This window comes from Archocentrus centrarchus, chromosome 14, assembly GCF_007364275.1.
Source record: "Archocentrus centrarchus isolate MPI-CPG fArcCen1 chromosome 14, fArcCen1, whole genome shotgun sequence".
NCBI classification, from domain to species: domain Eukaryota; kingdom Metazoa; phylum Chordata; class Actinopteri; order Cichliformes; family Cichlidae; genus Archocentrus; species Archocentrus centrarchus.
The window spans coordinates 21,289,596-21,358,646 of record NC_044359.1 but is presented as its reverse complement, the minus strand read 5'-3'; the positions used below and the strand labels follow the sequence as shown (position 1 = coordinate 21,358,646).

Sequence of the window (69,051 nt, the reverse complement as noted above, 5' to 3'; positions counted from 1 at the left end):
TATTTTAATGTATACCCATGCTGAGATAAAAGTACCATTTTTGGGAAGGATGACGATATTTTCAGACAGGATTCCAGTCTCCAAGGAGAACTGCCTGAACTTCTCCTGCACCTCAGCGCTGAGCTCCACATCACGTCCTGTAAAACCACGTGACGTAAATCTGCTTCAGTGGGCATAACTTTACTGGACAGGTTAAACATGATTCTTCAGTGTGTAGAATCACAGCTAAATGCAACTTTACCGTATAATCTGTTAACAGCAAAGCTTTCATTCCCTCTGTTGTTGGTGGTGTGAGTCAGGTAGTACTCATCATATTTTGCATAAGCCATGCACAACTCAGCATATCCCCAGACTGTCAAAAATAAAGCCAAATAAGTGATGTGAAAATAGGAATACTAAAATAGTTCATTGTCCTCTGTGTGTGTGGGTGCACTCACATTCAGTTACATATGTGAAAATTCCAGGCACCTTGGTCTTGTTGGCATAAATGTAACTTGTGTAACATGTATCATAAGGGCTGCAAAGACATTCAAACATTAGTCTTGACATAACTTGTTGTCTTTTTAATATTTATATTTATATATCCATGCTCTGTCTCTGTCCTCTCACACTTACCTGAGCTCAGAGTATACCAATTCCAGGTCCCCATCAGCAGTTGGGGTAATGGTGGCTGTGCCCATCAAAACAAAGTTTTTGAAGCTGAGAAACCACAGATCGTTAGTGGCAATTCCAATCAGGTACCACTTACCTGCCAACTGTGAACACACAAAGGAAAGCAGCAGAAATTATACTGAAACACAAGAGCCGTTTACTGGAACACTTCCTGTGGCTAGCTTTACAGGAAAGTGTTTACTTTTATATTTTTCCCAATTTAGAGTGGGTGAGACATAAGTGCATATTAATTATTACACTGATCTATACTAGCTTTCAACTAGTGTTTGATTGAAAGAACTTGCCCAGGAAATCCATAGTTTTACAATTTATTTGTCCTCTTCCTTTTTTCCGTTGTTCATGTCCAGGTCCATGCTCTGCAGAGGCCAATCCATGACTGATAGAGTTCCGCTGTGTGTTTTTCTATGCAGGTATACTTCTACTGCTTTGGCAGTGTGTTTGGGATTATTGTCATGCTGAAAAATGAAACTGTAGCCAGTCAAAAGTTTTCCAGATGGTACTACATGGTAGATCAAAATCTGATGGTATTTTTCTGCATTCATAATTCCATCAACTTTTACAAGATCTCCAACACCGCTGGCTGAAATGCAAGCCCAAACCATGACAGAGCCTCCACCATGTTTTACAGATACCTATAGACTGTTGTACCTCCCTCCTGACCTCCTCTGTACATACTGACAATTATTTGAACCAAAAATTTCTAATTTGGATTCATGACTCCATCAGACTTGTTGCTGCTGGTTTTCAGCCCAATTCTTGTGTAATGTGGGATGCCTCAGCCTTTTCTCCCTGTTTTCCTTCCTTAAGAATGGCTTCTTGACAGCCACCCTTCCACTGAGACCATTTCTGATGAGGCTTCAGTGAACAGTACCTGGACCAACTGAAGGGCCAGATGCATCACTCAGGTCCTGTGTGAGGTCTGAATTTTTTTCTATTTCTTAAGGACATGACTTTGAGATACTGTTCATCTGCTGTAGATAGTTTTTTAGGCCTGCCATTTTTGTCATCATTCTGACCAGTTTGCGCAATTTTTTTTATGGTCACTCTACACATCATGCCATCATATGCAAAGTTTCCAGGTGACAGCTGTTTGAGAATCACCTTGTTGGTGCAAAAAAATAATAATTTATGAGTGTTTAAACTGTGTTATCTTTGGCATTTTGCATAGATTCAACTAAGGAAAAGCAAAATAAAAACAAGCAAGGGGTGGCTCATAACGTTTGCACAGTGCTGTATGTTATAAAAAGCAAAGTCAAAACACGGCTATATAATGAAGTTGAATGTGTAATGTAGTTGGATTTAGAGCAATTTGAGGAATTAAATGAACACAGTAGCCTATAAAATAAGTACTGTCAAACACAAAATCACAGTAATGAAGCTGTTCCTCTTACCGCCTGTAAATCAAAGTCTGCCTGAGGTACGACTTCAGAAGAAACCATCAGGGAGCAGAGCACAGCTCCCAGCAGAGTGAGAAGTGAAGCCATAGCTGCTGATGAGCAAAGAAATGATGATGGAGGAATGTGGATGAAGAGCTGGAAGTGTGTTGATGAAGCTGTGGCCGACTCCCTTCATATAGCGTATAGAGTGAGACCCCTCCCTCGCTCCCAGCCAGCACACACACCCACAGAAAAGATACACCCACACAAACCCCTGGTTCTAGGATGGGTTTGAACATGTGAAGCGTCACGTATAAGAAGCTTGTTGTCTGTGTGGGTTATAGAGGTTATGGAGGTTAATAGAGGTTTACTCACAGTGAGTTTCAAAGATATTTCCAAAGTGGACCAATCAAGAATGTTAACTTGTCCTTAACCTTGATATGAAATCTTGCCAAGCTAACTGTGTTGATGAACATAAATGAAACTGAAAGACTCTAGCCTGCTAAAGTGACACTGAATAGTTACTATCTGCCAACTGCCACTTGCACCTAGAGTATCTACTGTGTAGATAGCCAGTAGAAATTGAATGAAATTTGAATGAAAAATGTACACACTGTGTTCTATGCATTATGCATTTACAAACAGTACACAGAAATTTGTGCTTAAGCCAACTGTGTGACATGTTCACACTCTTTCAGTTCTTTTCAGAGATTCCCACTATCTCAGACATGATGAACGAATGTCTTTAGCTCTGTACTGAGCATTTTGTGAGACCAGGTTTCTCTCATTTAGAAAGAATCTGTCATTAGTCAGAAAGTTTAAGATAAAGAAATGCTTATTATGGCATTACTTTGTGTCAGGTCATCCAGTTCTGAAGCTTATTTTTCCACCTTTTTTTTTTTTTTTGCAACACTGTCTCCATGCACTCTTGAGATAAGGGAGCATGTAGTTCTGCATTATCATCCTAACTAGAACTAGGGGGGAAAAAAATAGCATTTCCTGGGAAAAATGCAATGTGAATGCTGAAAGCTGAAAGACCTAGACATGCTTAAAATACCTAAAACTTAATTTTCTGAAAGAGCTTGATTCAAGCTGAAAGAGAAAAAATTTGAAAAGTAAAACAGCTGACATTCTCAAGAAAGTACCTAAATTGAACCTGATTTGCTGAAATTGCAGTTGGAAAAAATAGCAGCAAACTAGGAGCTGTAGCGCATCAACATGAACTGTTGATGATAGAAGAAGAAGAAGAAGAAACAGCCTTTATTGTCCCACAGAGGGGAAATTTGGGTGTAACAGCAGCCGCAGTTATTATAAATATAAATAAAGATATAATAATTCACACTATTAAGAAAAGAATATATATAAAATCAACAAACAATATTAACCTTAATACTACTAATAATAATAACACTATATACAATGTGCATGATGTGCCGGACTATTTACAGTATATTATATATTATCCTACATTGTGTAGGCTATTGTGGTTTTTGTTGGGAGCAGTGATGATTATAAAGTCTTACAGCTGCTGGGAGGAAGGATCTGCGGTAACGCTCCTTTGTGCATTTAGGATGCAGCAGTCTGTCACTGAAGTAGCTCTCCAGCTCAGCAACAGTTTCATGCATGGGATGGGAGACCTTGTCCATCAGTGATGTTATTTTGGTCAGAGTCCTTCTGTCTCCCACCACCTGCACTGAGTCGAGAGGACATCCTAGGACAGAGCTGGCTTTCCTGATGAGCTTGTCTATCCTCTTCCTCTCAGCTGTAGACAAGCTGCTGCTCCAACATACTGCTGCATAGAAGATGGCTGATGCCACCACAGAGTCATAGAAGGTCTTCAGGAGTGTCCCCTGTACTCCAAAAGACCTCAGCCTTCTCAGCAGGTAGAGTCTGCTCTGACCCTTCCTGTAGAGCGCATCAGTGTTATGAGTCCAGTCCAGTTTATTGTTTAGGTGAACACCCAGGTACTTATAAGAGTCCACTATCTCAATGTCCACTCCCTGGATGTTCACCGGTGTCCGTGTGGTGGGTCTGCGCCTGCGGAAATCCACCACCAGCTCCTTGGTTTTAGCGGCGTTGATCAGGAGGTGGTTCCGCTGGCACCAGTCCACAAAGTCCTGAGTCCACTGTCTGTACTCTGAGTCATCCTCACCTGTGATGAGGCCAACTATGGCAGAGTCGTCAGAGAACTTCTGCAGATGGCAGCGTGGGGAGTTGATGGAGAAGTCTGCAGTGTAGAGGGTGAAGAGGAACGGTGCCAGCACAGTTCCCTGTGGGGCCCCCGTACTGCAGACCAGCCTGTCAGAGACACAGCCCTGTGTCCTCACGTACTGTGGGCGGTCAGTGAGGTAGTCCAGTATCCACTCGGAGATGTGGTGGTCCACTCCTGACAGTTCCAGCTTGTCTCTCAGAAGTCCTGGCTGGATGGTGTTAAAAGCACTGGAGAAATCAAAGAACATGATCCTCACAGTGCTTCCAGGCTTCTCCAGGTGGGTCAGAGCTCGGTGCAGGAGGTAGATGATGGCGTCATCCACCCCGATGCCAGGCCGGTAGTGGCATGCAACCAACATGAGTGCCCTTCTAGTTAGAAATGTATTTATGGGAACATAATTTTTAGAAGAAAGAGCTGCTTCTGCAGGGCTCATAGGTACTGTAGCATTTAGAGCCACCTGCCATCCAAAAGTGACAGGCAAGGATGAGTTTTTCAAATTAGACTGAAATCCTTGGAGTCATGATAATCACATATGAAGCATTAAGATCACTGAACAGCAGAAATGAAATCAAAGATATAACAGTGGATGTGTTAGAATTGGATAACCTGTACATTTCAGCCCAAAGATGACTTTAAATGTGGTACCTCTGAGGCAAAAATTCAGTCTTCACAACTAAGATTTTTTGTTTTAATGTTTTGTTTTGTTTTGTTTATTTCACTGGGGAGGAAAAACTCCCTCTCAACAGGAAGAAACCTCCGGCAGAACCAGGCTCAGGGAGGGGCAGCCGTCTGCTGTGACCAGTTGGGGGCAGTGTTGCATATAACTGAATTTGTAGGAGACCGAGTTGAACCCAATTAAGTGAATATTCTAAGCAGCCAATGTCATGTCTTTCTCTTTTTGGACTTTTTCTCTGGATCTTCTAGTCTGATTACACTGGCCTCTTTCTCTTGTTCGGTTGCAGTGTCTCATTTTGGGCCTCAGGGCCTTCCAGTTTGGTAATGCTGGCCTCTTTTTCTTGATTTGGTTGCAGAGTCTCCTGCAGACACAGCAAAGTCTGCTGCAGTAAGTTCTTCTCTGCTTCTGCTTCCTGCAGTTGGCTTGTGATGCTCATGTTCTCCTACTTTTGCTTCTCTACGATTTCCATGTAGGAAGCTTTGGTGGTTTCAAGCTTTTGTTTTGGACCTTAAAATCATTTTGTTCATGAAGGGCCTCACTGGTGCAGAGCTTGTTTTCTGCATGTGCTGAGACTCCTGCAGCTGGAATCTCAGGACAGCAACAGCAGCTGTCAGCACAGCTGCTATGAGGTGATGATTTGGGCAGCTTACAGTCAGTGCATCAAACATGAACTCCTGAATCAAAGTGAGGCCATCTCTCTGACAGCTAAAGCTTGGCTGAAACTGCACTGGACAAAAAGGACCTGTATCCAGAAAGATCTGAAATGCTCCGTGGCAGATCCGACTTTATGTATTCTTTCTTTTTTGGCCATTTTGCTATTCACATCATTGTGACTTCACACACTCAAATAGACAAATGTATCACTTCTGTAATCATCAGAAATTATTTCAGGTCTCTTGACATCACTGAAAAAGCCCTTTAACATGGTAAACTTGCAATAGAAGACAAAATGATCTCACTTTAAACTAACTACATGATGATGAGGAATGCTAGTGTTTTATTTTTATGTAGTACCACTATTTACAGTGTCAGAATACTTTTTCATTGCAGGTACAATGCCATGAGTAAGTATTTGCAGCCCCCACCCCCATACTTTAGCTCAAAATGCAGTTTTTAAATCCATCCATCCATCCATTTTCTTCCGCTTATCCGGGGCCGGGTCGCGGGGGCAGAAGCCTAAGCAGAGAAGCCCAAGCTTCCCTCTCCCCAGCCACCTCCTCCAGCTCATCCGGAGGGACCCCAAGGCGTTCCCAGGCCAGCCGAGATACATAATCTCTCCAGCGTGTCCTGGGTCTACCACGGGGCCTCTTCCCGGTGGGACATGCCCGGAACACCTCACCCAGGAGGCGGCCAGGAGGCATCCTAATCAGATGCCCGAGCCACCTCAACTGGCTCCTCCGTGAATCGCCACCTTATCGTGGTGGAGGGGTTTGTGTGTCCCAGTGATCCCAGGAGCTATGTTGTCTGGGGGCTTGTCCCCCTGGCAGGGTCTCCCATGGCAAACTGGTCCTGGGTGAGGGTCCAGACAAAGAGCGGTTCAGAAGACCCTTATGAGTGAAAAAACAAGGGAACAGTTTACCCTGCCCGGGATAGGGTTACCGGGGCCCCACCCTGGAGCCAGGCCTGGGGAGGGAGCTCGAGGGAGAGCGTCTGGTGACCAGGCATTAGCCCGTGGTGCTTGGCCGGGCGCAGCCCGAAGAGGTTACATGGGCCCGCCCTCCTGCAGGCCCACCACCCGCAGGAGGTGTCGTAGGGGTCGGGTGCAATGTGTGTCGGGCGGTGGCCGAGGGCGGAGGCCCTGGCGGACCGATCCCCGGCTATCGAAACTGGCTGTTGGGACATGGAATGTCACCGCAGTTTTTAAATGATGATTTCTTTTATTAAGGGACAGAAAACTGAAAACTGATGGCTGGAGATTCTCCTTCAGGATTTTCAGGTGAGCAGAATTCATGGTTCCATCAGTTACAGCAAGTCACCTGGGTCCAGCAAAGCAGCCCCACTATCTCATGTTGGTGTGATGTTCTTTTTATGAAATGCTGTGCTAGTTTTATGCCAGGTGTAATGGGACTCAAACCTTCCGTAAAGTTCAGCTTTTGTCTCTTCAGTCCACAGAATATTTTCCCAAAAGTCTTGGGAGTCATCAAGATGTTTTTTGGGAAATGAGTCTTTGTGTTCTTTTTGGTCAGCAGTGGTTTTCTCTTGGAACTCTCCCATAGATGCCATTTTTGGCCAGTCTCTTTTTTTATTGTTGAATCATGAATCAACTCTGACCTTACCCAAGGCAAGTGAGGCCTGCAGTTAATCTAAACTAGCTGAATCACAGTTATCATAGGATTTAAGTGCAGTTTGTTCATACTTTGTCTGTTCTTTTTACAAAGTGTGACATATTGTAGCTGTCAGAGGTTCCCACTATCTCAGACTTGATGGGAACAAATAGCTTTACTGCTGTTATAGACATTTTGTGAGACAAGGTTTCCCTCATGCAGAAATAATCTTTCAGAAGACACAGATATAAGTCTAAACAATAGAACTGGGAATTGCAATTCTTGATTTCAAAGAGAAAAAGAGAAGTTCTTTCTACCTGGAGTTTTCTTTGTGCCACCTTCTTCATCTATTCTCCCATCCAGATAAGGGAGCACATTGCTCGACATTATTTCCTGAACTAAAATTTGCAACGGCGAAGCAGAAGATGCCCAACAGTCCTTTGAAAAAGACTCCAATAAACCTTAATGTTTCAGACCTTCCCAAAATAGTGAGACCTCACCAAATACAAGGATGCACTACAAGAAATCCTCACAAGGTCAGCATTCAGATTTTTATTTTTTTTTTTGCTGCATGCTTTATCTGCAGCTGGACTTCAGTCAGAATTAAAATGAAACCGGCAAATTGCTTTGCTTTTACTGTGTATTTAAAGCTTTTTGGCTGCTGTATGGTTCATTTAACATTCAAGTAGGCAACTTTTAATTTAATTTTACTTTTAATTTGAACCATTTGCACGAACACAGGCAAGATTAAAAGTGGCGTGCAGAACTCTGTAGCCACTTTGTCTCGACGTTGGCCTAAAAATGACTCATTGCGGGGAAGTCATGTTGTAAAAGTTTTTAAGGACACAGTATGGATGTACTTCAACATAAAAAAAGATTGTAGATGTTTGCTTTTTTATTGTTACACAAGATGGCACTCAGTTAAATTTACATAGTAGGTTTTAAAGTCCTCAGGTAGCATCCATGATAACTGGGACTGAAGATTAGGCAGATGTACACTCCTCTGGAGAAGGGAAAAATAAAAAGATGATCAGTGCACAACATTACTCTTGACTGCAAGATATTTCATTTAAGATTTCCTACTGATATAAAAATACCGCTTTTGGGAAAGAACATGACATTTTCAGGAAGGACGCCAGTCTGCAAGGAGAACTGCCTGAACTTCTCCTGCACCTCAGCGCTGAGATCCGCATCACGTCCTGTGAAAACACATGCTGTAAATCTGGTGCAGCGGGCACAACTTTACTGAACAGCTGAGCAGGTTGAAATGGATTCGACAGAAGGTAGAATCATGACCAAATATGACTTTACCATATAGTTTGTTAACAATATAGGTGTCATTCTCCTTGGTGTTTACAGCGTGAGTCAGAGCGTATTCATCATATTTCACATCAACTATGGACAACACACTCAAGTGTCCCGTGCCTGAAAAAAGGAAGAAATTGAATAGGTGAAAATAAAAATACTGAATGGTCAATTCATCTGTGTCTTTCTGTGCGGGTGCACTCACGTCGACTTATGGATCTGTACTTTCCAGGCACATCAGTCTTATTGGCAACTTTGTCCATTTTCCGACATGTACCATTATAGCTGAAAAGATATAATTGAAATGTGATTAATCTTCATTTTTAATATTTTAATTATATGTAAATGCCAATTCTCTCAGACTGTCTTCTCACACTTACACACTGGAGTATAACAAATCCAGATCCCCATTTGGAAGTGGGGTAATCACGTAAGTGCCCATGTTCATCTTCCCTCTGCGACTGACATAACGCTCAGCATTCGTGGCAAGTCCAATATGATACCACTTACCAGCAATCTGTGGACACACGCATAAGGAAAGCAGCAGGAAATTATACAGAAACACAAGAGCTGTTTATTGTAACACCTCCTGTTACCAGCTTTATTAAAAAGAAAAAGTCTGTTTTAAAAACCTTGGTGGGTGTTGAAGACAACCTGTATGATCTTCCAGTAAAATGTTTAACTTTACATATTTGCATAATTATTACGCTGAAATATACTTTGGTTCGCATTGCCTCCAAAACGTCTGGTGAGACTCCACCAGTGCTCCCCTTTGTAGCCAGTTTGGTTCATAAATTTTACAGGTAGCATTTCTAGGCAGTGGCCTCAGGATCACAGTTCTGCATTTTAAGAACGATGTTTTTTCATTGACTTCATCAGGTGGTGACCTCCAACTCACATTAGGATTGGTTTGCAGCCGAGTGCGGGATGAGAATTGGGACCTCAAACTCTGAAGCCCCGGCCTTTAATGCAGCCACCTTCAGTTGCTGCTTGTTTGTGGGTCTTTCTGCCTTCAACTTTATCTTCATGCCTCGTTAGTTTGAGGTTCTGGTGACTAGCTTATCCCATTTCTTTCTACTGAGAAACTCTTGGGTTGTTTTTGCTGTGTACTTTGGGCCATCATTCACTTGCACTGTGAAGTGCTGTTTGATCACTTTTGTGGTGGCAGCTGATGGCAGCTGCAGTACAGGCCTTTTGAACCTTTGAAAATGGCTGCCACTGGTGAATAGTCACTGAGTGGCTCCACAGTGTAGTTGTTCACAAGTGAAAGATCACCAGTTCAGTCTTGCAAGGAGACACAAATCCCTTTGCAGCCGTGTCAGGAAGGCCACGTGGTGTCCGAGTCTGCCAAATCAAACATGTTGAGCTACATGTTGTGATTAAGGGAGCAGCTGAATGTAGCGAGTAACAGTACATGCAATTCTTTTGTTAAATCCCTTCAATCAAAGCTGAAAGCCCGCACTGCAGTCATATCTTGTTTTATTTTGCACAGAGGCACAATCACAAAAATACTCACGTTCACATACTTACGCACCAAACACAGAATAACGTGCAAAATTAAAATATCACCATATGATATACTTGAATATGTGCTGAAGCAACCTTTCCAGTGACCCTAATTTGGACATGCAGTCATGAAAACAGATAATAATTAATGACTCCTACCGCCTGTAAATCAAAGTCTGCCTGAGGTACGACTTGAGAAGAAACCATGAGGGAGCAGAGCACAGCTCCCAGCAGAGTGAGAAAAGAAGCCATAGCTGCTGATGAGTGAAGAAATGATGATGGAAGATCTGGGAGTTGCTGTCTAACGACCCTTTATATAGATGACACAGAGAGCACCTTTTACCTTCCAGCCAGCACGCACACCCACACTAAAACACCCCGATCGTGGGATGGATTCAAACACATGATGCTTTTGGTAAACACACGGAGGGTTTCATAACCACAAAGTTTATTCCTACAAGGGCAGAATTATATCCACTGTGTGAGAGGTGAACAGAGAAACATTCACAAAAACAACTTGAATAACGAGAGAGTTGAGTTCATATCCTCGCAAACAAAAGCGTAGGATTTGGAAAGTAGATCATGTGATTTCAGTGAAATGAAAATTAAATCTAATTTGGAGTATAGACTTTAAAAAGACAAGAAAAAAACACCTCTGATGTGGTAAACAAGACAGTGGCTGTGCTCCAGTGCGTTCTGTAGTAGAGACCACAGAATCAAATTCATCTGTCAACATCTGCTGACATGCACAGTAACACGTAACATGCAGTGTCAAAAACACATGCCCTGACAGATGACCTGAAGTCCTTTCATACAAAGTTGTAGTTTTTCTTTATGGGTTTAAAGTCAAACTTTTTTTTTTTTTTTTTTAATTTATCTGCAAATTATTGAAATCCTGTGACTCTCAGAGGCTTCTTGCCTGTGCAGGCTGTGGTGTCATGAGAGTAAGTAGAAGAGCTTCATTCACAATGAGTTTTACATTTTTTCCAAACTTGCCCAATGAACTCAAAGTTAATTTCTTTAACAAACATTATTTTGTAATACCATATGATTGAATTTAATAATAAAACACTGGTTAATTAGTTAATCACATGAATGTACTATAAAAGCAGCAAAAGAGTTAAAAAGTGAGTCTTGAAATAAGAATGTTTCATAGGTCAACACAGAACATTAAAGCTTGCTCTTTTGCCAGTGTGAACAAAAAAGTCAATAACTTCAGCATAAACACTTATTTTCATGGCAGTTACTAAGCTAAGTACACTGATGCAAGAATGGCTATGCTGCTAAATCTGCTGACTGCTAATGCACCGAGCGTATCAGTGCCAGCTGATCAGGAACAGTCACAGTATAAAGATTCCTCCTGCCTGCATTCCTTGCCAATTTAAATAAACCTTTGCTCCTGGAAAACAAATATTTACACATTGTCCAAGAAATGCATTTTACCTCCCTAATAAATCAAGAAATCTCTCTATGTTTATCTGTCATTTCTCTGCCTGAACAACAGTTCATCTGATCTACTTCAGACTTGGTGGATGTTTTGCTCGGTACTCAAGCAAGTCCCGTGCGCTGTGTTGAGTCTGAGGTTGTTTGGATGAGCAGTTGTTTAATTTTGAGTGTTTTTTCCCAGTTCCAGACAAGCCGTGGTCAAAGTCTATCATCCCTGTTGCTCACCAAATATAAAAACAATCACATCCATGTGCCAGTATGAGTGTCTCATCTAAATAAGAGCTGAACAGTATATCTCACACTTACACTTACAGTATATGCTGAACTCTTTGTTTTCTCCAACACAGATGCACTTTTGCCTGTAGAGTGGGAAACTTGCTTTTTAGATGCAACATCAGAAGACAGGTGCTGGTGGTGGCCATGTACTCTGGCTTTTTACATTTTTATCACCTGTGATTATCTTTGTTTCATGTTTATTTCATTTACAAGTTGTATAGTTAAGTGTGATTAGACATCTGTGGGACAAAGATCGCTGAACACTTGTTAAGAAGGAATTATCCAGTTTGTTATGGTTGTGTTGTTTGCATAAAAAAAGACAAGTATTTCAAAGTATTTCATCTGTAAGACTTTTTATTTGCGAGCAGTGCTGAAAATGGCAGTTAGAACAACAGATGGATAAAAGCAAAGTGATGAATATTCGTTTGGGACATTTGGAATAATTCTTAATCTTATATATATATATATATATATATATATATATATATATATATATATATATATATATATAAATCATTTCAATTCTAATTCTAATTCACATGCAGACTCTCAGACAAACCCGAGACAGACTGATTCTCAGTTTAATAGATTTATTGTCACAGAAAAGTGTCATGTCGGAATGGCGTGGCTGGCAGAGTGGACCCAAATGCAGAACTCCAAAACAGGACTGAATGTAGTTGATGGTTTATTTAGAGAAATAATCCAAAATATACAAAACTATGCAAACTTAATCTCTGGAGCTACTATGACCTGGATGACTGAGAATCTACACAGACATATGCAAACTTAACAAAACTGAAGTTGATGGAAAGACAGCAAAACTGGAACAAAACTACACCTTCATGAGGGAGGACGCAACAGAGAACAGAGGGAAATGCAGACAATATACAGGGAATGACAAGGGATAACAGGTGTGGGAGAGCAGGTTGAACAAATGAAACTAATAACACAAAGGAAGCAAAACTAAACACAAAATACAGAGAACGTGAGACTGTCAAAATAAAACAGGAAACACCTAACAAGGTACACGCAGACTTAACACGGGGGACTGGCACACAGAAAAAACAGATAAAGACAGACACAGACATGGGACAGAGATGCAGACTAGACACAACACTGGGAATAAAACTCAATACGAAAACACAGGAGGTCAGGGGATACAGGGACAAAGGGAACTAGGAAATCAAAATGTAACAATAAGGAACAAGACAGGAACTGAGAAGGAAAACAAACTGGGAACATGACTCAGTGAAAACAAAGCAAAAACACAAAACGCTGGGCACACAGTCCAGGACCATGACAGAAAAGGCGTAAAATGTCATGATGCTTTTGTAAATTTGGAACATAAAAAAGGCATCTTGGACAGTTATAAAATTATGTAACAGGAGCAATGTTCAGTTGTCAACAACCTCAAATTCAACCTTGTTGTAATATGATGTACTGTAGCTGAGTTTCATTATCTTCAGAAGAGATTTTTTTTTCATTCTCAAATGTTGAAGCACTGTCTTTGAGACCAGCTAGAAAGGACAAATACATGCCTTGGAAAAACTCACTAATAACAGTGAATGAAAAGATATTTTAATATCAGTTCCACATCTATATTTATGTTGGATTTTCCTGTAACTTTATGTATTACATAAATAATGACTGAAACAAAATGGCCTGTGTAGATATTTAGATTGGTGCTGATTTATTTAACTGGTTTACATATATCCAACCATCCTGTCTATATTAGTTATATTTAAGACCTTAAGAGCTTGTCATTACAGAGTAAAGATGCACTGGAGGCCCTTAGATCGCAAACAGCATTTTAATGTTGCAGTTTCTTGGCTTCACTCTTAGCAATTTTGTATCAGATGGAAGCCAGTAATGATTTTTATAATGGCTCCATCTGCTGATCAACTTTTGAATTCACACTCCAAAACCCCAAATTATTAAAACTATTACAAATAAACACTGAAAAAGATAATGATTTTTGAGGAGGTAGAATCATGAAAGAATTGTGAAAAATCATTAAAAAAAAACCAACTAAATATCAAATTAATGAATGAAGACGTGACATCAAAATAAAACACTCGACGTACATGTACTGAAATGTTTCACTGTGGAGTTCACAGTGGTAGTCTGGAGTTTGTGATCTAAACCTGGCCCAGGTTGTGGAGGCAGCAGTCTAAGCAGAGACACTCAGTCCCACCTCTCCCTGACCGCCTCCTCCAGCTCTTCTGGGGACACACCAAGGCATTCCCAAACCATTCAAGAGATCCATATCCTGGATAGAATATTAGTTTGTTGCAGGGCTAACGCAGAGAGACAGACAAAAATTCACACTTAAATTCATGCCTATGGCCAGTTTAGAATCAGCAGTTAACCTAACACGCATGTCTTTGGATATCAGAGAGAGAATCCACGCATGCAGACGCCATGAAAAAGGGCCACAGCTGGCCTGTGGATATTCTGACCTTTACATCACCATGACACCCAAAACAAAGTATAATGGTGAAGAAAATGAAGCGTTAACATACCAAATGATCAAATAACCCACTGTAGACACATGTGGCAAAAGAAAATGCTCAAAAAAGATGCTTGATAGCAAAGGTTGCTGACCCTTGAACTAGGATAACGACTTCTTCAGAAATACTTACTGATTTGGCTTTGACACAGACCTGAAAAATAAGGAAGCCTCACAGTCTGATTACACGATTGTCTGACCATGATGTGAATGTAAGAAGATATACTCAAGGAGATTTAAAAAAAATCATGAGCCTGTGTGTGTGTGTCAGAGAGTGAGAGAGAGAAAGAGAGGGAGTATGAGGTCCCAAAAAGCAACCTCTGGGCTGTCTGGTACTCTGACCCCACCCCACACCCCCTTTGACTAAAACCACAATGCAGGCAGATAAAAGGAGGAGTCATTCTGAGCTCCATCTGCAGGGGCTCTGAGATCATTCAATCACAGCAACAAACTCAGAAAGAAACTGGATGTGAACAAAATGTACATTTAAAATTTTGATGTGATCGTCGCGCCCATTGCTTGATTATAACAACAGGATATTTTCTGTGCAAAGTGTGTAGATGGGATGACTGTGCTGTCGTAGACAGCTTCAATTTATTTGTTCAAAAAGATCAATAATAAAGACAAATATTTTAGATGTTTGCTTTTTTTTATTTTCAAAAGTGTTCAAAGTAATGCTCAGTTACATTTACATAACAGATTTTAAGGTCCTCAGGCAGCATCCATGACATGATCACTGGGTCAGAAGATTAGGCAGGTGGACACTCCTCTGGAGAAGGAAAAAGGGAGAGCGTGAGGTGATCAGTGCACAGTGTCATTCTGTATTTCAAGGTATTTTTATGTACAACTTCACCACCAGTGTAAAAGTACCATTTTTGGGAAGGATGACAATATTTTCAGGCAGGATGCCAGTCTGCAAGGAGAACTGCCTGAACTTCTCCTTCAACTCATCACTGAGCTCCACATCACGCCCTGTGAAACCACATGCTGTAAATCTGGTGCAGTGGGCATAACTTTACTGAGTCGTTGAACAGGTTAAAATTGAGAGTGTTGAATCTGTGGTGATTTTACCATATAATCTGTCAACAACAAAGGTTCCATTTCCCATGGTGTTGAAGGAATAACTCAGGGCATACTCATCGTATTTCACATCAACCATACGCAAGTCACTCACATACCCCCAGTCTGACAAAAGGGAAAAAAAGCAGAATAGAGGATGTGAAAAAAATAAATAAATACGGGTTGGTGATGTTGAATTGTTCATGGTGGTTAAACTGTCTTTCTCACTGTGTGGGTACACTCACACCGACTTATGTATGTGAATTTTCCAGGCACCTCAGTCTTGTTGGCCACATTTACCATTGTCCGACATGTATTATTTTGGCTGCAAAGACATTATTAAAACCTGATTAATCTCCACTGTAAATATTTTATTGATACTCAATGACAGTAAGTCTGCCCTTCCACACTCACCTGAGACCGGAGAATGACAGCTCCATGCCCCCATCGGCAGTTGGGGTAATCATTGTTGTGCCCATCTTCATTTTGTCCTTGCCTTTGACAAACCACTGGGCATTAGAGGCAATTCCAATCAAGTACCACTGTCCTGCCATCTGTGGATACGCAAATGGAAAGCATCAGGAAATCTATCTATCTATCTATCTATCTATCTATCTATCTATCTATCTATCTATCTATCTATCTATCTATCTATCTATCTATCTATCTATCTATCTATCTATCTATCTATCTATCTATCTATCTATCTATCTATCTATCTATCTATCTATCTATCTATCTATCTATCTGTCTATCTGTCTATCTGTCTGTCTGTCTATCTGTCTGTCTGTCTGTCTGTCTGTCTGTCTGTCTATCTATCTATCTATCATTGTTTGATGGAAATTAATTACATTAATATTATCAACCCTACAAAGTGACCTGTCTGTTAACAGACTTCAGTAGGGTGTCCAGAGAGACCAATGTCCTCGCCACTTTGGGAAGTGACTGGAATTTGCCCAGAATTGGCAGGTCCACCACTGGCACCCTGTGCTTTTCACAGAGCAGGTTCACCCTGAGTACATGTAACAGATGTAAAAGGGTCTGGAGAAGCCGTGGAGAACATTATGCTGTCTGTAACGTTGTTCAGCATGATCAGTTTGGTGGTGGTTCAGTGATGGTCTGGGGAGGCATATGGAGGGATGCACAGACCTCTGCAGTCTAGGCAACGGTCCCCTGACTCCAGATTAGGTATGGGGATGAAATCCTTGGACCCACAGCCAGACTGTATGCTGGTGCAGTGGGTCCTGGGTTCCTCCTGCTGCACGACAATGCCTGGCTCAGTGATGTCCTGCTCCAGATCTGGGTGGAGATCCCACAGGACACCACTGACTCATTAGGAGCATGCCCCAACATTGTCAGGCATGCATACAAGCACATGGGGGGCATACAAACTACTGAGTACCATTTTGAGCTTCTGCAATGAAATTTTGGCAACATGGACTAGCCTGCTGCATCATTTTGTGCTTTGATTTTCAGGGTGTCTTTGAATTCATCCCTGTGTAAATTGATCATTTTCATTTCCATCAAACAATGTAGCAACCTTTCATTCCTAACACATTACCCAATCCATATCAGTATAAATATCAGAATGATCCCCCCCCCATTCAGATCTGATGTGTTTTTATTTATTATGTGTTTATATTATAGTATAAGATCCAAAGTTAAACATAATCACATAATTGAAATGGTGAAGTAGTTGGATTTAAAAAATTCAAGGAATTAAATTAACACAGCCACCATAAAAAAAAAAAAAAAAAAAAAATAATTTTGCAAAAGTTAGCCCTATGTGTTGACTGGCAAACTGTTTGAGGTATACCCTGCCTTAACCCCTGTGACAACTGTGATAGGTTCCAGTATCCCCTTCCCATGATCCTAAGTTGGACACATGGTGATAAAAACAGATTGATGGTAAAGTAAAAAAATACAGTCACTGCCATGACTCTTACCGCCTGTAAATCAAAGTCTGCCTGAGGTACGACTTCAGAAGAAACCATCAGGGAGCAGAGCACAGCTCCCAGCAGAGTGAGAAGAGAAGCCATAGCTGCTGATGAGTGAAGAAATTATGAGAGCGGGGAGAGCATAGATGTTCCTGCCTGGTGACCCTTTATATAGCAGAGTGAGATTATCTTGTCCCTCCCAGCCAGCAGCCACCCCACCAACACTACCTTACCCCTGTGCAAACCCCTGATTGTGGGATGGATTCAAACACATGATGTTTTATGCAAAAACAAGGACGGTTTCACAACCACAGAAATTATGCCTGAAAGGGCAGAAGTATATCTACTGTGTGAGAGGTGAATGTCAGAGTGTTAGGAACTTGAATAATGAGAGCTGAGTTCATAGCCTCGCAAACAAAAAGTTAGTAGTGACTTGATAGTTACATGATTCAATTATGAAATTTGTTTAAACTACAGACTTTCCCCAAAGTGGTAAACGTAGCAGTGGCTGCTCTCCAGTGCTTTCTGTGGCAGAGACCACAGAATAAAATTCACCTGTCAGCAGTTGCAATAATCAAACGCAGAGACAAGACACATGCCCTGACAGAGATAGCAACCTGAACTGCTTTCTTAGAAAATGTAGTTTTACTTTGTGAGTGTAAAGTGTGTAAAACTATTTTTTTTCCCTAATTTGTCTCCAAACCACTTAAAATCTGTGATCTGTGCAGTATCCTCAGAGTAAATAAGAGAGCTTTGTTTACACTGAATTTCAACATTTTTTTTTTTCCCCAAAGTTGACCGATCAGGAAAAGCAAAGTTCACTTTGCTCACGAGCAATATGATGATGCTACATGATCTCAATCATATTGAACACAATCACTCCAATTGGAAGTCAAGTAAATGCAGAATCCTGGTGAGAACAGAGGAAAAAAAGCACATTTCAAGTTAACATTTTTTGTGACTACAAAGCATTGCTACAGAGCACATGAGGACTCAGGAGGTTATAATTATATTTCACCTGCTGATAATGATTATCTGACGTGATCAAAATAAATGGGTCCTTAAATGGGTCATTATCAGCAGTTTCACAGGTCAAGACCGAACTTTGAAACTTACTGTTTGGCCAGAGTGGACAAAATGTCCTTAACTTTGAACTAAAATCTTGCTAAGCTACTCTGCTGATGAAAAACTTTCAGCGTAACTAAAAACACTAGAGCAGTAATTTTCCTAAGGGGCCACATTAGGAACTGGGGCTTTTGTGGAGCACCGCTCCAATAAGTTAAACTCAAATCTGCTCAATATTAATTTGACCCTCTTTATAAGCTGCTGCTAGTAAGAGTAGATGTTACAATTAGGCCCTCATTGTGGCACCTTGGGCAAATGAATTGCCCACCCCTGCGCAATTAGCTTACAATCTCAACCTTATGAATATTTCTACACAGAAGACAGTGGTACCCTTCACTGGAGTCCACCTGCTAGATAGCTTTAGAATATTGGAATTTAGGGAAGATTTGTGAGGACAAGGAGCCTTGGTGTCTTTAAATATAGATCAGATACTTGTAGGAAATTTAGGAAGCAGCATTTTTACTCGACATCATATCATCTAATGTAAAGTGTAGGTGGGGTAGCTCAGGGACTTCTTACATACTTGCTCTGCAGAAAGAGTTTGTGCAGCTGAAAACATTTCCAGTCACCTCTGTACCAGCTGAACACAAAACTGAGCTCTCAGATTTTTGCAGGATCTTTTCTCCATTGCAGAAACTCAAAAACATGACACCAGAAGTGATGAGGAGGAGATGAATTAGTGTAGTGTTGGAGCATTGTAATCAGGCACAGTCACGTAATGATTCCTTCTGCCTGCATTCCTTGCCAGCTTAAATAGACCTTTGCTCCTGGAAAACAAATATGCAAAGTAATGTTGTCCAAGAAATGCATTTTATCTCCCTAATGAATTGAGGAATCTCTGTATGTTTGTCTGCCTGCCTATCTTTTCTTTTCTCTGTCTAGACAGGAGTTCATCTGATCTACTTCTTGGGTGGGTGGTATGCTTGGTACTCAAGTAAGTCCAGTGTGCTGTGTTGAATCTGAGGTTGTTCAATTTAAAAATGACTGTATAGTTACGTAAACATAACTAGATTTCCATGGGACATAAATTATTGTTTTGTGTGCAAATCTACTCAGTGTGTTGATGTAAACAATATAAAAGGAGAACTCAGCTGTCTTGTTTTGGATGTACTTCAACGCATTTGTTTGAAAATATAATAAATCAAAGTATTTTAGCTGGTTGAGACTTTTTATTTGTGCTTGGTTAGAACAACAAAGAATATTGTTTTGTGATATTAAGAGCAATCCTTAATCACTGAAAGAGAAGAGACAGTAAAGCGAAAAGAAAATTGCCTCGGGTCATGGATGTGAGACTTTAGGAACAGAAAAGGTCCTCGGTGACATGATCACTGGGACAGAATGTCAGGCAGCTGGGCACTCATCTGAAGAAGGGAAAACAGAACATGTTAGGTGGTCTGTGCAAAACATCACTCTTACAAGTTATTTTACATGAAACTTCTTCACTGAGATAAAAGTACCATTTTTGGGAAGGATGACAATATTTTCAGGCAGGATGCCAGTCTGCAAGGAGAACTGCCTGAAATTCTCCTGGACCTCAGTGCTGAGCTCCACATCACGTCCTGTGAAACCACATGATGTAAATCTGCTGCAGCGGGCATAACTTACCTTACATAACAAAAAACTGAGATTGTAGAATTGCAGCTAAATGCAACTTTACCATATAGTTTGTTAATAACAAAAGTTTCTTTCCCCTTTGTTTTGATGGAATGAATCAGAGCATACTCGTCATACTTCACATCAACCATACGCAAGTCACTCAAATAGCCCCAGCCTAATACAGCAACAGAAAAAAAAGGATATCAAATTATGAAAGCAGAAATAAAAATACTGGATAGCTGAACTGTTTCTTTCTCTGTGTGTGGGTGCACTCACGCTGACTTGTGTATGTGAACTTTCCGGGCACCTCAGTTTTTTTGGCCAGGTTGTTCATTCTCCAGCATGAGCCATTAGGGCTGCAAAGAGATCAATGAAACATTAACCCATGTCCTGTCATGTATCTATTTTTTCAAATATGTAAATGTCCATTGTCTGTCCTCTCCCACTCACCTGAGACTGGAGTATGACATCTCCAGATCCCCATTAGCAGTTGGGGTAATCATGGCTGTGCCCATCTTCATGCTGGCTCTATGACTGACAAACCACTGGGCATTAGTGGCAATTCCAATCAGGTACCACTTACCTGCCATCTGCAGACACAGAAAAGGAAAGCATTGGGAATTATGTGACCAACTTCACAGAAACGTGTGTTTTAATGACCCATGTAAGTTTTGGAAGACTAGGGAAAATAAAACACTTTATATATAAATAAATGCATGTTAATTACTATATTGAAAATACTATTTTTAATCTGGGAAGGCCATTTCAAAACTTGACAACTAATTTTCCATGCCTTCTGCTTGTTCTCTATTTGGAAGACACACACATCACTTTTGTTTTGAAAGGCAGTAAACATAATTGTATAATTGAGTTGAATATGCAGTGTAGTTGGACTTAAAACAATATAAGGAATCAAATACACAATAAAAATAAATACTGTAAAATAAAAATTGTACTAATTTGTCTTACCGCCTGTATACTGAAGTCTGCCTGAGGCTGGACTTCAGAAGAAACCCTGAAGGAGCAGAGCGCAGCTCCCAGCAGAGTGAGAAGTAAATTCATATTTGCTGATGAGTGAAGAACTGATGATGTAGGAGAGCGTGGATGAAGTTTTGGAAGTGTGTTGTTGAAGTTCTGCCTGACTCCCTTTATATAGCAGAGTGAGATTACCGTTACCCTCGAGGCCAGCATGCGCACACACAACCAAATGGTTTAGCCACACAAAGGCAGAAATCGGTCAGGTGTATGAGAGGTTTATGGCAGGCAGTTGGTAAGAGAAACATGAAAAAGAAATATATATCCTGAATAACTATTGAGCTGGGATTAGAGATGATATTTCACAGTGTTAGAAAGCAGATGGTGTAATTTCAGTGAGTAATAATTAAATTTCATTTTGAGTAGAGACTAAAAATTAGTTTTGAAACAAAATGTACAGCACCCAAAGTGGTAAACAAGGCTGTGGCTAAACTCCAGAGCTTTCTGTGACAGAGACCACAGAATCAAATTCACCTGTCAGCAGATGTGATAGCAACACACACACAGACAAAACACCAGGCTTGCAAACCGGATTCCTAATCACACTTTACTGTGTAGTAACCTGAAATGATATCCTGGATAGCTGGATAACTATATCTTTTTTTCTGTTCTTTTAGTGGCTTTAAAGCAAAAAAAAATTAAAATACACACAAGTTTAAATACACTATATAATGCCAAAAGTATTTGCCCATCTGCCTTCACACACATATGAACTTGAGCGACATCCCATTCTTTGTTGGCCCACCTTTTGCAGCTATAATAGCTTCAACTCTTCTGGGAAGGTTTAGGAGTGTGTTTATGGGAATTTTTGACCATTATTCCAGGAGAGGATTTGTGAGGTCAGACACTGATGTTGGATGAGAAGGCCAGGCTTGCAGTCTCCACTCTATTTCTAAAAAGGTGTTCTGTTGGGTTGAAGCAAGGACTCTGTGTAGGCCAGTCAAGTTCTTCCACACCAAGCTCACTCATCCATGTCTTTATGGACCTTGCTTTGTGCACTGGTGTGCAGTCATGTTGGAACAGGAAGAGGCCATCCCCAAACTGTTCCCACAAAGTTGGGAGCATGAAATGGTCCAAATGTCTTGGTATGCTGAAGCATTAAGAGTTCCTTTCATTGGAACTAAGGGGCCGAGCCCAACTCCTGAAAAACAACCCCACATCATAATCCCCCCTCCACCAAACTTTACACTTGGCACAATGCAGTCAGACAAGTACCGTTCTCCTGGCAACCACCAAACCCAGACTCATCCATCGGATTGCCAGATGGAGAAGTGTGATTCGTCACTCCAGAGACCACGTCTCCACTGCTCTACAGTCCAGTGGTGGTGTGCTTTACGTACTTTGCATTGAGCTTGGTGATGTAAGGCTTGGACGCAGCTGCTTAGTTATGGAAACCCATTCCATGAAGCTCTCTACGCTCTGTTCTTGAGCTAATTTGAAGGCCACATGAAGTTTGGAGGTCTGTAGTAATTGACTCTGCAGAAAGTTGGTGACCTCTGTGTACTGTGCTGACTGACTAAGACTGGAAGTATGACACTAGATATTAATAATATTGATATTAATATTGATAATAATAATTATAGGCTGAAAACTTTAGCTTAATATACCTACCCTTATTAAATAACATATTTTAATAGGCAACGTATTCACTGCTAGTTTTACAGTTACCTGAAATTCTACTGAAGTGCAGTAACAAAGTGTTTGTCTGCAAACACCACAAAAACAAAAGTACACAAACCAGAAATGGAGATTATTTACTTTAAAAGTAAAGGTTGTTCCTTATCACTGCAACAACACATTTCAAAAGACACAGCTTTTACTTTGAAAGCTTTTGTTTATTGGCTGGATTATAAGGGGGGGAATATATGGAACAAAATACATCTGTATCCTCTTCATACTATCTCACTAACGCACATTCACACTGTTTAACACTTGTGTGGGAGTGGTTTATCTGTGTGTGTGTGTGTGTGGTTTGAGGGATTGTGCATTTGTTGTCAGCTGCTCGCTGCAAACTGATTGAAAGTAGCAAACACACTTCATTCCTTTGTTTCTGAGTGGAGGTGTGTGAGGCATGCAGTATCCTAGTGAACATGTGTATGTTGGACCTTCGTTCTTAGTGTATAGATTTGATATGTGGATAGGATTATAATGAATACTTGATCTCTCATTTTTCAGTGTTCCTGTAGCCAGGTCTCAAGGCAGTGACCAGAGACTGGTTGGTTAAACCTAGAATCTGTGGCCCCACTGCGAAACGTTGGAGTGGGCATGACACATCAGTGACAGACTGAATGAGCAACAGGCTTACTATATGTGGCGGCTTTCCCAGTCAGGTCACAAAGGAAATTTAGTGTTGAGAGGTAATGACCTGCAGGTGGCACTGGAGGAATAACTGACCATCTCAAACTGCTGGTACTGAAGTTGGAGCTAACGAGGTAAATAAGCCGTTCAGTTTAGTGTTTTAAATGGAAGAAATGTATCGATTTATAAGAAAGGATTCTGGTAAATGGTGGGAAGTGTGGAGTGAAATGAGTGTAGATGTTACAGTAGAACATAGATATAGTGTTTAGTTTTCCATTTGTACTATACTATATGACTGAGAATGGAGATTTAACAGTTTGACATTGTAGAGGGCAGAATTTAGCTTAAATTTTACATAAATAATTCATATCAGTAACTGATATAATTAGAGAAACAATCTGTGTATGTGTTTAGATTTGTAAATCCGGGTTCACGGTTTGCCACTGCCACCATAAGACAGTAATGACCAAATATGACTGTTCATTTAAAAATAAACACACAAACAAACCATCACTCAATGCCTGCAGAATGGGCCAATCCTCTGCTCTGACTTGAGCTCCAGAATCACTCCAGAAGCATTTCCTTTGTATAATTTGTAAGGTTCTTTCTTTTCTTTTTTTTAAACATTCAGTTATAATATTTTAAAATTAGACAACAAATTTCCTTCTTATTTGTTGCAGGTGTATAAAAAAAAGGCAGCCCATAATGTCTGGAGCCTTTAATTAAGTTTTATAAAAGGCACAAGATGCACAATCTATCTGGCATGTCTCCAGGATAAATGGTTGAACAGAAAATTGTGCTTAATATTCAAACCCCAAACACACATATCAGTATATGCATTTTAAAGCAGTCAGTAAAAATATGTTCATAATAATGCCTGAAATCTAATTCATATCATGATGCCACCAGGAGTATAAAGTAAAACTAGACCAAGTCAGTAAGGCTGGAGCGAAGAGAAGCTGAAGCATCTGTCATGGTGAGGAACTCAACCCAGTTCTGATAGAAGCCACGAGAATACTCTCCCGTGTCAACGACGAGTCCCCACAGGCGGCTCTGGCCCGTTTTGTTCCTCAGAGCCAGCTGAGCCTCTCGCTCCGTAACATTGAAGCTGATGTTGAGAACTTGTGCCACCAACAGGTAAAGCAGTCCACCTGCGACAATGCTGCTGTACCAAGCACAGGTGAAGCAAAGTGCTGTGCTGTAAATGTAAAGAGAACGAATCATTCCTGGAACATGAGCTAACATTTTGAAATGCATTTTCGCAGTGAATATGACACAAATCAAAGACTCTGATGCAAGTTTGAAATGATATTGAAACAAAATCTTGGCATAAAATAATTGTGAAATAAAAACAGAAATTAAAAGTATTTTATACAAATTAATGAAAAATGCACTCATGACCCAAAAACTGTAAGTGCAAAAATTTCATTGATGAGTTGAACTAAATATTTGAAGATCAAACTAAATTTCAAGACTTTGTTGCAGAAAAAAAAAACATATAAAGAGTGCTGTACCTAGACTGACTGTAGACGCCGGGGCAGTAGAAGAGAGCAGTCATTAGATACTGTCGAGGACAGAGGCTGCAAAGCACCAAACTAATCCCGTACAAAGAGGTCAACACAAACACAGAGAGGGTCAGCAGGAAACTGCGATGGTTTGCCTGTCCTACACAGCTGTTTATCCTACAACACCTCAACAGAGACACACAACACAATGCACCAGTGAGACCAGGTTACATGTTTGTATTTTGTTTCCACATTGTATATTAAATGATGGAACTGTTAGATTTACAGATTTTAGTTAGTTTACAAGTTACTGAGTGACTTCATTATTCCTTATAATTATTCATCATTCCACCTCCTGCAGGAGGTGTTTCAGTGTGACAGAAGAAGTCTCAATCACCCAAAACAATCAATCAAAATTTTAGATAGATAGATAGATAGATAGATAGATAGATAGATAGATAGATAGATAGATAGATAGATAGATAGATAGATAGATAGATAGATAGATAGATAGATAGATAGATAGATAGAGCTATTAAATTGAACACAAATGGTAAAATTAAACTCTCCTACTTTATCTAGCGTGGGAAAAGTAACACAAATTATAGGTGTATTTTTGCACAAGTTAATGCACAAGTTAATGTGTGGATTAGATAACAGCCTTGCTGTTATCATAATTCAGTTTTCATTTCATAATCTGTTGTGAATTCAACAGGGGTCCAGCGGTATCTGATGTCCTCCAGGTCCAAGTGATTCTTAGATTTGTTCCTCAAATCTAATTACAACTTAGAATAGTTAAGAACCCAGAAATTCAGCAACTCATTTTAATTTATTTATTTCAACGAATGACCACCATAACCCCCCAAACCCCCATGCCCTAGAGACTACATCTGCTGCTAGACCACCTACAAAATAAATGAAATGCCACCAAATTTTAATCATGAAAAAAGAAAGAAAAACATAACTATTTCAGCTGCAAAGAAAAAAAAAAACACAATTACATACAGACTATTAAACATTGGGTCATTTTTTTCTGCATCCCTATTATTGAATGATTTAATAACTGTTCCAAATATTGATGCATTTTGTCTCACAGAAACCTGATTGCAGCAGCGTAAATACATTAATTTAAATGACTCAGCAACCCCAAGTTATGCTGTCAGAATCCTTGAAGTACAGGCCGAGGAACAGGAGTGGCAGCAATCTTTCACTCAAGCTTAGTAATAAACCAAAGACCCAGACAGAGTTATAATTCAAACAACAAACCAGAGAAATTTGACACCCTGGAATAACTCACAAAAACATGCCTTAAAGTCAATAAGTCATAAGCTGGAGAGGAGATGGCATTGTATTAATCTAGAAGATCTTCATTTGGCCTGGAAACCAAGAATTCCTTTAACTTTAACTAGTAATGACTGCATGAAGTTCTTTACAAATAAAATTTTAACCATTAGAGGAAAAAATTATTTACAGCCTTCTCACAGAAGGCCACAGAAGTGTCATTACAGCAACTTTAATAATTGCTGATATTTATTTAGTCTTTCTCTCCTATCAGTCATTCCAAACTAACTTCAAAAACTTCTTCCTCCGAACCATCAACATCTCGATTGCACCCCATTGCTACAAGACTGTTCAAAGCAGTCCTTACTTTTAATTAATACTACATTTTTGAATATAATCAGTTTATCTCTATAACAGGATGTGTAGGCTTTCAAGGTGGCTTTAATTAAACCTTTACATTAAAAGTTATTTGTTGATCCAGCTTTGCTGATAAAAGACTGATTTCCAAAATTTCCACTTATTTAAAAAATGTGAAGTGAAGGTTACGAATGACCCGCTTATGGCCTCTGACAGTGGCCTGGATGTCCTATAATTTTCTTTTAAATTCAGACAAAACTGAGGATATTGTTAAAAATGGAGCCTAACCAGATACTTTGGATGGTATTACCTTGGCCTCCAGCAACACTGCAAGAAATCTGTGGGAGTTTTTACCAGGATGTGTCCTTCAATGTGCACATTAAACAAATATGGACTGCTTTCTTTCATCTGTGCATTATCTCCCAAATTAGAAAGAACCTGTCTCAGAGTGATGCTAAAAAACTAGTTCATTTATTACTTTTAGGCTGGACTCTTGTAATTCATTATGCTCATTCATTCATTCATGTTGTTCTAGAAATTCCCTAAAAAGTATCCAGTGATTCCAAAATGCTGTAGCAAGAGTAGTGACAGGGATGAAAACAGATTTTTGTTTTCTCTCTCACTTAGTCTGTATTCTGTCCTGTTTCCCTGTGCTCTCTTTTTCTTTTCTGGTCTCTTTCTTCTCCCCCCACAACCGGTCAAGGCAGATGGCTGTCCCTCTGTGAGCCTGTTAAAAGGGTGTCTTTCCTTCCCACCTTTGCCTAGTGCTTACTAATAGGGGGTCATTTGATTGTTGGTGTTTTCTCTCGAATACTGTAATATTTAATTTACAGTATAACGAAACTGTTTTGTGATTTGGCGCTATAGAAATAAACCTGAATTGAATTGAATTGCATTTTAAATTCTTTGTTCACAAAGGAAATATATAAAAATAATGTTAAGTCAAACCCACCAGATACAATGGTGGTCCAGACGCTGTACACATGAGCCACAGGTTCGACAATGTCCGGCCCGCGGAGGTCGCATTATTTTGCACACAGGACACCTGCTCCATTTTGCTCCTAGGGCCTCCTTTGGTGTCTGCAGCGCTGCTGGTGTCCCTGAGGGAGAGGCTCCTAATTGGATAGATCCATTATTAACTTGTGTGGACTCCTTTTTAGCCTCCTGACTGTGACTGTGAGCTTCATGAAGAGAAGCGGTCACAAATCCTGGGCCTCTCTTGGTATGAATAAGAGAGACTATAGTGAAAATCATCCCAGCGGTCACGGTGCACACCTGTAGTTGACTGATGTCCCCACGTGGTAAAATCTCTGTGATGAAGAGGTAATACATGTAAGCCAGAGAGTAAAGTGCAAGGGTGAGAAAGAAGAGGGTGCGTCTTTTCTTTCGGTGCGTTGCGTAGTAGTACCACAGCACCAGGCCGGGCAGAGCCGTCAGGACGATCATACCCAGCAGACAGTGCAACGCTGCAACCTTCAGCAAGAGCGGCAGCATGAGCAGGGCCGGGATCATGGAGATTTCCAGGTTGTCAACCATGGCACCAAAAACAGGAAACTGAAATCCACTTGTAGATGGTTTGTCTTTCAGCCACCTACAGACAACAGTGGTCATCAAGTCATAATTACAAAAATGTGTATTACTGGGACTAATCATCTCCCTTTACACTGATGGAAAGTTTTTCAAGTGCTTGAGCTGCATGTAAGATAAAATCAGACCACATCAGTAGATTTTTTTTTTTTTTTATGAACTACCGTACTTTTTTGTTTTGTTTTGTTTTTAGGTAATATCAGGGAAAGCTTTAAGAGCCAATCTAACCAATAAGGTAAAAATTAAATTATGAGTGTTCTCCTTTTGAATATGCATCATTCAAAAATAAAAATTTCAAAACAGCACCCTTGTACAAGACCTGCAAATGAGATTATGTGGAAATTCAGATGTCACGTGAAATTAATAATTTGATATTCTGAAAAAATTGCATTTCTGCTTTTCTCTTTAGGAAGTTACAGTCAGTAGACTGCCTACCACCACAGCTAAGGCTCATCTTGTTTATCTGTTTAAAAAAAAAAAAAAAAATCTCATCTATTTCTTGGCTGTGAGACATTGCCAGTAAACCAGTGAGAGTGTGTGGACCAGTTCCAGTCTTAATGCTAAGCTTGTTATCCAGCTGTTGGCTGTAGTTTCATATTTCATTGACAGATATGAGAGTGGTATCACCTCATCTTGCTTTCTTTATGCCAATAAACTAATAGCATAAAATCTCACACTATTTCCTGCTTCCTCTGTATCTGGTTTGTATCCAGCCTTTCTCAGTGACCACAGAACAAAACAGCAGCCTTTTAACAACAGTACTGCACATATAACACTGTATTATTGCATTATTGTTGGGTCTTGTATTATTGTACGGTCTTTACCTTACTATATACTATATAAATATAATTGAATTGAACCATAAGCACCAGTAGGCTGATTCTACTTTCTAGCGCACTACTTGATTATTGTTTAGTAGCACTGAGTGCTGACCCATTTCCTCACACCTTCATACCTGTTAAAGGATTCATCCAGATCTTCACAGTTGCAGCAACAGCCGAGCTGATAGAGATCACATTCACAGCAACACATAGGATCATCTGGCTCCGGCGGCTTTAACTTCTCCCATTGCATAATGGCTTGCTGAAGATGGAGTTTTAACACACAAAGCCATTATGCATCACATATGACACAGATACAACGTGCTGCATCTGCATGATAGATGTTTTAAAAACACAAGCAGGTGATCCCATCATGTTCAATAAAAAACTATCAGAACAGAGAGGATTTATTGATTACTTGTTTCCTTATGTGGCCTTGGAAGACCGCACAATTAACATACAGTACTCATACTCGCAGCGCACGCACGCACACACACACACACACACACACACACACACACACACACACACACACACACACACACACACACACACACACACACACACACACACACACACACACACACACACACACAGGGTCTCCCTAGATTTTGTTTGAGAATCAGTAACAATGCTGCTAAATTTAGGTTCCCTTTGTCCAGGTCATATTTTAAATACAAGAACAAACAGTGATCATGATTACAAAATAGTTATAAATAGTACATAATTTACAAAAATATCCATAAATAAAGATAAGCATAAACAAAATGCTATTAAAACTGTAACTGTGCCAAATACGAGTACAATATTATACAGATCGTAGCAATGCATACAGGACCTGTACTTGTAACTCTAAAAGATCATAAATTATAAAACTGTATCATTTCCATAATCAGAGTATTCTCAGTCTCATTATGTCCCCAAGAGCTTTTAATGTAATTTGTTGAAACAAGGCCACTGTGTCCGCAGGGACAAACTATCTGGGCCAGCAAACTCAAGACTTAAGCTCTCTGAGATGTTTTTGAGTTATTGTCCATGTGATTTATTGCATTAGTCTGATATAGATCTGTGGTTATAGCCTTATTATATAGCATCTGACACATACCTATAAAAGAATTACCAGAAACATATTCAATATTTATTAGGATAAAATACTTGCAATTGCAGTCAGAGTTTGTCTGTTAAAGATAACTATTATTCAAAAATAACTTATTTAACACTATCTAACACTTGTAGGTGTTTACAAGTTTTGGGAAGCAAAGAGAAAAGACAGACAAAAGATTTTCTGTCGACTTACCTTTTGTCGCCAGTGCAAAAACACAAAACCAGCACGACACGGTGACTCAAAAATTTACTGTTTCTAGGCAAGAGCTATGCCATCTCCAGCAAACAGTGATGAGGAAAATGCTTAAGAAGATGACCCCTTGTCACCAGGCTCCTTCTATGAGTGACTGAAGGAAAAAAATGAAACGAGCAGCCTAGTTTCTCATCAGTCATTTGTGATGAAAAAGGAAATTGGCATGTTCCTGCCCTGATGGTGCTGTGGCGACACTGAATCAGTGCAGTGAGATGGTTTTCATTTCTTGGATTCCCATGGTGGAAGTGTCCCAACAGAAGGCAACTTGAAGTCCTGACAAGTGGCTTGATATTGTGTTGCATCTGCCAGCTCACATTTCCAAAGGCTATCTTTCTTACATATCATTAAATAGTTCACAAGTCGTTCTCAGGGATACTCTGCCTGCTTCTGCTTTACAACTTCCATCAGCTACCATTTTAGATTACTGGCACGCTTGGCAAGTATAGGCCCTCCCTCATTTGGTTGAGGGAGTCAGAGAGAGCCAGGAGTTTTTCATACCTCTCCCCACAGCTGAGAGGCTATGTTGAGGTATTCAAAAGCTGCAGCAGCAGCCCTGATAATCCACGCTGAGCTGAACGAGGGTGCATATGAGAAACATGACAGGCACTCAAAGATGAGAGAGTGAGTGATGATCCAAAGGCAGCCCCACCCTCTGGGATCATATTTCCTCCCATAAGCAACCTGACCTTGCTGCTCACCCATCGAAAACTCTGGAAGAGTTTATGTGCGCGTGCTCAAAGGTAAAATCAGCAGACACCTGTGTTTACATTCATGAAACCATGTGTTGTATACACTGTATTCTTTGTGTGACGTGTAATACCGACAGTAACAGTGTGCTTACCGACCCATGCAGGAAAGCTTTCTTTTCTTTCCCAGAACCCAGACCCACATTCACATTAGTTACAACATGTGTTCATGCTTATGAACACTTCAGCAGACAGCATACTCAGCTTTATCCAAAAATAAAATAAAATAAAAAAAATACTGTGGTATAAAGCAACTTTAAAATAAAATGGATCGGAAGTGACAGTTCAGTAAAATAGAACAACACACTAAGATATCTTGTTAGAGACAAAATAACCAATATGACCTTTATGAAGTACAGCTTAAATAATGAAATAACTCCCATCCTGTTTTCTTTGAACAAGGCAGCAGAACAAAAATTACACATGGACTGAAAGCCCATGCAACTTCCACTTGTACAAACGCAAACCCATTTTCCAGTTTTGTTAATGTCTTCTTTACACACACTTCCCATGAATCATTACCAACTCAAGAATAAGAGAAAGAGGGACAGGTGCATTACAAGCTATAGGCTGTTAATGTTTGGTCTAGATGGACAGAATCAATGCAGAGAAAAGATGCTGCTCTTTCTCCAGTGGGTTAGGCTTCCATTAGTCCTAATGGAGCCCGGAACCTGAGATAGCAACTCTAATCTATTTTGGAGGGCTTAATGCTAGAGAAATACACTGAACCAACAGTGAATGTGAATTGTGCATCAGCAAACTGCTAAGATGCTGATCATGCAGCATGACATATAAATGTAGTAATCAGTCCATCTCCTTGTCATATAGTTGTACACTAATGTACTAAAGCAATTATTAAGCTAATATGCCTTCAAAGAGAATGCCATGCATTATTTATATTTGTCAACTGACACAGAGCAGTGATCAGAAAACAAAACACCAGTTCAGCTTTCCACAGTTTCTGGTGATACCTTTGCAGGTAGTTTGCTCCAAACATTATCGAAAACTTATGTCAGTTCTTCTGCAGATTTAGGACTTCTCAGCTGCTTCACTGAATCCTACCCACTCCACTTTCGAGGCGATCAGGGCTCTCTGATGGGCAGTTATCACAAGATTTCTTGCTCTAGATCAGGGCTCCTCAAATCCAGGCCTCGAAGTTCGGTGTCCTGCAGGTTTTAGATGTGTCCCTGATCCAACACACCTGAGTCAAACAGAAGTCATGAGCAGGACTCTGGAGAACTTGACTGCATATTGAGGAGGTAATTCAGCCATTCGACACAGGTGTGTTGGATCAGGGACACATCTAAAACCTGCAGTACACTGGACCTCGAGGCCTGGATTTGTGGATCCCTGCTACAGATGGTTCCTCACGCTGCTGAGCATGAGCTTACGGTCATTGTCACACAGCAGAATGCACTGGGCCCCATCAGACAGCTACCAGATCACACTGCACTATGGAAAAAGTGATTTTGTACAGTACTGCAAGTATATACATTTTGTGTTTCATCTTCTCAAATGGGTGGGTTTTATGGGAAAAAAAATTTTTTTTTGGTGGACCAATCAAAATCAATCAACTGTCAAATCTGTTCAAGCTACATTCACAAAGCACTGGCAACACAGTAATAATTAAAATGGTGATTTTCATTATTGATTTATGTATATAACAATAAACCAGTAACAGTCAATTTCCTGCATGAATTCTATCTGTGCGCCATGTACAGTAAAGAGTGCTTTATTGAATGAATGTATGTTTATGAAGTTGCACCAATGATTGATTCTCACATCAATCACTGAAGTCTGCCTATGGATTCAAGTTTTCAAAATTCTGGATTGACTTAAAAATGTATATTTTGAAAGCAATAAAGAAATAAAATCTTACTAAAACCATCTAGTTAATGTTTTCCCCATTTATTTTAGGAGACAGTAATGTACCATAGATAAAACAGCAAGACTTCTGTTACAACACAAACTAACAGATTCATTCATTCACATTTTTATACAGAATATCAAGTATATAAGCCACAGCATCACAATCACACTTAAGAGGTAAGATGTGGAAGAACTCACATCCCCTGAACACAGTGCCTCTGTCCCTTTATCCATGTTCATGTTCCCATTTCATTAAGTATCTGCATTGATCACGCAGGGGCAGGGGGGGGGCACCTTCTTTGCAGCTACTAGTGGAGAGTGCAAAACTTGTTTGGGGTTCACTGATTTTAACCACAACATGATGGTGTATACATGCTAAGTCAGTCTGAGGGGATTTCAGTGTTGTGTTTTTGATGAGTAAACCTGTTGAAAATCAGCAAAATGAAATGCAATTTTGTGTAAGTCATGGAATGTTTAAAGGGACGTAAACATCAAGGGAAAAAAAAAAAAAAAAAAAGGGAGGCAGACATTCAGAACACAGGCCAATCAGTCTGTACTATGCTGCACTGCACTGGGGACTGGATATCTGAGAGACAGGCTGAGAGGTTGGAGACTCATTCCTCCAGGGTTCGGAAAGCATTCTGCATGTCCTCCAACAGCTGGGCATAGTCTGCTTTGATCTTAGCTTCACCATCCTTAACAGGGTCCTGAACAATACATGACATGTACAGGGTCATTTGGTAACATGGCAACATGGCAAAGCAAAAACAAACAAAGCATCTCCAGCCAAATGAGGAACCACATACCTTGAACTTCATGGAGCTGATCTTGTACAGAATCTCCCCCATGTGTTCCCTGATTATGGCCCAGGTGATCTTGTTGTCACTCTGAGCTGTGGACTCCACTGCATGTCGGGCCATGTCGTAAAAAGCTATCATGTTTGAGAGGATGCCAACGGTTTTGTAGAAGGGGCAGAACCTGACAGAATATTTACATATAGGTCATTTAATCCTGACATACTTTTTCTGTTTCTACAGAAATTACAGAAACAGCTCAAAATACAACATCCGAGACACATGAGTACATGATTCAGCATGTTCTTTAAAGTATGTTCTTTCAAAATAATACAAAGTTTGGAAAGTAATATCAAGGTCTCTAAGTGCAAAAGATACTGTGTGTGTTGGGCTTTGCATTCACCTGTCATAGGGGGTATAACCATTCTGCTGCAGGAAGTCATCCTTAATGAGCTTAGCAACTTCTAGAGTAATTTTATCAGACTCAGCGAGTGACGCCTGTGAACAAAGCAAGAGGAGTCCTTGTTAGAGTTTCCTAGTTGTTGGAACATATTATCTCTGACAGAAGACTGTAGAATAAAACATATTTCTCACATATAATGCACTCACTAACTGGCAAAAATGTGCAAAATTTACAACTGATGAACAGATCTAGTCCCATTTAAGGTACATACTAACAGAGGTGAGAAAACAGCAAAAGCAACACCCAAACATCCATGCAAACTGAATCAAAACAGTGATGTTGTTTAATATGAATTAATATGAATAAACCATTGAAAGGAGCTTTTTTTTCTCCATCTAGTTCATCTGTCATTGAGATCTTTCTAGCAACAGACACATTTTCTGCATTTCTGAAGTGTGTCTGGGACAACGGCCCATTTTCAACCCATCCATCAATCAGTTTTCTGAACTGCTGAGGTTCAGGGCTGTGGTGAGGTTGAAGCCAATCCCAGGTTCTCACTCTATCGCAAGGCTAACACTGAGTGAGAGGCACATTCACACGCAGATTCACACCTGTGGCCAATTCAGAATCACTACTAAAGCTAACATACGTCTTCTGGACAGTAGGGGGAAGCTGGTGTATCTGGAAAGAGTGAAAACATGCAAACCCCACACAGAAAGCAGTGTGGACTGCACAGTGGTGCAGTGGTTAGCTCCACTGCCTCACAGTAATAAAATTCTTGGTTTGATCCATCCCCCCCAGCTGGGGCCCATTTTAAACCATTTTATATAAATGTGCTCACCTTGCCAACAAGCTGCACAATCTCAGCCAGGTCCTCCTCTTCCTGTAGGATCTCTTTAGATTTCGTGCGAAGAGGAACAAACTCAGGGAAATGCTTGTCATAATATTCATCTAGAGCTCGTGTGTACTTGCTGTAGCTGATGAGCCAGTTTACAGAGGGAAAGTGCTTTCTCTGGGCCAGCTTCTTGTCCAACCCCCAGAACACCTACAAACAACAACAGAAACACAGGACACTGTAAAAGACACTTTTACTTTAAGGTGAATTAGGTCAAACGGTTGCATTAAGTCGCTACGCATTACTTGCCTGAACGATTCCTAGTGTGGCTGAAGTGACAGGATCTGAGAAGTCTCCACCAGGAGGCGACACACTAAGAAGAGTTCACAGTATTAAAGGAAAAATCAGCTCAATAGTAAAATAATTACATGCCAATATTTGTCCTGCTAGGTTCCAGTTAAAAGCTTAACATGAAAAGATTACACTTTAAAGCAAAGAAAAGACTTTTCTAACTATTTTCAATATAACCTGCAGCAGAAGGAGACATGCAAGTACATCTTATATTTCCTCAACACTAAAACATACAATGTACAGGAATTTTAGTAACAATGCTGCAAAAAAAAAAATAATTTTTTTTTAAAAGCATGCTTATACAACTCGTAGGAACTCACGCTCCTACGATGCTGACGCTGCCTTCCCTCTCTGGATTTCCCAGGCACTTCACACGTCCAGCACGTTCATAGAAGGAGGCCAGTCGCGCACCCAGGTAAGCCGGATACCCGCTATCTGCAGCCAGCAACATTCACAAAGGTAAATGCTTTATAGAATTTTACCTGCTATGTGACAGTGTCTTAAAGTCATATTAACAACAATAATAGCAATAGCAGGGTTCTAGCTAGTGGTTGATTGCCCAGCACTGTGCCGGGCTGAGGTACTGTTGCACTGGGATGAAAATTTCAGCTGTTAGATATCAGAACGGATCGCTATCACCACAGTTCCCAAGTTTGCTAGCGAGCAAGCAGTCATCTGTTATCGAGGGGGACCCCCCACCCCCCCCACAAGAAAGAAAGCTGACTGTGTAAGTTAACAGACTTATCAATTATCACAATTCTATCATTAAGACACACAATAATCTTATGGATTAGTCTATGTGCAAATTTGATATAAGGTCAGCAAGTGCAGTGTAGGTGTCCTGTTTTAGGATTCCATACAGTATTATTGCTTACAAAACATTAAAATTGTTGTAAAACTGCAGTCAACATAAAAAAAGGAATAAAGTTTATATTTATTGCTGATGCTCATCTGGGAAACATGTACACATTAGACACAACTGAAAAACTTTAGACGCTCCTACTATCTACACACAGAGAGATCTTCTAGGAATGGTGATGCCATTTTCCAGGGAACCGATTGGTCAGTACGAGGTGATTTTGTACCTGTTGATCTAGAACAGGGCTCTTCAACTCCAGGCCTCGAGAGCCCGTCCTACAGGTTTTAGACGTGTCCCTGATCCAACACACCTGAATCAAATGGCTGAATTACATCCTCAGTATGCAGTCAGGTTCTCCAGAGTCCTGCTAATGACTTCTATATTTGACTCAGATGTGTTGAAGCAGAGACACATCTAAAACCTGCAGGACACCGGCCCTCGAGGCCTGGAGTTGAAGAGCCCTGATCTAGAACTTAACCTGCTCTGGAGCAGGTTAAGTTCACAGTATAAGTTACCATGGTGATATACCCCAGTAAGAAGTGAACCACCTTCACAGTACATAAAACCAACGGTCAACCCTGAAGTTACTTGGATAAGATAAAATCCTGCTTTATAGTACAGGCCTCAGTTCAAAGTTTAGTGAAAATTAAAAATGAATCAAAGAAGGGTTTGGTAAAATAATCGACTAAAAAATTTGACAATAAAACACCAAAAAAAACCAAACCAAAACAAAAAACATAGAAATAAATACCAATGAACCACATAACAGCAACATAATTGTAAGTCTTAAGCAATATTGAGCTTTGGTTTGGAACCACTAAACTCACCAGCAGGCATTTCAGCCAGTCTTCCAGAGATTTCTCTCAGAGCTTCGGCCCATCGAGAAGTCGAGTCAGCCATCATGCTCACATTGTAGCCCATATCTCTGAAGTATTCAGACAGTGTGATCCCTGCAGAAGCAAATGTTACATTTGATGAGATATTCAAAATATTCAAAATAACACACTACTTTACTACCAGCTCCTATAATGATGTTCTGAAAAGGATTTTAGAGTGTTTTTTTTTTCCCCACCACTTCATAACAATCCCCATCACTAAGGGGGATATCCTCCCACCATTAATGAAAATATAAAATAAATTTATAAGTCAGGATAACATTATAGCCCCATTTCATAATAGAAAACCTTTCAGCAGACATATTAGTACCGTCTGCAAAACTAGTTTTGCCCTAATTTGGAGGCCTTGCCCTAAACTTTTATCCAAATACTTTTAGTCACCCCTGGGTTAGTAAAGATATATTCCAGCAAAACATCTTTTCTATATTAACAATGTTGCACATTTTTTATAGAGTAAAAAATACGTGCCAAATTTTATGGTTCAACTCCTTGTGGTTTTGGAGTCGATAGAGCAGAAAGGTAAAACGCCACAGACAGACAGTATGACAACAAAATATTTATAGATACTTAAGTATATTTTATATGCATATAAAACTGTTCTCTATAATGTAGGTGGCTGATACCTGTGTAAATGGAAGCCTCTCTAGCAGCCACAGGCATGTTGGAGGTATTAGCAACCAGCGCTGTTCTCTTCATGATGCTCTCAACTTTGCCATCAACTTCCATAGTGAGCTATTGGGCAAGAACAGCATTAACACAGTAAATGTAGTAGTTATTAGTTATTTTTTTTCTTAAGCTTACGTGAGTCAAAAGTGATGCAGTAATGTATTTATTATATTAGACAGAAATAACCCAAACAATAAATCGAATGCTTTATGATCTACCAACCTCGGGGAAATCTCGCAGTACTTCAGACATTTCGTTTCCACGCTCTCCACAGCCAACATAGATAATGACATCACTGTTGGAGTACTTGGACAATGACTGTGAGATCACAGTCTTTCCACATCCAAACGCTCCTGGTATAGCAGTGGTGCCACCCTGCACACAGCTTTAGAGCACAAAGGTCACACAGCTTTACTTACTGCCAGCCAGCACACATGCCTTAATTGAACAGTACTGGTAATCACCAAACTCATTTGTTATGTTTCTGTAATGACTAATCCACCAGTATGTGCAAGCCCTTTAATCAACATATTTTGCTAAAATATAATCTTTGTTGCTATCCATAAGTTTTCAAATTTACTGTGTTACAAAAAAAGCAGAAAAAAAATAATAAAGCAGATTATTATGTTTTGACTAAGATGCCAATTAATTTGCATTTCTAAACAGGAAAATTAATTTTAGTGGTTGAATGTTATGGTTGATTAATTTCTGACCTCTCAGAGAAGTCCAGCGTGCTGGCTCAAATTTGAATATAAAAATGTGAATTCAGTTCAGTAAATTCATTTTTTTTTTTTAAACAGGCTTTCAACAGATTTTTAAGAAATTTGTGTTTTTTTGTTTTTATGATAGATAGATGATATGATAAATTTGTTAAGAACAATATATTATATAAATATAAAAATATGTCATAATCCACGGCAAATGAGTGCATCACTTTCTTTCAACATGAGCACTCACGGGAAAAGTGCATCCAGAACTCTCTGACCAGTCAGCAGTGGATGATTAGCTGGTAGTTTTTCTGTTACTGGGCGGACTTGTCGTACGGGCCACACCTGCATCATGGTGAACTTCTCTTTTATGCCTTCAAACTCAAGCTCCAGAACCACATCCTGAATGCGAGAAAATCCAAAAATCAGTTTTGTTTATTTATTTCTTTAAATCCAACAGAAAAGCATTTTGCTTCCAGAGCAACACTCACTGAAAGATCGTAGTTTCCAGGCGGGGCCAGGTAGGTGACGGTGCCTCTGTTACGAGGTGGAAGCATCAGTTTGTGCTTGATTAAGGAGTTCTCAAAAACCATGCCATAGATATCTCCACCAGTTATGTGACTGCCAACCTGGAGAGTTGATTACATGTTTTAAGTCAGAACACTTGAAGAAGAAAAGACTTTCAAGGCCTCATCACTGCAACGGTTTGTTTTTCTTACCCGGAGGCTTTGCCCAGGGGAAAATTCCCATTTGGTATCTCTGTTAAGAGCACCAATGTTTACTCCTCTTGGGATGTAAATACTTTGAGTGAGGTCATTGATGTCTTTCAGTGGGCGCTGGATACCGTCAAAGATGGAGCCCATGATACCCGGCCCAAGCTCAACAGAGAGGGGCTTTCCAGTTCGAAGGACAGGGTCCCCGACAGACACACCGGCTGTAGGATCAAGTTAGGGACACCAAACAAACCACAAAATGTTCCGACACGTCTGCTATCTGCCAAGTAGCTTTTACGAATCCAATTCAGTTTAATTTAGTGTTGTATTTTAGATGTTTGACAAAAGAGGAAAGAAAAATGGCAGCAGAAAGGATACATGTCTCCTCATAAACCTGGATAGTTGCCATGTCCCCTTCTAAACGGATGATTTCTCCCACCAGCTCACTGTGACCGACACGGACCAGCTCATACATAGCTGCTCCTGCCATGGCAGTAGCTGTCACCACTGATGGCAAAGCAAGAAAGACAATTATAGATATTGATATGATTAAGAAACCTATTGAACAATCACATTTTTAATTGTTTACATTTTCAACTGGGACAACATTAAAAAGAGCATTACAACCAAAATGACAAATATAATTTAATTTTAAGTATACTTATGTGTAAGTATAAGACATCCTTATGTATAGGTCATGCATTTCAGAATAAGTATACACTCTACAGCCATACTAAAGAGACATTCTTTAGAGAGATTAGAGATATTTTATGTACAGTTCATACCAAATTATCTGTACATTTAATAATAGCATAATGGTCCCTTCTTGGCAATGCTAATTAAGACAATAAGAAATAATGTCATGTGATCAACTTCCTTAATTTGTCAACTACTCCAACTAAACATTTTTCTAATTTTTTAAAATTGAAAATTCACAATATCACATGACATTGAGACCACACAATGTAACTACATGTAACCTGAAAAGCTAAGGTAAATAAACCAGACCTGGTCCAGAAACACCATGCACATATCCAAACTGGCTTTCTCGCTCCTCATCCTGGATCTTGGGAAGTTTTGAGGTATCCATCTTGATCCTTTATATCCTACTAAATCCCTTGAGCAGCAAACAGGAAACAAACATGCTTTCAAGTCATTTTACTACACTCACTTCCACACAGTTTAACACATTGCGCAATACTTAATACTTAAAGTAGTCAGGGTAAAGTTATTTTATTACCATTATTTTTACAGCTACTGACTCTAGATCAGGTCTGACAGGGGGATTTAGTGAGCAGCATGACTTGGGGGTTTCTCTGATGAATGAATGACCATGTCTAACAGTGTAAGGTCGTGAGCTAACTCTGCTAAAGCTGCAAAGCATTTCACACATTTTCCTTTCACCAAAGAATGAAGATAAGGTAAAATAAGTCAGCGCTGCCATCGCTGACCAGATGGTAAATTCATACGGAAGGCTAAGGGTAAAGCTGATTTGTGCGTGTCCGCGTATAGGTCAGGTGACTAGCACACACTAGCTACCGTCATCATCATCGCATACAGTTAAGCTAAAGTAAGAATTTTTTACTCAAGATTTCACCCATAACTGAAAGGGGAAACTGCTGAGAATCTAAAACCATACAAATCTTATGTAAACGCCATACCTTATATAAATGGGCAGTTATCCAGGTTTGTCTCCACAGTAAGAAGGCTGAGGAGGAGCTTCGTTGTGCTAATCACCTGCCAACCACCAGACTGTCACGGGAAGAAAACATCTCCATTGTGGCTCAATTCGCTTCCTGTCTTGCAACGCTGGCGGTTACTACAGAGCCAACATGGCGTCTGACAGTTGACAGTTTCGTAAGTTCCGTTGGTTTACGCACATCCACCAGGTTCCTTACTGACCTCTGCTGGATGTAAGTGAATTTACTGGCCTCATTGTTTTTAGTTTTATATTACAGAGGAAGACTAACTAGAAGATGAGCCTAGTATCAAAAAAGTAGATTAAAAAAAAAGAAAAAACTTTCAGATCCTATAAATTTTGGCCAGAAACCTAAAAACAAACTGGTTTTTAGTCATTTAGTCTTTTTGATCACTTTGTATGTCTGTAAGGCTGTTTATGTCATTTCTGTCTTTGTGGTCATTCAGAGTCTCTTCATTATGTGTCTCTGCAACCTATTTTGCTTGCTTTCTGTCTGTCTTCTAGGCTGCTTGGTCTATGCACAACAGGGCTGTTCTGTAACCTATAAGTAATCTTCAAGAGGGATATGACTTCCAGTATCTAGTGGAGTTCAAGTTAAAAAGAAAAAGTCAAACAAAAAAAAAGAAGACAAGGGTTCAATAACAATATGATTTTCTGGCTAATGTTGGAAAGTTTATTTATATGTCAAAGACGTATCACAGCAAATAGTAATAAAATGGCTGAAGCAAACTATCAGACATGATAATTTCATACATGCAATGTGTAAAATTGCCACAAACTGAGGTAGTGATTACAAAATATTGAATGGAATTAAGTATGACATACTTATCAGGTAAATTAAATTCTGTAAAACAAAAACACTTGGATCCTTCAATATTATGGTATGATTCAGCATTTGTTTTTAACTGATTGACCTTTATCACAGCACACATTTTGACTTGTCATAGTAGGGAAAGCATGGGTTTTCTCTACTTGTGTGTTTGAGCTAGACATAGACCCTGAAACTGAATAAGCTCCATGGATTTCAGCCAATGACAACATGTATTATTTATACCTGTGCTTTTCTTCTACTGAAATGTCCTCTGTGCAAAAGGTCTAGTGCTGGGACTAATGATAACATTATGGGACATTTCATTAGAATATGCAATTAACAAAGACAATGTTATATAAAAAAAATGGTTGACATTTCCATATGGTAAAAAGCTAAACATTTATCATACAGGGAATTTGTTTTTTCTTCCAAACTAGATGAGGATATTCACCTGTTACAAAACAGACTGGTGCAAACGGTGTAAACATGCTTCATCAATAGTTCATTTGCTCATGAAATATTCATTATCTGAACAGTCATAAAAATACAAGGTAGGGGTAATTTGGCAGCCATGGCTTGGTACAAAGCGTCCACTAGATGGAGCTAGATTGAGTGTTTCACAGTCTTCTTTCATCTCTACTGAAGATCCAGTAGAGAAAAACTTCATCCAGGCACCGCATTCTGTGTTTTGTCAGTCTGACCACTCATTCTCATCAAGCTCAGAATCCTCCTCAGAGTCGCTGTACTCAACCGCAATGCGTCGGGAAAGGATGGTGGCTACATCATTCCCCACTGGCTCCCGCTTGCTCTGCTGCTCCCGCTGCTCTTGGACTTTCTTCAGCTGGATGCCTAATGAGGGTACACATGTTAAGATAATATAGAATATTGTATCTGTCTGTCTTGCATGGAATTTTAGATATTCACATCTGTGTTTATCTGACCAGCTGGAAGTAATCCCAAATCTGTCTGCCCACACTGACTCACCCATACGGATGGCAGACAGCAGGTCACTTCTTGCATCTCTCACAGGTTTGGTCTCATGTCTGCAGCCTTCACTGTGTCCTGCTAGGTGTGAGGGTGCAGCTGGAGGAGGCAGAGGAGGAGGTGGGGGACCTGGGGGCGGAGGGACCGTGCGAGTCCCCGGAGGAGGTATTGGTGGGAGTGGACAGCCTGGGCCTGCATGCCCAACACCATTATGTGGCGCTGGAGGATGCGCACCCAGTGGAAAACCAAAGGCTGTTTGGGCTGATGGGATTGGAGGGCCGGGGGCAGGAGGTGGTGGGATCGACCTGTTTGAAAGTAAAAGAAAGAGGATTATGTTGCAGATGCTGAAAAGGGGATATTATATTTCAATGTCTCTCACATACTTGTAATCTGCAGGGAGACGAATTGAACTGTTCATTCGGTTTGCGGCAGGAGGCTTTGCTGTGGCATAGGTTACTCTCTTGTAGTTGATATCAATGCTGTGGTACTCATGCTCCACAGGTGGCGAGGGGTGTGTGTTCCCAGGAACGTAATCATGAGACTTGGCAGAGTTACAAGCAGCATGGGCAGGCACTGGAGGGATGGGGTAATCTAGGAGGTCAGGCCTGGATAAACAATAAAAGAGAGTTTGTCATGCAGATGCAGCCACATATCCAGATGGTAGATTTGTTGTTACGATATCAAAGCTGAAGCTTTATGCAACAAAGATATTACAATTTGGGTTATAAGGTCCTATTTGTGAAAATGGATTCCACCCCCCCTTCCCTTTTTGATCTCTCTCTCTCACACACACACACACACACACACACACACACACACACACACACACACACACACACACACACACACACACACACACACACACACACACACACAATATATTACTCATACCAAGCTTTATTTTCACTAAAAGTATGTTGGTAGCGTTTCTAACCTGCCATCTGGAGAGAGTGAGCCCTCAGATGACGCTCCTCGCCTGAGAGTCTGTGGATGTCTGTGATCTGGACGAAGCTCTTTATCGAACGCCATCATGTTCCACTCCTGCCTGCGGTTTCGAGCCTTTCTGACCTTCTTCACCTCGCGCTGAACGGTGCTGCTGTCCACACATCGCTTCTGCTCCTGCAAAACGATGGGGGACACAAAGGTTGAGCAAGCACTCGGTAAGTAAGTACATAAACATAAAGCAGATGGGGAGAATGCACTCTGACCCTTTGCCTCCGCCTTTCTTTCCTCTTCTCCTCAGTGTCCTGAAGCATTTTCTCTTTCCATAGGTCAAAAAAGTATGATGGGTCAGAGTAGTATTTCATTGCATCAGTAGAATCCTCTCTGTATTTAAAAACCAATTTCCAACACGATGAATTAACTGAAAATAGAAACTGATCAGATATTTAACTTTAGAAAAAAAACAAAAAAAACAGTGGAGTACCTGTAAGCAGTGAGGTTGCTGAGGGGAGGAGGTCTGTCACTGCTGTTGTACATGTCAGCCATAGAGCTTGGAAGGCTGCTCTTGGACAAAACCTGTTGGTTTTGGACAGTAGAGCTTCTGAAGGCCTTCCTCATGTTTATGTCCTGAAGCGAAACTTCAAAAGGGCAAAAGAAAAGAGGAAAACTTGATATAAAGTGTGTCTGTGTGTGTGTGGGGGGGGGGCTCATTCACTGATACCCAATGAACGAACCTTCCTCCACACTGGAGTCCAGCTGGGTGACCTTGACAGCCAAGCGGTCGATTCGGTCCTGAAGAGAGTTTGCACGCACATAAAAGGTGTTGGCTTCATTAAAAAGCTCCCCAAAAACATTTTCTGCATGCTTACCTGCAACCAGAGCAAAAAAAATAAATTAAATTATGCAGAAGACAATAGAGGAAAAAGAGCTGGAAATAAATACAAAGATGTGTCAAATCTCAATGAAATGGAAAAGATAATACTATCTCAAAGGCATACTGTTGACATCAACTATCTAAATTAAATTGCTTCAAATTTTTTTTCCATTATACAATCAAGGGTCCACTTAATCATTAGACTGCCTGTGTTTGTGTCTCCGCCCACTTATGTTCCATCTTATCTGGCTGTTATACAAAGCTTTACACTAAGCTCTAAGCTTCTGTAACTTTACTAATTCCACAACTGCAGTGTTGCGTAACAATTCACACAGACTCACACACTGACAGACAACTATGTTGCTCTTAAAATACAGGTGTATAAATATGCCACAGGTGTATATAATAAAGCACCGTGAGGTCAGCCTTTACAAACATTTGTGAAAGAATGGATCGTCCTAAAGAGCTCACTGAATTTGAGCGTGGTGCTGTAATAAGATGTCACTGTTACAACAAGTCAGTTTGTTACATTTCTTCAGATTGTCCACAGTCACCTGTAAGTGATATTATTGCAAAGTGGAAGCCACAATGTAGCAGACCATGTAAAGTTACAGAGTGGGTTCATAGAGTGCTGAGGCACATAGTGTGTAAAAGTCACCCACACCGAGCTGACTGAATAACTGCAGAGCTCCAAACCTCCTCTGGCATTAACATCAGCACAAAAACTGTGTGCTGGGATCTTCATGGCAGGGGTTTCCATGGCCAAGCAGCTCCTGTAGGTAAAATACTGATGTGGACAGGCACTTTTTTCTTTATAGTGTATTAGTTGTGACAGCAGAACCTGTTAAACACATAATAAATTACCTCGAAACCATTATGTGACCATTAGTTGCCCACTCCATCACTTTTAAAGATCTTCTTTCACTCTGATTTATGGTAATTATGCCGTGACTATGTCATAGTTATCCTTATGATTTATGTTCCTATTTGCTTAGCAGTGGCAACAGTTTGAAGATCATAGCTTATAAAGATCACAGGTTAAAGATATGTCTGAATGTTTTATGATACAAGCATTTCTGAAGTTGATCAACTGTAAACGTACTCAGACTGCTGAGCTGACGAATAATAGCGGACAGCGTGTTGTTGGTTACACATTCCAGCTCACTGCCAATTCCATTGGGCACCGCTCCGTGGCACAGGTGCCGAGGCTCAATGTTCCTCCTGACCAGTGGCATGATCCCTTCTCACATCTCTGCAGCTACTTGGAGTCAGAGGACAGAGCTGACAACTCACAGGTTACAGCAACCTGTCAACTAGAAGAATCAATATATTGGTGCATACTCATAAAGCAATATCAGTGGTAATACAATACTGAGTCTAAATACTTTGGGCACACTGATCTATGCATAAACTTAACACAGTCCGGGTTAATGTACATAAGTGCTACTGCACTGTCATTAATGTTCCAAAATTTCTGTAAGTTAATAATTTTATTTTAAATATGTCTTTATTTAAATCACAAGGTCTGCAATTCTTTGTTTTATTAAATATAGCATTTGAAGGCATAATTGGTATGCCTGTTAGCCTTCCTTGCTTTGATTAATTTAAAAAGAGTGTGGGGGAGGGTGTGTAACAGAGAGACAAATTAAAAATTACACCTCTGAGGTTTTATCAAAAAATATATTTGCTGTTTTGTACATTGGGCCACTCGCTGTTGAATGTCCCAGTTTATCACTTCCTGTCAAAGTGGTACACCTATTGTATGTAATTGTGCATTTTTTGCAAAAAGGTTAACATACTCGCTGCAACATCTGTTTTATTCAGTGACAAAAGGGGATATAACACAGGCACACTGTGATTATTTTTTTTAAAAGCTAATTTGCTTTTCTCTTTACACACATCTATCAGATGAAAACAAGGGATGGCACGACTGGCAAGCCAGCACATTAGTAATATAAGTAACAATAAGAGTATAAACTACCACATGTAATTTTGGTACTTGTTTTTGCAGCTTGGAAACCAAAAGAAAATGTTTAATTATAAGGGGGGGGGTTCTTGTAGTTGGTCACCAGGTTGATTTTGGTTTCAGCTGACCACAGCACGCTCTCCCAAACCTTCTCTGACTCAATTAGATGTTCACTGGCAAACTTAAGATGGGCCTGTGCATGTGCCTTCTTGAGCAGGGGGGACTTTGCGGGTGCTGCAAGATTTCAGTCCATTACAACGTAGTGTGTTACCAGTGGTGTTGTTGGTGACTGTGGTCATTAGCAAGCTCCTCCTGTGTAGTTTTGCACGGATCCATCATCTTTTTCATGATCATCATCACCCCATGAGGCAAGAGCTTGCATGACGCTCCAGACTGAGGGTGACTGATGGTCATTTTATATTTTTCCCTTTTCCGAATAATCGCACCAACAGTTGTCACCTTCTCACCAAGCTTCTTACTGATGGTCTTATAGTCATTCCAGCCTTGTGCAGGTCTACAGCCTTGTTCCTGACGTCCTTTGACAGCTCTTTGGTGGTAGAGAGGTTGGAATGGAAAAAACTGATTCTGTGGACAGGTGTTCTTTATACACGTAACAAGCTGAAACCAGGAGCATCTGTAATTGATTGACTGACTGACTGATTGTAATCTGTGTGCCACAATGGCGCACAGCCAGTCTGCAGGAGCCAGAATTCTGGCTGGACTGTAGTACATCCGATACTTATTCCCCCCCCCACTGTATGTGTTCATATTGATTGCTGCAGTGGAGACAGTTTTCTTTAAAGTGCTGTCTGTTCTGTCTATTAACTGCACACACACAGTTGATTATTATCATGCTTTTGGTTACAAACAAATCAAGTGCTTTAACATCCCATACAGTCAAAGTCATCTTTAGCTTGAACTTATTTATTATTAATTGTGAATTAGTAACTGATAGGAACGGAGAATCTAGAAAGAACTAAAGGCTTACGTTTGTATGGCTATATCTGAAAAAACAAAACAATATCTGTGGAAGCACAAAAGAAGCATTTTCAAGTTAAAACTCTGTAACTTTTGAAAATGTCCCTTTTATTTGTCTTCCTTAGGTTGCTTTAGCTTTATGTTTTGATCTAAGACTCATTGTGCACTGAAACTTTATGAGCTACATGTCTTTGCATCATCTGCAGTAATAGTTAGGCCCACAATAACCATATAACCCAGGCTATAGTTATTGCGTTAGATTTGAAGTAGCACTTAATAAAAGTGCACTGAAACAATAAACTCAATATACAAAACTGTTAAATTCTATGATAAAATTATGTATTTTTAAAAAAAATTTTCAACATGAAACAACCTGACTGGGGGTGAAAGCATGGTGTTTCAGAGATCTAAAAGAGTGCACCAATACACAGCATTTGAGTAATAAGTTCATTATTTACAAAGACACAAAAAGGTTTTCTTAATACAAACACACAAAACAGGGAAAACAGCCTATAACAACAGACTTACAGCTCCTTTAGACACTTAAAAACACAGTTGTGCTTGTCCTACCATGGAGCAGCCTTAGAGTTGGCTTGCCGGCTGGCTCATTTTTTTCACGTCAGCACGCCGGGAAGAAGCTGTCAAAGTCGAGTCCAAGCTGTTTCCTCCAAATTAAACAGACTATTTGCTGGCCTGCTGCAGTCTGCAGTGTGCTGAATGGTGACAGTCATCTCTGCAGGGCGGAGTTCACTCTCAAAACAAATCTCCGGTCCAAATCACAGCTTGAGCCATGAGGGGATTTGGCCAGCAGATTACTCCTGTCATCCAATCACAGTCGCCTTGGCATCCAGTATTTTATTTCAGGATGTATTAGTCCTATTTTTAAGGGCTGCGAGTGAGCCTTCTATGAACTCAATATTCATGTGCCAACCTCAAATTTCTGACATCAAATCAAGAATGAGTCAAAAATTTACTTTGAGGTTTTCTGTGTGATACAGACACAGACATGCAAATGGTCACATTTTGATAAGCAGTAACATTTTTTTTTGTCAGTTTTAAGTGATTAATTAGCACAAAAGTTAAAAACACCGAACAGTTAACATTTGCATAATATTCTCAATTTTAACCGTTCATTTTGTGCAGCCTTTGACTATCCTGTTACTCTTTTAATCACTCCCCATGTCTTGCAGCTGATTTAAAAATGTGTGTGTGTGTGTGCGCATGTTGTGTGTGTTTTCACTTCAACATTTCTCAGTTCTCCCCCTGTCCTTTCAGATCAAGTACTTGGCATAAACAAGAGTACGTCAGTCCCTTTCAGGCTATTAACATCTCAGTGGGAATGACCTGGATTAGCAGTGAAATGAGACACTCAGAATTTTATTTGAAAGCTACACACACACACACACACACACACACACACACACACACACACACACACACACACACACACACACACACACACACACACACACACACACACACACACAGATATAGTGCTTTTTTTCTTCTCACAGATGGCATAATCTGGCTTGTGGGAGGGAGAAGTGCAACCCAGATATGAGGGTTTAAACCTTTTTAAGTAGCACACTGTGAAATTATGAGTCAGTTATTACAGAAGAATACCCTGTTCTGAGATACTGTCTCATCCAGCTGTCTCAATGCAATCTGCACTGGTGATAGGTTCAAAGTTCACTCTTTATTTTGTTTTTCTTTCCTTTCCTTTCTTTTTCTTTTCTTGATTTTTCTTTTTTTTTTTAGTTTGTATTATAAATATACAAGCAGATTTAAAAAGACAACAGGAAAGAATGAGATAAAGAAAACCAAGATTTTTGTTTTTATCTTGATGTACAATTGACATATAATAACAAATAAATGAATAAAGAAATACATTTTTAAAAAATCAAAAGAAAAAAGTGGAATTCAAGCTAATTTTCAAAGATGTGTTCAGGATCAAATTAAAATAGAAGAACTTGGTATAATTCAGTTTAGGATATCTTCCAGTTCCTGTGGAATAACTGACTGTTTGGAGCTGTTGTGGGATCGTAGCTTTAAGGCAAACCCCACCACTCATTCTGCTCTGGTAATCACCAGACCAGGTCTCCATCACCTGAGCTGAAATGCTTACCGTCTCCGACTTGTGCAAGATGGTAGGACAGTCATCATCATGTCTAACTGGTAATTCAGGTGGGAAGATGGCCTTTCATTTTTATCCTAAGGTTTTTTCCTCACCAATGAATCCAGCTCAATAAAACTGACACTGAATGAAATGTCAGTAAAACAAAGACCACACAGTCTTATGGGTGAAAGTGTCATATTTCTCTGCAAACGAAAAACTGCCACTGAAAAGACACAATAATTACTGAATCTGTAACTTGTCCTGCATATCATTTGTTTAAGCGTTTGTGCTCACTTTCATGACTTGTAGAAAATTTCACTGGGACACACAAAGTTGATTTGATTTGTCTCTAGAGGGCACTGAAGTATTACATTTTTCCAGCCTCCCTGTGGAGTCTTTCATTGAAGAACAGTCTGATGATGGCATTGCCACTCTTCACATGTTAAATATTTCTATTTAAAACAAAAGGCGCTGACAGCTGGTTCCTTAATACAAGTAGACGGGCTGCGTAACTGTGAAATATCACAATATTCGCGCTCTGAATGTTTTTCCATTTTGTTTTAGGGCTAATTAAAGTGTGTGAGCTGCAGCTCTCCTTGGTGTTGGTATGATTCTTTTTGGGTCTGCACTATAAAACAGTAATTCACACTTACTGGCTTTGATAACTAAATATTTATGATTCTATAAAATCCTGTATGCGTAACATTAATTTGAAGCCAAAGGCAGCCAACATCCAAAGAAAAGCTTTAAATGTCCTTCAAGAAGCCTGGAGAACTATTCCTAACGACTACTGTGTCGAAGATTTAAGGTGGTCATACCAAATATTAACTTTCATGTTTGTTAGAATTGTACAAATTCAGATTTTGCCTTATTCAAGATTCAAGATTCCTTTATTGTCATTGTATATACGCAACGAGATTCAGGTGCGCTACTCAAAACAGGTGGTGTTGCTGTCAAAAAAAGATAATAGATAAGAAAGAGAATAAGTAAATAAAAGAATAGAGTAAGTGCAAACAAAATAGTAAATAGATAAATATTAAAATCGAATACAAAATCCACAATCAAATACACCCCCCCCCCCCCCCCCCAACACACCGCACACTGATTATTTCACACTTTAGAGTTCAGTATGGTGATGACCTTGGGGTAGAAGCTGTCTTGTGGTTCATGCTCTGATTATTCTGTATCTTCCTCCTGATGGGAGAAGAGTTTGTGTGCTGGATGGCGAGAGTCTTTTGTAATTCTTGATACCTTCCGGAGGCATCGAGAGGTGTAAATGTATTCCAGTATGCAAACATACACTGTATTTCAGTAATCTTTCAATATATCACTGCACCTATCTCCCAAGAAATACCAAGAAATGAACGGTGCCTAAAAACCTTTGGACAGCACCGTAAATAATGAGAATAATATGCAGCTGTGATTTGAAAACAAAACAAAAAACAAAACAAATTATGTCAATCTTAACCAACAGTCATAGAGCAGTTTCTAGGCACTTTTTTTTTTTTTTTTTTAAAGAAGCAGTTACCATGACAACAAGAATCTGTCGTTTTAAATCTAAAACAGCCAAGTTTGAGGCTCCAGTGTTGGTATCCATGTGATAAAGAGAAAGGTCAGAAGGTACAGCCATAGAGTTTTTATTTGTTAATTTTTTGTTTGTTTGTTTATTAATTCATCTTAAGTCAAGCAGTCATCTTTAAGTTGGGCCAGACTTGTAGCAGTCTTATAAAGTAGCAGTACTAGTACTAACAGAATAACAGCGGGCTAAGTAAGCTAAACTAAAGCTAGTTCCAATATAAGATTTTACTACAGTGACAAGAACAAAAACAACACGGGCAGCTCGCGATAAGACTTCTTTTTTGTGAACATGTTTGCCATCATATGGTTAGGAGTTTGGCTTTTTTCTGAACCTCATTTTAAATGTCCATCTAACAGCTAATCCAGCAGCAGATGCTACAGGCAGGCTCAGAGATGGCATCACCAGAACAGCCAGGTAAGTAACCATTCACACTTGTAAGAATTAAATGCTAGTTTTCACAGAGTTTTAGTTGTATTTGTGGCATAATTTCATCAGAAGAAATACATGCTTGTTGTTTTATGTATTAAATATTTGGATATTCTTTGCAAGAAATGTGTTAGAGACTGTGAGTATTGATTGGGAGGTGTAAATGTAGCAAAGAACTACAGTGCTGTGAAAAAGTGTTTGCTTCTTTCTTTCTTTCCCGCATTTGTCACATTTACATGTTTCAGATCATCAAACAAATTTTATTAGACAACGATGACCTGATTAAATTCAAAATGCCATTTTTAAATGTTGATTTCATTTACTAAGGAAAAAAAAAACCTCTCCAAATCTACCTGACCCTGTGTGAAAAAGTAACAGTACCCCGAAACAAATACCTGGCTGTGCCAGCCTTGACAGTAAGAACTGTGATAACTGGCAACGAGTCTTTCACATTACTGTGGAGGAATTTTGTCCCACTCGTCTTTGCAGAATTGTTTTAATTCAGTCACATTGGAGACTTTTTCCAGCATGAATGGCCTGTTTAAGCTCATGCCACTCCAAGACCTTAAATTGCTTGGGTTTTATTTTTTCTTTTTGAGCCAGTCAGAGGTGGACTTGCTGTTGTGTTTTGGATCATTGTCCTGCTGCATAACCTGAGTGGTCTTGAGCTTCAGGCATGAACTGACAGACATTCTCCTTCAGCATTTTCTGGTAGAGAGCAGATCCATCAATTACAGCAAGTCGCCCAGGTCCTGAAGCAGCAAAGCAGCCCCAGACCACTGACCTTATCTGAGACAAGTGAGGCCTGCAGTTCTTTAGATGTTGTTATGGGTTCTTTTGTGACCTCCTGGATGAGTCATCAATGCACTCTTGGAGTAATTTTGGTGGGAGGTTCACCACTGTTCCAAGTTTTCTCCATTTCATGTCATTTTATGGCTCTCTGGAGTCTCAAAGCTTTAGAAATGGTTTTGGAACCCTTTCCAGGCAGATAAATGCCAAAAACTTTAGTTCATGATATGATGTGTTGCTTTTTGAGATCTTTTTAGCCTGCTTCACTTTGTCTAGCAGGTTCTATTTAAGTGATTTCTTGATTTAACAGGTGTGGCAGTAATCAGGTGCGGTGAGTAAACTAGTTGGTAAGTTCTTATACAGTGCTTTTCTACTCTGTCTGAGCACTCAAAGCGCTTATACAACACGTTTACATTTACCCCATTCACACCAGCACTTCCATGATTAACTAAGCTAAGTGCTTTTATTATCTAACATTCACACACATTCACACTCCAATGGTTGCGTCGGAGAGCAACTTGGGGTTAAGTATCTTGCCCAAAGATACATTGGCAGCCAGGAATCGAACCGCAGACTTTCCGATCAGTAGGTGACCTGCGCTACCTCCTGAGCTACAGCCACCCCCATTTTTTTAGAAAGCTGAGTTCACTCAGCTTTCTAAAAAATGTGATTACAGAAAATTCATGATTTACTTTTTCACATAGGGCCAGGTAGGTTTGCATAGCTTTTTACCCTTAAAAAACAAAATCATGATTTAAAGGCTGCATTTTATGTTTACTCTGGCTATCTTTGTCTAATATTAAAATTTGTTTCATGAACTGAAACATGTAAGTGTCAAATATGCAAAAAAAAAAAAAAAAAATTACAGCACTGTATAGAAAACTATCATCAGGGATTATTTTGGCTGTCTTCATTTGTGATGTGTAAAGATTTGAAAGGGAAGGAGTCAAAACATGGAGAGTTTAAAGAGCAGGACAGAAATAGGCTGTCCGCAAGAGCAGAGAAGGTGTTACGTCTGCTGGTTAAAGAGGAGGAGGAAAATGAGCAGAAGATGAAGGACACATCTCTCCCTACTAAAGATCTCAGCGGCATCAAGATGCCTGTCTTTAAACAAAGTGGGTGGAGAAAGAGCAGAGTGCATTGTTTTCAAGGTTAAATCTGGTTTGAAGGATTGTTCGCTCTGGTGTTGACACTAGACCTGTCCTCTGTCCTTAGACACTTTCAAGGAAGGCAGCAAAAAGATGCAGCTCTTAATGGCAGAGAAGACAGTTGAGCTAAAGGTAATTTAATTAAAGACTTGTTTTTTTGCAAAAATCATCCAGCTGCATTAAACAAAACAAAAACTAAAGACAGAAAACTTTCATAAGCCCTTTAAAAAAATAGAGAGACACAGATGCTGTTAATGTCTGCAACAGTTTCTGCTACATTAGTTGTTGGAGTTGTACAAACTCTGCTTTTGCCTTTTATTTTGTATTTCCACGTATGGTTGCGCAGTGTTGCAAAAGTCTTTCTAGACGCCAGGAGAATCCCTAGATTTTAAAGCAGAAAACTGTTCCTGAGATTGAGATGTTTTCAGATGCTAGATGGGCAAAAAGACACATATCCTGCTCTTAAATGAAGCTACAGAGATTTCAATGAGAAAATCTTTTAATTTTAATGAAACGTTTTGCATCAGCATTACTTGGTGTTTAGCTACAGCCTGGAGAGCCTGGATGCCAGGGGAAATAACCCACAACTTTTCTCACATTGTTAAATTCTTGCTCATTAAACAAGGAAGACATATTGTCTTTTAAGCTTTTAGAAGTACTGCAACATTGATTTTGTTATTATTTATTTTATATATTTGATAGCTGAGAGAGCAAGTAAAAATATTTCCTAAAACGTGAAACTGTTCTTTTAACAAAATGTAAATAAAGAGACTCATGATTCCTTATTTCTTTACTAAATATATATACTGTTATTATAAAACAGCCACCACAGCCTTTACTCTATGTTAATTTGAATGAATTCATAGTATACTGATCTTATGTTGTATTCCTTAAATAATCCAGTGTGATATGAAGATGATGAGGACAGAGCTTAGGAAAATCAAAAAGGCCATTACTGTGCAGGAGTGTGAGGTGGAAAGGCTTGAAGATGTCCAAGCACACAATAATCATTGTTTGGAAGAGCTCTGCAAGTTGGCTGAGAAGCAAGCCGTAGATGCCCAAAGTCTGTAAGCAGTAGAAGATTCCTTGCTATAGGCTGAGGTAAATTTTTTTCCCCATTGTAATAACTCTAACACTGTCTTTGTTTTCAGTCTTTTAAAAGAAATCAAGTCCAAACAGGAAATGAACGATGAGATTGAGAAGTTGACCGATAAAACAGGCATATTAAAAAGGTAGAACTAACAACGAGAATATCATGCATGCCACGTAAATACTGTATGTTCACGTTTAATGCACAGAACTATAAAAGAGAGTAAAAAATGTGGAATCATTTTTTTTTTTTTTTGCATGCAGACACAGGAGCATGCTAAATGGTTTTTTAACTGGTTTTTTATTCTCTGTAGTGAAATCGCTGAGCTTGAGAAGGATCTGAATAAATATAAGCAGTACAGGAGAATTCTGTTCACACTGTCTCCTCCAGAGGGGCAGGAAGCCCAGCAAGCAGAGACTTTAAGAGCTAAAGTTTTGCCTAAGAGTGCAGAAGGTAAATGTTAAAAGTTAGAAAAACAGCATGAAATGATAAGGGTGAGATTGGTGCTGGTTTTTCCCCTAATACCAGCCTCGCCCTGGGTTTGATTAACAATTAAACCCAGTCTGAGTTACTAGTCAGTGCAACAGAATTGATAGAGCAGAATCTTATATACATCCTGTTCACTAAGTATGAATAACTTAAATACAGGTCTGGAGAGATTTGTGGACTCTAGTCCAGATACAGTGCTGCCTTCAACCAGTGAGTCTGCGCTGTCCTCAGATCACAGTGACACACTGTAAGGAAACATCGACACAATCACCAGTTGTTACTAATTCATTTCCTGCCAGTTCTCTAATCTAGCTCTGGTTTTCTATGATGTTGGATAATTTAATCTGAGACTAGTTGAGAGAGAGACATGGGAGAATTCAACAACAGCAAAGAAGGTGGTAGTAGTTTATCTTACAAAAGAATAAAACTTGTATTTTGGAGTAATATCAACAATTTTTTCAAGTGGTTTTTTTTTTTTTTTTAAATCTGTTTTCCACACACATAACATCACATGGCTAATATCACCTCATCTTAAAATCTTTTCCATTTTAGGGTCAAAAATTCAAAGCTGGATGGAGACAGCACAATCTATAAGGTCAGATTTAGTGACTTTAAAATCAAAGCTCACTAAAGCAAGGAGTCTTTATTTACAGTGCTCACTTTCCCTTTCCCTGCAGGAAAATCTGGAGCTATATTTCTCTGATCCGCAGCATGGAGTGGACCAGCTGTTGGAGCTGAAAGACCAGGTACTGGTTCTGTGCGAGAATCTCTCCAGGGTGGATAAGACAATGGAGAAGACTCTTGAGATCACCGAGAAGAAAATGTGAGAATAATGTTTTTCTAAAGTTTTTTTTTTTAAGCCAGATGCACACAATATGAATTTTGGCTGTCCCAGATGAAAGATGACCATTGTGAAACATTCATGGCAGATCTGTTGTGACAGAGGTTCAAAGTTGGCTATTGAAATTTAGGATTACCATCTAACAATCTGACTGCTTCCAGATCTGCTAACCAACCAAAAGGAAAGCAGCAGGAAGTGACACAATGATGTGCAAAAAATGAATGAAATGTAGCAAAGGTGCAAAAAAAAAAAAAAACCTGATACAAAGAAGGTGGCTCTAGTTGAGTTGTGGCAGCACGAGATAGTTTGTATGATGCATCCTCCAGCTTTTTGGTGGTTGCATCATACAGCCTTTATTAAAGAATTAAGGAAAAAGCTAAGTGGCAAATGTCATCAAATTGGTAAATGTAAAGCGCACAAAGCAGCCCAGCAATAATGGCACATATATAAAGCAATTAATAGACATGAAAGAAACACACTATATGATTCAGAAATCTTCAACAAATACAAACTCTTCTCTGTGTGAAGAAAAAAGGATGAAGAGAAGCTAACCAAGCAGTTGGAAGACATGGAGCACAGAATTAACTTCGAAAAGAAGCAAGTGGCCATGCTCACAAAGAAAGTTCAAATCCATGAGTCATTAAAGACAGATGACGAGGTGATGAGGCATAGTGTGCTACACGTTGGACTACACTTTTTTTTTTTTTTTTAATATATCACCTTAATTTAAATCAAAACAGCCTCAGCAGTCGATTCCCCTCATCTCATTCACAATTGTCTTACATCCAGGATATTATGTTGCATGCTCTGGCAAGGAAGGTGACTGAAGTGTATTCCTCATGTGTCAATAATCAGCTGACCAAGCTGAGCACTTTGGAAAAACTGTCTAGTATTGAGCGCCAGATGTTTCTGCTGCAAGAGGAAGCTGACAGCATCCCAGAAAAAACACTGAATGAACTGAGGCACAGCAAGAACAGTGAGAGGAAGGACAGGTTTGTCTCACTGAAAGCAGATATTTAGGAAACACGGTTTATTCATGAGGAGATGGTAAAGTTTTATCCACCTCTTACCATCTTCCTTTTTATAAACAACACAGAAAGATTTAAAAAAGAAAAACATGTATTTTTGTGTCTGTGTAGATTACAATTCCTGTACATGGATAAAAATGCAATATATGGTATAACTGCTCCTCTTATTACACACACTAGACAGCAAGAGGAAAAACGTAAACTGGAGATGGAGAAAAACAGAGAAAAGCTAAAGAAGTACATGCAAAGATCAATGGATGAAGCCAAAAAACCAGTAAGGCACTTAATACAGATTCATACAGTCTTTGTACACTTGAATTAAATACCACTCTCAACATGCCACATGCCAGAATGATTGTTGTATGATGTGGGGAACATCTGCCAGAATGCAGCTCAACACAAAAACCCACAGGATGCTGTTCTTGCTATTGGGAAACATTCTTACTACCTTTGAGAACTAAAGACACTTAATGCCTTTTAAATGCTCTACCAAAAAAAAAAAATCTGCTTTAATTTGCTTAAAAAAAATATAGCAAGTCACTTCCTCTGTCATTAAAATCTTTTAGTCTGGACGGAAGCTCATGCCCAGATGCTTTCCAGTCAAGCAGAAGATTGAAGTGGTTGATGAGGACACTGACCCTGCAGAGGATGACGTCCATGCTCGCCTCTTCTGTGAGGCCTCAGATTAAAAAGAAATAAAAATGCATTAACTGTACACCAGTCTGAGCCCATGTGATCATTTTTCAATCATGTGAAAATTAAAACCCCTAATTCCAAACAACTGTGAAATGTAAACAAAAACAACGCAATGATTTGCAAATCTTGTAAGCTCATATTTTATTCACAGCAAAAAAAATGAAATGCTTGAACTGAGACATTTTACCATTTTGTGAAAAAATATCAGCTAGTTTTGAATCAGAGGGCAGCAACAGGTCTCAAAAAAGTTGTGATGGAAAAGTAAGCGGTTCTAAAAGAAACTGCTCGAGGGACATTTTGCAGCTAATTAGGTTAACTGGCAGTCTAAATCTGAAAACATTTGACAAACCATGAAACAAAAACATATGACCAAGGAAACCAAGGACTGTTGGGTAGCTGGAATCCTATATCAGACAAAAATGGGTCAACATTCTCCTCCCAGAAAGTTCAACAACTCATCTCCTCAGTTCCCAGATGTTTACTGGCTGTTGTTAAAAGAAGAGGGGATGCTGCACAGTGGTAAACACGGTGGTAAACATTGCTCTGTCCCAAATTTTTTGAGTTGTGTTGCTGCCATCAAATTTAAAATTGCCATTTTTTTCCCTCCCTTAAAATGGTACATTTTCTCAGTTTAACCATTTGATTTATTTTCTGTGTTCTACTGTGGATAAATATGGGTTTATCATTTATTTATCAATAACCTGCATGTTGCCATCTAAAATCATCATTACTGTATCCTTAATGAACAGCCATTTGTCTGAATATGAGCTCACTTATAGAGACTCAACACAGAGATTCAACATAGAGCGTTTTTTTTTTTTTCACAGACACAGTTTTTACATGTTAATGTGTCGTTTAAAAGCTATTTTCTCACCTTCTGTCTTTCTTAGCAGTGTAATAATCTGGGAGGTTTTCAGTGTTTTACACAATACCATAACCTCTTAGCCAGCGCAGAAGTATTAACCCCAGTAGAGTGCTTACCCTCCCCATTATCATCATCATTGACCCTACTGGTGTCCCCCAATGTTGCCAACTACCAGCTTACCCACTTACTGCACACTGGCCTAAACACTCACACCTCCATCATCCATTACACACAGACTGCCTCTCCTGTGATATTTGTCCTCCTATTATGGCTTTCCAGTCCTACTCTGTACTGGTCACTGCCAATGCCTTGGCTGTTATTACTCAGTAAATGAGTAACACACACACACACACACACACACACACACACACACACACACACACACACACACACACACACACACACACACTGGGAGTGTTGATATATAAATTGCCACATTTAAATGTTTTTATATTGTGGTGATCAATCATCAGAGTCTGAATTTTCTCAAAGGCAAGTGAGGTTTCTTTCATATTATGAATAAGATAAAAAGACATTTCCCACATGTGCTTTTTGTCTGTGCAGTTTGTCCCTTTCAAGCAGACATAGCCAGTGCTCTGCATCATGTGAGTTTGGAGAATGAATTTGAAGAAGACAGAGTAATAAATGAAATGTAATAGAAAAAGCCATCTCTCACAGGTGAAGCAATTATTTCCTAGTGTGACAGAATAATGGAACATTTTAATGCATCATTTATTGGGTTGGAAACTTACATTTTTGGTCTTTCGTGGTCTTTCCCTGTACATCTACAAACATGTTATTAAAGAGGTCTTCCATTGGATTAACTGTTGTTTCTACACAGTTTGAGAACAAATTCCCTTATCCTGCTAAACTGTGTTATGTGAGGTGTAACATGGTGTAATTTTAAGCTTAACTCAGAAGTAACAAATGAAACTGCCCGAGTACCCCTAATTTAGTTACTGAAAAGAGGAAATAATAAAATAACATGTTGGCCAAAATTTCACTTGTCATTTAACACATATGTAGGCAGACCAGCAGTGCAAGTTTAAGAAATACCAAAAATATCCCTTTTGTCACATTTATGCCAGTAGAAATACGTTCTCTCTTGTTCTCTCTCGTGACTGTGGAGGCCATTTGAGTGCAGTGAATTCCTTATTGTTATGGTCCTCCTGGCCCAAGTCATCTCTCTCTCTCTCTCTTTCTCTCTCCTCTATCATTGTCAGTGTGCTTCTATTTGTATGCTGTGTTGCAGAGGAGGAGCCTTGTGGGGATCTCTGCCCTGCTAGACATTCCCTATTGCGTACCTGCACACTGTTGAGCTGATTAGGAGCTGGTGTTTTCCTCTTAGTCAATGCCAGATCATTACACCAAATGTGGTAAAGCAACCTGGCTCCTGCAGTGACCATATGCAATCTGTTCTCTTTGCTTTGCTCACCTTTGTCGCCTTTGTTCAAGGTGCTCTCTGTTGCTGAGGAAGCTGTGGTGAAATAAGTCTTTTGGGAGTGGTTTGGAAAGGAAAGAGATTGCCAGCTTGCCATTCTCAAGTACTGACTCAAAGACTGTTTTATTAAAATATCTTTTAACCTTACTGCTGTGCTCTGCATTTGTGTCCAGGTGTCCTTAACCCCACGAGACCTTAACTCTTTATAGGGCACTCATTGAAATTCAAAATTTCAGCATTATTGGTGGACATAACAAGACTTAATTACTTTTGTGGCATTTTTCAAAATGTTTAATTTTTATGTATAAAATCAAGGTCAGTGAAGTTACCATATTTGGTTCCTTACCTGCAAGTGGAAAAAAAAAAAAATCCATGAAGTGTACAAGAAAAAACACACATGGTGAAAGGAACATGTATTTTAGAGCATTACATCACTTTTCAGAACATTGCAGCATACACATTTTAACTTTATACAACATTGGGCCATTTCTTAATGACCACATGCTTCTTAACCTCACTGAGGTTATATATATAAAGTGTTCAGAAATTACCAAAAATTGTCACTTGCCCTATAAAGGGTTGACAAGTGTCATGTTCAAGAAACCAGTTTGCGATGATTTGTGGCATGGTGTATTATCCTGCTGGAAACAGCCATCAGAAGATGGATATACTGTGGTTATAAAGGGATGGACATGGTCAGCAGCACTGAAATGATGATCAGTTGGTACTGAGGGTGTGTCAAGAATAAAATCTCTCACACCATTACACCACCATCATCAGCCTGAGCGGTTGATACAAAGCAGAATGGATCAATGGCTTCATGTTATTTACACAAAATTCTGAGCCTACCATCTGTTGTTGCAGAAATTGAGACTCATCAGCCCAGGCAACTTTTTTTCAGTCTCCGATTGGAAGATTGAGCCTGTGCGAACTGTAGCCCCAGCTTCCTGTTCTCAGCTGGCAGGAGTGGCACCCAGTGTGATCTTCTGCTGCTGAAGCCCATCTGCTTCAAGGTTTCATGTCTTCTGTGTTCAGAGATGTTCTTCTGCACACCTTGGTTTTAACAAGAGGTGAGTTAGTGCTGCCTTCCTATTGGTTTGAAGCGGTCGGGCCATTCTGCTGTGACTGCTGGCATTTAACGAGGCTTTTTCGCTCAAAGAACTGGCTCTCAGGTGTTGGTAATGAGTAGGTATTAGTTCATTTTCAGAAAGGTTTATTCATTTATCATTAAACAAGATGGGGCTGCTATTTGAAGTTGTTTATTTTTCAAAAATAACAGATGCGCATGATAATAAAATAGTGAATGCAAACAATAAACCTTATGAACTTTGACACATTACACACATCTGAGCAGCAGGGCAAAATTCCTTGAAGCAGTCGCCTCACAGCAGCTGCCATTAACATCACAAGCAGCAGAAATACATGGCTTCTCATGTAAATGCATATTTTCATTGTTGTATTTATGCTTAGGAAACAGCTGCCAGTTAATGTTAGTGAAGTGAAGTGCAGAAAGTACATTTAACACACACAGATCTGTTAAAAAGCAACCTTTAACTGTATGTTAACCTTGAAAGATTTGTTCAGTTTGACAGAAGAATGCAGCTCAAGTTCACTTACTAACTTTTTTGGGAACTTTCACTTATATCATTTTTTAAAGTTATATCTAAAGGGAAATCTGTGGATTAAAGAAACTAACCATGTATAGCTGTTAAAAATAAAAAAAAAGAGAGATTTTCAATATTTATGCATTTTCTTATGGTTTACTACGATGATGCTGACGTTTAACAGTATTGCTTCTTTGCTGCTTAAATAAATCATTATCATTCACCACATCTTATCATTATAAAGCTATCATTAAATTATCCAACTGTTTTCTTCTTATCCTGTTTACAATGGGCCCTCACAAAACACAAAACCTTCAATTTTCCCATAGCAGAGCACAGCACATCACACAGCAGTGGGAAAAATAATCAGCCGCAGCTTAAAGCTGCATCAAAAGCCTCACAGTTCCTGAGCAGCCGCCTTCAGAGGGGGTGACTCTTAGAATGCCTCAGCTTGTTTGTCTCATGGTTTAAGTGGTGCACATAGCCATGGAAAGATCATTAAATCACTGTTTTACCACTTGGCTTAATCCCCGCAACAAAAGAAGAAGATACAAAAAAAAAAAAAAAAAGGGAGAAAATGGAGAGACAAAAATGGTGGGTGAGATTAAGCAGAAACTTGATGAATCTAAACTGACGGCTCTGTTTCCCAGCGTTGCCAAGGGGAGTTAAGAATCTTGATTCCACATCTCCCAGTCTGAAGAGTGGCTGCCGATCGGACGTTCCCCGTTACCCCTGCAATGGCTACACCCTCCTTTGTAGTGTCCGCTGCTGTGGCCATCTGCCGGATTACCCAGCAGGATATATTTTTATAGAGAGCATCCTATTCATATCCTGCCTGGAAAGGTTTACATTAAGGTTGAACTCGGGTGCACTTACAATGGCAGATGAAATAGGCTCTATCCTTCTTACAGCACCCCTCCCCATCTTCTCACTGTTTGGGAGACAGATAGTAGTGGGTTGAAAGGGGCTGCTTCACTGTGGCATGAAAGAGGATCTCATGCGATGCCACTGTCTGCTGCTGATTTTTTTCAGGCACTGACAATAAAGTGGTGCCCAGCATGAAAAAAAAAACATTTGTATGTGCCAAGTGCGATTGTTTCTTCTAATAGGCATCAACAGGCCGACTTCTCTGTGTTACCATACAGGTGAACTCATTCCTGGGAAAATGTTTTTCTCTTTCTCAGCCTTGTAGGCGCGATGGCGTCCCCCTTTTTCCTCGGCCTAACGGGATTAGTCGTGCCAGTGCTACCCCGGCTGTCACGGTACTGTCTACTTCCCATCTCTCTTCTGGGCCTCTAATGTGATTAACCCATTCCCTGTGGTCCAAATGGTTCTGGAGGGTGGGTAGAGGGAAGGGGGTGGAGTGGAGCGCCCCCTTGGCATGTTCCACCCCATGCCTAACGCACCATCATTGGTACTTTTTGTCAGGCAGGAAGGACAGAGGTCGGAGGTCTGTTAGGGCGTGGAGATGACTACAAGTGTCTGAAGAAAGGACTCATAGAGACTGACACCTACATGTTAAATTATAAAGATGCCACTGAAATCATTCTAACATTTGATTTATACTTAAAATCATTTTAATCTACCCTCAGGCTTTTAAGCCTTTCAAAATCCGGTTCTCTTGTGTTTAAGCCAGAACACGTTCCATTCAGACACCTCAATCAGTGCTGAAAATCTCCTCAGGCTGATTTGTATTATGACTGCCACACTGAATATTGACTGCTTCTTAAGGGGAGACAATAATAATAATTGCCTACGCCCATCATCTTGTCAAATGTCAGCGTTGTGGGGCTTCGCCTGTTTAACACATGTCACGCTCATTTCCAACTCATCTGCTGCAAGTCTTCTTCAGGGCCTCTGCTGCACACAGAGGATCACATGCCCTTTGCCACTGCTCAGAGGGAGAAGCCTCAGACCTAAGAGCTGCATACAAAACCCAGAGCTGAAATCACCTTTACAGTGGCAAGCACTTGTCACTACATATTATATATCTGTGTGGTGACATACAGCATACTGTAGCCTCTCAGTATAATGAGGAAAATTCATTAACATGTGCGTGTTAACTGTTATGTTAACAAATTAGACTCCTGATGAAAAGGCCAGACTCTGGATAAGTTTGTTGTTTACAGAAAAATTGACACTATTCAAAAAAACATGAAAACTTTTCTTTTATTATAATCGTGTTTATTCAATTTACACCTTACCTCAAAAAAGGAAAAACTACTTGCTATTAGGTCTTTTTTTTTTTTTTACACATAGCAGAGGTTTTATATGTAAAGTTTGCAGCAAGCTACACAATTATAATATTATGAGAACTTCATTAAATATATTGCAATAAATATCTGTTACTCCTGGTTGTAGCTTGAAGAGTACAGATGACAGGTATAGAAAGCCAACAAAACTGTCAACCCTGTCCAACAACATCAATCCTCATGCTGTGCTCAGAAGGGTTCACGTGAGCCCACAGCCACAGTCGGGCGACAGCATGGAGAATTAGGAGTCTTAATTAAGATTTTTTTTTTACAACTCTACATGTGCTGTTCATATGCGAGACAACAGGCTTGAATAGGGTGGGGCACGGTGGATTTTTAAACAGCTGCCTGCCCTGAAAGAAACCCCCAAAAGTTGATGTGAAGATCCACACGATGCAGGAATGTGTGTCACTTTAGTCATTCCTTCAAAGAGAGTCCAGAGATGGTGTGTGTGTGTCAGAGAAAGGTGTCAGTATGTGCACTTAACTACATTAAGTGTATATGTTCACACTTTAGACACTGGTTAAAGAGAAAAGAGACAACAATCCGACATTGTGGTTGAAAAACAATACTGTGCATGAGGGGGTAGCACCCCTTGTGTGGAGATTTGGTGAGTTTCCAATCCTGATATCCAACCCAGAACCATGTAATGGAAGGTGACGCTTATTGTATTAGTAAGAGCTAATGAGTGTCTAAAAGCCTGTGTGACTGTGTGCGGAGAGGAATCTCATCGTGTGTGGGGGGTGGTAGGAAGAAAGGACAATATATCTGCAAAGCAGAGGAGGCCACGAAGTGCACCATTCAAAAAAAAAGAAAAAAGTCTATCATCAATGCAGAACTCAGGAGGCACGCGAGGCCTCAGAGTTCTGTGCACTTGGATTGTAATAGAGATATAAAGAGGAGAAAATGAAGAGGCAGTTTTATTTGATGCTGATTCCAGATAAGTTTAGGCAGGTAAACTTTAGTTAACACAGTCATGAATCAGACTTGGGTGCGTTTAGGTTGAAGCTTTCGTGGATCGAGTGTCGAGTAGATGCGTAAAACAGCCACTTGTCTTTCAGGCTGAGTGTAAAAAATGTTTTCCTGATCACTATATTGTTAGGACCATTTACAAATTAATTGCAAACACAAAATCTAAATGTTTGCTTTATTTTACTAAATTTAACGGGTGGCAATAAAAACAGCACGATATGATATCTTCCATATGAGTCTCTGCTTCTCTGACATGTAGCATCTACTAGATGAATCATATGTGAGTCTGAAAATCACATAAAATTTAGAAAGAAGCAGCCACCCTCACCCTCACATTCTGGGTGACATTGCAGCTTTATTTGAATAAAGATCTGATGCTGGCATGTTTTGGTGAGTTAATGTTATTTTTTTTTTTTAATGGATGTTTAGATTTATAGACCAAAATATGTTGCAAGGTGACAGCCTTGCAACATATTGCATAATGGTTACATAATGTTTCCAACCCCACATCTATCAGTGAACGTAAAGCTGACGCATGTGGCCTGTAAAATGATGCAGTACCACATATTGACCACAAGGTGGATACCTAACTAAATGAATTGAGCATCATTAGGTGGAGCTGTATCCTTGCTCTTCAATCACTTTTTAGGTTCTTGTCCTGTTTTGTCTTGTTTATATTCTAGTTTTCTGTTATTATTTGGAAACATGTATGATTTGGAGTAAGAGACTTCTTTTATTTTATCAGATCAAAATGATTTTACATAATTCACTACAGTAAATCTCTAATTCTTTTGGCACAGTTTCAATGTAAAGTGCTATTTGCATCATAAAAGTAAAGCATGCACCTAACAGCTTTTGGCTTCAGTGCATAGATCCAAAAGCTGTTTGGTTTGCACCTCTCATAGAAAGATGATGGACATTGCAAGTCTTTCTCAATACAGACTCTTAACAGAGCATTTATTTTCTACTGTGGCTTTTACTGGGTTAGTGAAATCATAAGGGAAAAGCCAGAACATGAGCAGCAAGCTTAAACTACATGCAGGTCACGGGGGCTTCAGCGCCTTTCCTTTTCAAACTGTATGCTTTGCTCTAAATATTCATGCTAAATTTAGCTATTAGCCAAATTCAGCCTTGTAAAAGAGACCTTGCATCAGTGTTCAAACGGTCGTTATTATGTATCATGCGTTGCTGCTGTGGTATTCATAGAGCCCTTTTTATAGTCCAATATTGTCCGCTGTTTTGATGAGCTTAAATAGCTTCAACCCACAGCTGCTGGCTCCAGTTGACTGTTATTGAAGTCATTATACTAAAGTATAGTACACTGTACTTACACCAATTTAGAGCATATTGGTTTGAATAATGTAGTCAACAGAAAACAGAGACACATTTACACATAAATGCAAATACTTGCAGAGGAGTCAATTATACACTATCTTATGAAAAGTATTTGCTTGTCTGCCTTTAGATGCACGTGAGTGACATCCCGTTCTTAATCTATAAGGTTTAATATGATGTCGGCCCACCCTTTGCTGCTATAACAGCTTCAACTCTTCTGGGAAGACTTTCTATGAGGTTTAGGAGTGTTTATGGGAGTTTTTGACCATTCTTCCAGGAGCACATTTGTGAGGTCAGACACTGATGTTGGACTAGAATGCCTGGTTCACAGTCTCTGCTCTAATTCATCCCAAAGATGTTATGTCAGGTTGAGCTCAGGACTGTGTAGGCTAGTCAAGTTCTTCCACACCAAACTCACTTATCCATGTCTTTATGGACCTTGTTTTGTGCACTGGTGCGCAGCCAGTGTAGGAAGAGGCCATCCCCAAAACTTGGATGCAGCTGCTCAGCCATGGAAACACATTCCATGAAGATCTCTGCGTGCTGTTCTTGAGCTAATCTGAAGGCCACATGAAGTTTGGAGGTCTGTAGTGATTGACTCCTTGGTGACCTGTGCACACTACGTGCCTCAGCAACCACTGACCCCGGGCTGTGATTGTATGTGGCCAACCACTTCATGGCTGAGTTGCTGTTGTTACCACTTGCTTCCACTTATAAAACCACAAACAGTTGACTGTGGAATATTTAGTAGTGAGGAAATTTTATGACTGGACTTGTTGCACGGGTAGCATCCTATCAGGGTATCTTGCTGGAATTCACTGAGCTCCTGAGAGCGACCCATTCTTTCACAATTTGTAGAACCAGTCTGCATGCCTAGGAGTTTTACAGTTACCATGCATGATGACCAAAGATAAATGATATATTTATTGCATATGGTACCAACAGTGATGTTTATTTTTAATTTTTTAATTAAAACTTAAAAAAACATTTTTTTAATCATATTATCTGCAGTTTTTCATTCCCTACCAAGTGGGATGGTTTGAACTGTAAGAAAATCATTTTGAGCCAGAGCTTTAATTTCAACACCAATTAAACACATTACACTTAAAAATATCTATGTGAAAGGTTCATTTTTGCATAACACGAACAACTTATATTGAAAAATTCAAAAAAAAAAAATCTACTTCAAAGCCCCCTTCTTCACCAACACAGTCTGGTATGAATACTGGGATTCCTGTCATTGTTCGGGATTTAGGAATGGCCTAATTTGTTGCCAGATCACAAATTTGCCATTGCACATTGGTGCAAATGCTTTCGCCGATGGACGGCTGTGAAAAATAATGTCGTCAAACCAGGAGGCTGTCAAGTGAAGGCACATGGCTCACTGGAGATATACTGACATCAAGGAGCTGAAACGCAAGCGGGCTTTTTCAACCGGCTGCCGCAGTCTTATACTTGGCACACAGGTCAGCTTCAGTGCACTCATCTGAACGTAACTCAGGTTGACACAATTTGACCTCAGCCGATACCCCTCTGCCTGCCTTTGTTTTCACAGTCTCCCCTGGGAATTGCAGTTAATACTATCCTTAGACATTCTATAAAAATTTTCAAGTCTTCTAAGCTCGCATTTCTCAACATTTGCTTTTCTATTATTTCCCAGATCTCCTCGTCCTTTCAGAAATGGCCCTTTATAGACCTGACAGAATTGTTTCTCTTGGCCTGCCCTTCAAAGAAAAAGCTTCTTTGGTGCTTTGAATGAAGAGGCTATTGTTGTTAGCTTAACTTCAATGTTTTAAATACCAAACATTTTAACACTATCTTATTTGGTCATTCAAAAAAATCTGCACTTTTTCTCATGAGTGGAAGTTCAGATGTTGCTAAACTTTCCATGAGGCATGTGAAATGATAACTTTTAGTCCTGGGTCTTTGGAACCAAAGATTTCACAGTCAAATGAGCAGCAAAAGAGCAATATATATTTAACGTTGCGCAATGCAAAAACAATTTGGCTTTGAGCGCAGCACCAGCCTACACAGAGATGTAACTTTTTTTTTTTTTTTTAAATCACCATCACCTGTGCACACCGGTGTCTGCACATTCAATTTGGGGGGACATTTTTTGGTGTGATGCTGATATGCCACTTCTGTTTGTTCTGTGGAACTTACTTGCATTATAATGCCACGTGTGGCTTCAATTTGTTCAGTTTATTTTCTCTGGCTAAATGTCTTTCATTCAGTAACAGTGGAAGAAGAGTTTCTTAGTGTGAGTCTTAAAGCAAAATTAGCATTTTCTTTTATTTCAGTCACTAAAATAACTTTGTGATGAAAAAACACATTGCCAAACACAGTCCCCCTCCCCAGTGTCTTGGTGGTGTTTTCCATGTTGTTGGGCACACAGTGCAAATATTTGAAAACCCATTTAAATTCTTTTAGGGCCCCTCCCAAAAAAGCACCCATCATTTAGAAGCAGCAGGTGGATGATTGTGTATGGTTGACCGATCAGAAATAAAAAGGTGCCAGAAAGAGCATTCAAGATGGGAAGGACGATGTTCCTCATTTCCTAATTAGTGTTTGGATTCTCCTTCCTTGTGCAGCATCCCACATTGCTGCAATGGACCAACAAAAAAGTTGAGTTAAGCCACAAAACCCTGTGTATCTTTTCAGAGGAAATGGCTCCCTTTCGGGGCCCGGTGCAGCCGTGTTTATTTTCCAACACTGAATGGGTGTGAGGTGTGAGGTCAACCCACCGTGATGCTGTAAATACTAACAGGGCCTGCTGGTAATGAGTGAGGCCACGGGTGAGCTCTCTATTCAAGCCTTTAACCAAAGAAACTGAACGGGGAGCAGTAATTTCCCTGAACAAAAGTACACAGAGATATATTTGCAATAGACAACAAAGGGAAACTAATTGTCATTGACAGCAGATTAATCTTGTCTGTAACTCCAGCTGCTGGCATTTTGTGGAATTTAATGCTTTAATAGAAACGAATGTTTAAAAGACCCACAGCTAGTCCCGGGCCTTTGATCTTCTTCGGCATGTTTTATGGTGTGAAAAATGTGTCGGTCCATGCTCAATAAGATAATAAAAGT

At 39.8% G+C, this 69,051-nt stretch overlaps 7 protein-coding genes across 10 annotated transcripts in view; 1 reads left to right on the top strand and 6 right to left on the bottom strand.

The window, feature by feature from the left end:
* Nucleotides 1-2,173, bottom strand: part of LOC115791449 (lipocalin-like) — a 2,271-nt gene extending 98 nt beyond the window's left edge. Inside the window, exons 1-5 of the mRNA XM_030745537.1 lie at nucleotides 2,064-2,173; nucleotides 616-755; nucleotides 438-517; nucleotides 242-352; nucleotides 36-137 (exon numbers count right to left, since the gene is read on the bottom strand). Coding sequence (XP_030601397.1) covers nucleotides 36-137; nucleotides 242-352; nucleotides 438-517; nucleotides 616-755; nucleotides 2,064-2,156 — 526 coding nt within the window. The 5' untranslated portion in view covers nucleotides 2,157-2,173. The remainder of the gene's footprint in view (nucleotides 1-35; nucleotides 138-241; nucleotides 353-437; nucleotides 518-615; nucleotides 756-2,063) is intronic.
* A 5,904-nt stretch (nucleotides 2,174-8,077) lies between these two features.
* On the bottom strand, nucleotides 8,078-10,351 carry LOC115792448 (lipocalin-like). 2 transcript variants are annotated; one of them, XM_030746985.1, is made up of 6 exons: nucleotides 10,171-10,348; nucleotides 8,886-9,022; nucleotides 8,711-8,790; nucleotides 8,512-8,625; nucleotides 8,298-8,399; nucleotides 8,078-8,203 (listed from the first exon to the last, which is right to left on the bottom strand). In XM_030746985.1, the coding sequence occupies exons 1-6, from the start codon at nucleotides 10,261-10,263 to the stop codon at nucleotides 8,184-8,186; spliced, it is 546 nt and encodes a 181-aa protein (XP_030602845.1). In that variant the 5' UTR covers nucleotides 10,264-10,348; the 3' UTR covers nucleotides 8,078-8,183. The 2 variants fall into 2 exon arrangements, with proteins under 2 accessions (XP_030602845.1, XP_030602844.1); XM_030746984.1 differs by lacking the exon at nucleotides 8,078-8,203 and having other exon boundaries at nucleotides 8,266-8,399; nucleotides 10,171-10,351.
* A 4,521-nt stretch (nucleotides 10,352-14,872) lies between these two features.
* On the bottom strand, nucleotides 14,873-17,415 carry LOC115792467 (lipocalin-like). Its single transcript, XM_030747007.1, has 6 exons — nucleotides 17,248-17,415; nucleotides 15,716-15,855; nucleotides 15,547-15,626; nucleotides 15,314-15,427; nucleotides 15,113-15,214; nucleotides 14,873-15,011 (listed from the first exon to the last, which is right to left on the bottom strand). Exons 1-6 carry the CDS (start codon nucleotides 17,338-17,340, stop codon nucleotides 14,992-14,994), a joined length of 549 nt encoding a protein of 182 aa, XP_030602867.1. The 5' UTR covers nucleotides 17,341-17,415; the 3' UTR covers nucleotides 14,873-14,991.
* A 2,289-nt stretch (nucleotides 17,416-19,704) lies between these two features.
* LOC115792375 (palmitoyltransferase ZDHHC23-like) lies at nucleotides 19,705-29,096 on the bottom strand. The gene is made up of 9 exons (XM_030746888.1): nucleotides 28,978-29,096; nucleotides 27,388-28,026; nucleotides 24,807-24,974; nucleotides 24,253-24,490; nucleotides 20,410-20,549; nucleotides 20,236-20,315; nucleotides 20,021-20,134; nucleotides 19,821-19,922; nucleotides 19,705-19,724 (listed from the first exon to the last, which is right to left on the bottom strand). The coding sequence occupies exons 1-9, from the start codon at nucleotides 29,094-29,096 to the stop codon at nucleotides 19,705-19,707; spliced, it is 1,620 nt and encodes a 539-aa protein (XP_030602748.1).
* A 3,742-nt stretch (nucleotides 29,097-32,838) lies between these two features.
* On the bottom strand, nucleotides 32,839-40,862 carry LOC115792354 (V-type proton ATPase catalytic subunit A-like). 2 transcript variants are annotated; one of them, XM_030746850.1, is made up of 15 exons: nucleotides 40,701-40,862; nucleotides 40,048-40,156; nucleotides 39,418-39,546; nucleotides 39,046-39,260; nucleotides 38,818-38,955; nucleotides 38,577-38,728; nucleotides 37,842-38,004; nucleotides 37,577-37,685; nucleotides 36,885-37,007; nucleotides 35,519-35,633; nucleotides 35,157-35,220; nucleotides 34,854-35,057; nucleotides 34,013-34,107; nucleotides 33,622-33,793; nucleotides 32,839-33,522 (listed from the first exon to the last, which is right to left on the bottom strand). In XM_030746850.1, exons 2-15 carry the CDS (start codon nucleotides 40,127-40,129, stop codon nucleotides 33,430-33,432), a joined length of 1,854 nt encoding a protein of 617 aa, XP_030602710.1. In that variant the 5' UTR covers nucleotides 40,130-40,156; nucleotides 40,701-40,862; the 3' UTR covers nucleotides 32,839-33,429. The 2 variants fall into 2 exon arrangements, with proteins under 2 accessions (XP_030602710.1, XP_030602709.1); XM_030746849.1 differs by lacking the exon at nucleotides 40,701-40,862 and adding an exon at nucleotides 40,280-40,412 and having other exon boundaries at nucleotides 33,385-33,522.
* Nucleotides 40,863-41,385: 523 nt separating this feature from the next.
* Nucleotides 41,386-48,035, bottom strand: wasf3a (WASP family member 3a). The gene is made up of 9 exons (XM_030746844.1): nucleotides 47,864-48,035; nucleotides 45,452-45,662; nucleotides 44,210-44,344; nucleotides 43,960-44,113; nucleotides 43,742-43,859; nucleotides 43,468-43,652; nucleotides 42,917-43,138; nucleotides 42,534-42,838; nucleotides 41,386-42,398 (listed from the first exon to the last, which is right to left on the bottom strand). Exons 2-9 carry the CDS (start codon nucleotides 45,582-45,584, stop codon nucleotides 42,241-42,243), a joined length of 1,410 nt encoding a protein of 469 aa, XP_030602704.1. The 5' UTR covers nucleotides 45,585-45,662; nucleotides 47,864-48,035; the 3' UTR covers nucleotides 41,386-42,240.
* A 2,892-nt stretch (nucleotides 48,036-50,927) lies between these two features.
* Nucleotides 50,928-57,505, top strand: LOC115792559 (myosin-10-like). Of its 2 annotated transcripts, none has more exons than XM_030747142.1 (14): nucleotides 50,928-51,029; nucleotides 51,345-51,402; nucleotides 53,133-53,318; nucleotides 53,419-53,483; nucleotides 54,255-54,418; nucleotides 54,503-54,583; nucleotides 54,755-54,894; nucleotides 55,090-55,177; nucleotides 55,483-55,525; nucleotides 55,608-55,753; nucleotides 56,300-56,429; nucleotides 56,561-56,763; nucleotides 56,980-57,073; nucleotides 57,366-57,505. In XM_030747142.1, the coding sequence occupies exons 2-14, from the start codon at nucleotides 51,360-51,362 to the stop codon at nucleotides 57,486-57,488; spliced, it is 1,506 nt and encodes a 501-aa protein (XP_030603002.1). In that variant the 5' UTR covers nucleotides 50,928-51,029; nucleotides 51,345-51,359; the 3' UTR covers nucleotides 57,489-57,505. The 2 variants fall into 2 exon arrangements, with proteins under 2 accessions (XP_030603002.1, XP_030603003.1); XM_030747143.1 differs by having other exon boundaries at nucleotides 50,933-51,021.
* Nucleotides 57,506-69,051: the final 11,546 nt, after the last annotated feature.

Coding starts and splice junctions, on each gene's coding strand:
- LOC115792375 (XM_030746888.1), bottom strand. CDS start 29,096: ATGCAATGGGAGAAGTTAAAGCCGCCGGAGCCAGATGATCCTATGTGT. Junction 20,135..20,235: donor GTTCACATACACAAGTCAGC/GTGAGTGCACCC, acceptor TTGCTGTATTAG/GCTGGGGCTATTTGAGTGAC. Junction 19,923..20,020: donor TGTTATTAACAAACTATATG/GTAAAGTTGCAT, acceptor GTGGTTTCACAG/GACGTGATGTGGAGCTCAGC.
- LOC115792448 (XM_030746984.1), bottom strand. CDS start 10,263: ATGGCTTCTTTTCTCACTCTGCTGGGAGCTGTGCTCTGCTCCCTCATG. Junction 9,023..10,170: donor CAGACTTTGATTTACAGGCG/GTAGGAGTCATT, acceptor GTGTGTCCACAG/ATTGCTGGTAAGTGGTATCA. Junction 8,791..8,885: donor GATTTGTTATACTCCAGTGT/GTAAGTGTGAGA, acceptor ATATCTTTTCAG/CTATAATGGTACATGTCGGA.
- LOC115792467 (XM_030747007.1), bottom strand. CDS start 17,340: ATGGCTTCTCTTCTCACTCTGCTGGGAGCTGTGCTCTGCTCCCTGATG. Junction 15,428..15,546: donor ATTCACATACATAAGTCGGT/GTGAGTGTACCC, acceptor CCCTTTTGTCAG/ACTGGGGGTATGTGAGTGAC. Junction 15,012..15,112: donor TGTCATCCTTCCCAAAAATG/GTACTTTTACAC, acceptor TTCCTTCTCCAG/AGGAGTGTCCACCTGCCTAA.
- wasf3a (XM_030746844.1), bottom strand. CDS start 45,584: ATGCCACTGGTCAGGAGGAACATTGAGCCTCGGCACCTGTGCCACGGA. Junction 44,345..45,451: donor TCGTCAGCTCAGCAGTCTGA/GTACGTTTACAG, acceptor CTCTGGTTGCAG/GTAAGCATGCAGAAAATGTT. Junction 43,860..43,959: donor AGCAACCTCACTGCTTACAG/GTACTCCACTGT, acceptor TTTTAAATACAG/AGAGGATTCTACTGATGCAA.
- LOC115792559 (XM_030747142.1), top strand. CDS start 51,360: ATGCTACAGGCAGGCTCAGAGATGGCATCACCAGAACAGCCAG. Junction 54,895..55,089: donor TTTGCCTAAGAGTGCAGAAG/GTAAATGTTAAA, acceptor ACTTAAATACAG/GTCTGGAGAGATTTGTGGAC. Junction 57,074..57,365: donor TGGATGAAGCCAAAAAACCA/GTAAGGCACTTA, acceptor AAAATCTTTTAG/TCTGGACGGAAGCTCATGCC.
- LOC115792354 (XM_030746850.1), bottom strand. CDS start 40,129: ATGGATACCTCAAAACTTCCCAAGATCCAGGATGAGGAGCGAGAAAGC. Junction 39,261..39,417: donor CCAGGTTTATGAGGAGACAT/GTATCCTTTCTG, acceptor TTGATCCTACAG/CCGGTGTGTCTGTCGGGGAC. Junction 35,634..36,884: donor ACTGGCTGAAATGCCTGCTG/GTGAGTTTAGTG, acceptor TGCTGGCTGCAG/ATAGCGGGTATCCGGCTTAC.